This window comes from Dipteris shenzhenensis, chromosome 3 (assembly GCF_047967505.1).
Source record: "Dipteris shenzhenensis isolate YYH24624 ecotype China chromosome 3, Dip_SZ_1.0, whole genome shotgun sequence".
Lineage (NCBI taxonomy): Eukaryota > Viridiplantae > Streptophyta > Polypodiopsida > Gleicheniales > Dipteridaceae > Dipteris > Dipteris shenzhenensis.
The window spans coordinates 23,676,576-23,748,664 of record NC_141598.1 but is presented as its reverse complement, the minus strand read 5'-3'; the positions used below and the strand labels follow the sequence as shown (position 1 = coordinate 23,748,664).

The 72,089-nt window shown below is 39.5% G+C and overlaps 1 pseudogene; it reads left to right on the top strand.

Annotated features, from left to right (window-relative positions):
• The first annotated feature begins 20,972 nt into the window (after positions 1 to 20,972).
• On the top strand, positions 20,973 to 52,655 carry LOC147903538 (uncharacterized; annotated as a pseudogene).
• Positions 52,656 to 72,089: the final 19,434 nt, after the last annotated feature.

Genomic DNA, 72,089 nt, shown 5'->3' with positions numbered 1-72,089 from the left:
CATCTATCCCACACTCAAAAGCAAAGATTCAATACATGCTTGGAGAATCACAACCTCCATTGGATTCTACTCCTAAACCATCACAACCGACTCCAAGCTTGGAAGTAGACAAAGTCTATGCCCGAAGGAAGAGTCCATATATGCCTAAAGCATCAAATCCTTGAGAGAAAGAGTCTACCTCTAAAGCATCACAATGGAGTCCATAGCAAACATTATAATCCACTTCATTGTGAAGCTTTATGATGGGGTTTAGCATGTACATGAGTTTTTTTTCAAGTAGAAAAAACTTTATTGGCAAGTGATGCATGTAAAAGTGTAAAGTCACAAAACTTTGTATTTGTGATTTTGTTGCTCATAATGTTATTTTGGTTGATTTTCTTATCTCATGATGAGAATCTAATAATTATATCATGCTTGTGTTCCATCACTTTATTTTATAGATTTCAATGTACTCAAAATCTATTGTCTCACATGTCTCGCATTACGATCTTGCATCTGCAGCATCTGCAAGTCTAACTTATTATATACAATAAATATCTCATGATGAGAATCTAATAATTATATCATTCTTGTGTTCCATCACTTTATTTAATAGATTTCAATGTACTCAAAATCTATCGCCTCACATATCTCACATTACGGTCTTGCATCTATTACTTCACATAATCTACTAGTCTAGTGTTCTCCAACCATCGTCTTAGTGACATATCAACCTCTCCCAATTCTTTATTCTAAATCTTTCATCTCACATTATGAGTCTGTAGTTCTATAAATCCCTCGCTAGTCGTTCGTCTTCTACATCTTGCCCACAGCCTTACAACCAAACAATTCTTCTAGTTTGCTCTCATTACCTTCCTCATCTCCTCAAGCTTACTCCTTCCATCTTGCATGTAGCCTTACAGCCAAACACTTCTTCCACTTTGCTCTCATTACCTTCTTCCACTCCTCAAGCTTACTCCTTCCATCTTGCCCGTAGCCTTACTCTGGAACTCGAGTCTACTCCCATTATCATTCTTGCACTCATCTCATAGCCTTACTCTCAAACTCTTCTTCCATCTCGCCTTACTCCCTCAATATCTCTTATTCCTATGGTCCATATTCTCATAGCTTAAAGCTTCATGGATCTTTCAATTCGGTGGAGGAAGTGATTAGCACCAACAAAGATTGGATTGCCAAGAATGAGGCAAACATAGAGCAGAGAAAGAGACAGCAAGCTCCATTAACCCAAGACAAAAATGAGGAGTTTGCTACTCAGAAGCACCTAGAGAAGGAGGAGAGAAGAAAAATCAATAGGTCTACTAGCAAAATAGATAGATTACTTTCATATAGGAGAGAGCTAATAGACTATCTAAGTGAGGTTACTTCTCGTGTGGCTCGTTATGGGAGATTTTCACCCTAGGAAGCGCAAGCCATACAGAATCAAGAAAGCTCTATACAGAAGAAATTTTATAATTCCTTGTATTTTGTATTTTTAACTACATCGATCATGATGAGATGGTCTCAATGGGTTGAATCTAGGATATCAATGGCAAATATTGATGCCTTCCACCAGTGAGAGGCTTATTGTAACTTTTGGTGGTAACACCATTATAAATATTGTGAGAGTTTGCTTAATATTGTAACTTTTGAAGGTGTTTGTTAACACCATTGTAAATATTATGAGAGTTTACATCCTTATGTTTTGAAATGTCTATACAAGGTTTGAAGTAGACATTTAGACTCATTATGCTTTAAATGAGAAAGAATATAGTTTTACAAAAGTAAGCCTTACGTTTTCAAATGTCTAGACAAGGTTTGCATTAGACGTTTAGACTAGTTTTGAAATGTTTTTGCTTTAAATAAGAAAGAGTATAGCTTTGCATAAGTAAGCATTATGTTTATAGTATTGCAAGAATCCAATTATAAGACTGTATTAGATAATTCAGGAAAAACCCAATTTTTAAAATGGCAGTTTTGGAAGAAATTGTAGCTCCCCTCAATGAAAAAATAGGAGAAATATGTGAAAATAGACTAGATAGCCATTCATGAAGTGTGAAATATCAACTACACTCTCAAATAACAAATAGAATATCAGTGTCTAAACTACGTTATCATCAACAAAATAATAAACTTTGAAACCCATTTGAGTTAGATTCATCTTGTGAGCCATAGTGATGTTCAAAAACACCTTCATAATAGCGAGTCTCTGGAATTTCCATTGATATTGAGACTCACTTTTGTTGTGAGCATTCTCATTTAAAAATATCCAAAACACCATTTAAAAAATGTAGAGTGTAATTAATAACCATGAGTATTGCAATGAAAACGCACAGGCTCTTTAACTTAGTAAGATATGTAGTTGATGGAAAATCAAGATATGTAGTTGAGGAGAATGAATGCAAGATATGTAGTTGATGGAAAATCAATGGGCAATGACAAGCATTTGATGTAATTTAGGTGGCAATGACAATCATTTATTGTGCACTTTCAATGTTTAGACTGACTAGCATTATTGTAAAACGATAACTTTACATGTCATGTTGATTACTCATTGCAAAGTAAAAAAGTACACTTTAGGATGAAAACATAACAACTTGTTGATACACCATTGAAATCCCTGAAATAAATCATGATTCTAAAGAAACTCTCAATTTCTAGCCCCAAAGAGAATGGCACCAGAAAGATAATTCGGGAAAAACCTAATTCCCAGAATGGCAGTTTTGGAAGAAATTGTAGCCTTTCTCCATGAAAAAATAGGAGGAATATGTGAAAATAGACTAGATTGCCATTCATGAAGTATGTAATATCTACTACATTCTCAAATAATAAATAGAATATCAGTGTCTCAACTGCGTTATCATCAAGAAAATAATAAAATTTGAAATCCATTTGAGTGAGATTCATCTCGTGAGCCATAGTGGTGTTCAAAAACACCTTCATAATAGCTCTCTAGAATTTCCATTGATATTGAAACTCGCTTTGTTGTGAGCATTCTCATTTGAATGCAAAATATGTAGTTGATGTAAAATCAATGGGCAATGACAAGCATTTAATGTAAAATTAGGTGGCAATGACAATCATTTATCATGCACTTTCAATGTTTAGACTGACTAGCATGATTGTAAAAGGATAACTTTACATGTCATGTTTATTACTCATTGCGAAGGAAAAAATACACTTTAGGATGAAAACATAACAACTTGTTGATGCACCATTGAAAGCCTTGAAATAAATCATGATTACAAAGAAACTCTCAATTTCTAGCCCCGGCGGGGAGAATGGCACCGATGCCACCTTTGCACAATCCATTGGAAAGAATGGCATGAGGGACACTCCGTCAAACTCCATTATGAATGTAGTTATGAACATGTTTGCATATTATTCACACACAACAATTATGCGCCAATTTACACAGCTAGAAAGAAAGTAGTAATTTCCATAAGTAATGATTGCACAAAGAAATACAATTTTATTATTCAAAACTCATTGTAGCTCCTCTCCTACATGTATATCATTTATGGATTCAATACAAATATGACCATATTCTACAATATCTATGTTCATCATGGGGTCATACCAAGGTGGAAAGTTAGGAGAAAATACATAACTAATGTTTGGCTTTGCATACAGTATTTTTATTGCTGTTAATAAACCCTGCCACATTGCCATATTGAACATCACCAACAATATGCACCATATACTTCATAGGGATAGTAGGGTCCTCTTGGATGGAGTACTTATTTAGCCTTGGATGAACTTGACATAATTCCTTCCAGTCTCTGTCGGAGTACTTGTCACCTCCATAATGGAGAATAGTAGTCCCTATCTTGATGAAGTCATGCACAAACAAGCCCAAGCCAGCACCTATAATGGTTGACTCATGCACCTCGAAAGTCACATTTTTGATCCAGAACACTTCGTTGATAGGGATAGGTAACTTTGGTGGTCTGAATGGATCTCGTTCTGGTATGTACCTACTCAAGCATGATTTGAACGCATATCTCTCTACATCAAAAAAGACAATTCCAATTACCTACAACAACAGTTATATAGACTTGAGATAAAATGAAAAAACACTTTGACATCTATACCTACATGGAAATTATGCATTCTGTAGTTGGTTTATGTAGGCCTTAGAAATGTGTTTCTTGATATAGAGACCTTTGTACCCTAGGTCTATAGCCAATTGAGAAACTTGCATAGCATTCATGCTAGAGAGTTGTGGAGCATTCCTTAAAAGTCTTATTTGGGATGCATTGAGTTCAAGCACCTGGCCATCACCACCATGGGTTGACTAGGGTGTACACCCTTTGGTTCTGTATTTTCACCTATAGCCCTCTCTCTTAGTTGATCTACAAGAGGAAGATTTCTTGTTTTATATTCCATTCTTGACCATGCATGACTTTCCTCCCCCCATTCATCAATTACTTTCTGGACAAGGTTGAAATCCTTATGCCCCTCCATCACAGGTAATTGTCCATAGCGATCATGCTACGCACATCTTTAGCCTCATTGAGTTGTAGTAAGTAAGGCATCAACTCTCCTCTAAGTAGAGTATTATCATCCTTGTCTTGTACATCAAACGTTGAATAACGCAAGCCTTGTATGGGGAGTCATCAACAAGGATTGTCTTTCTTGCATCACATCCAAATGCCTTTGAGATTTTTGCTAAGGGTCTGAACATTGCCTCAACACCAACCTTGTCGGGCCTATTTATCCTCGTCTTACTATAAGTGTAGCATCCTTGCTGAGACCATATAAAAAATAAAGGGAGGCTCTCATTTGCATAATTTTGTAGTCCTACCATATCAAGTACGTTATGCTCCATTGCAGTTGACTAGATACGTACATTAAATCTTTGTAGCAAGATTCTAAGGAATTCTATGCACCCAAGATGAACAACCGTATAAATATTTTTGTCATGCATAATAGATGGATGTATTGGCGACTTGAATAGGTAGTGACTCAATAGCAAGCCATTCAAGTCTAATATGATTGTTATTCTTGGCATATCCAAAGAAATTGTATGTGGATGTAGATCCAAATTCTCCTTGAAGTTGCTAGCTTTTGACTCATCCAAATTGTTAGGTGCTACGTTTTCATACATGTTTGCAACAACAATAAGATTATCTAGTCTTATCCCCAATGTTGAGATAGTATGTTCATCCATGTTCTCTTCTAAAAGTATAGGATTAATGATATTCCTTGCAATTGTCTCCATTTTTGTGTTATGTTTTCTTCTATACCTCCTGTATCGATCGCATCATTAATAGTCCCCATTTTGGATGGTATGTTGTCCTCTACATTGATAGTCCCCATTTTGGGTGGTATGTTGTCTGCTACAATAGCACCTGATGCACTCCTTGATGATGCCATGCTTCACAACCGCCTCTTCTTCATACTCATCATCCTCATCCTCATCCTCATCCATTGGTGTTATTCTCCAATTATTCGCATGAGGTTGTGGACAATGGCACCAGTGCCATTCATTACATGGATTGAAGAGAATTGCACTTAGAATGCCATTCCCCATTCTCCATGTGATGAATGTCAATAGTTCCATTCTACCCACCATAATTTGATTATTTGGAGAATGGCACCAGTGCTAAACTTCACAACTTCTTATGATCTTTTGGAGAATGACACTAGAGTCATCCTCCATGTAGACTTTTCACAAGATGTCAATAGCACTAATGCTAATGTTCATGTGAGTTTGTAGAGAGTGGCACTGATGCCATTATTCAGATGCCAAGGTTATCACGTGAGATTTTTCTCATAAAAAAATTGGAGGAACCTTAATAAATGATGATTAGAGATTGGTATTCGTTCCATTTCCCACAACATATGATGGTTGGACAATGGCAGCAGTGCCATTCTCCACAACATCATATGATTATTTGAAGAATGTTACAAGTGTTATTCTCTATTCTCCATGTGATGAATGACACTGGTACCATTGTCAACAACACCATATGATTATTTAGATAATGGCACCAGTGACATTCATCACATGGATTTTTGAGGATGGCACCAATGCCATCCTCCATCCTCCATGTGATGAATGGCACCAATGTCATTCTCTAAGTAACCACATGATGTTTTGGAGAATGGCACCAGTGCCATTATCCTCAAATTCATTTGAGCACTAATGCCAATCTCAATGGGAGTTTGTAGCCATACTCCATGAGAGTATGTGAAGAATCCTGCATGAGAGTTTGTGGATAGTGGAATTGGTGCCATCCTCCATGATGTTGGTTCCATTCTCCACAACACATGATGGTTGGAGAATTGCACCAGTGCCATTCTCCACAATATCATATGATTATTTGGAGAATGTCACCAATGCTATTCTCTGCTCTCCATGTATTGAATGGCACTAATGTCATTCTCAACCACATCATATGATTATTTGGTGAATTGCACTAGTACCATTTCCCACAACACCATTAGACTTTTTGGAGAATGGCACCATTGACATTCATCACATGGATTGTGGAGGATGGTACCAATGCCATTCTCCATTCTCCATGTGATGAATGGCACTGATGCCATTGTCAAGTAACCTCATGATGTTTTGGAAAATGGCACCAATGCCAATATCCTCAAATTCATCTGTGAAATAATGCCGATCTAAATGGGAGTTTGTGGAGAATGGCACCCATGCCATACTCCATGAGAGCTCGTGGAGATTGGCAGTGGTGTCATCCTACATGACCTTGTGGATAATGACACTAGTGCCATTCATCCCATGGATTGCCAAGAATGGAACAAGTTCCATTCTCTAGATATCAAAGTTATCCTACCAGTGGAACACAAAACATGATATCAAGGTTATCACATTAGAGTCTTCACAAATAATATGTATAGGAACCTAACACATGATGACTATAGAATGGTAGTAATGCCATTGGTGACAACACTTTATGATTATTTGGAAAATGGCACCAGTGACATTCATCACATGGATTGTGGAGGATGGAACCAATGCCATTCTCCATTCTCCATGTGATGAATGGAACTCATGCCATTCCCCAAATATTCATATAGTGTTGTGAACAATGGCACCATTGTCATTCTCTAAAACTACATTTGATCTTTTGGTGATAATGGTCCACTCATGATGGTAGGATCATGGTTCTAGTGTCATTTTTCAAAAAATCATTTGATGTTGTGTAGAATGCCCATTATCATGCTAGTGGAACATAACACATGATGGCTAGAGAATGGCACTGGTGCCATTGTCCAAAAAATCATATGATATTATGGAGAATGGCACCAGTGTCATTCATCACATGGATTGTGGAGAATGGCACCAATGACAATATTCATGCTCCATGTCATGAATGGCAGTAACATCAATCTCCATTACATCATATGATTCTTTGAAGAATTGGCACTAGTTCCATTCTCCACAATTTCATCTGATGACCTTGAGAGAATGCCAGAACAACATATCTCCATGTGAGTTTGTGGAACCAGTGACAATTACCGCATGGATTGTGGAGGATGGCACCAATGCAATTCTCTATTCTCCATGTGATAAATGGCACTGATGCCATTCTCCAAGTAACCACATGCCAGTTTTGGAGAATGGTACCAGTGGCATTCTCCTAAAATTCATCTGAGAACTAATGCCAATCTCAATGGGAGTTTGTGAAGAATGGCACCAGTGCCATTCCATGAGAGTATGTGGAGAATCATGCATGAGCATTTGTGGATAGTGGAATTGCTTCCATCCTACATGATGTTGGTTCCATTCTCCACAACACGTGATGGTTGGAGAATGGCAGTGGTGCCATTCTCCACAACATCATATGATTATGTTGAGAATGTCACTAGTGCTATTCTCTATTCTCTATGTGTTGAATGGCAATGATGCCATTCTCAACCACATCATATGATTATTTGGTGAATGGCACTGGTACCATTGTCCACAACACCATCTGATTATTTGGAGAATGGCACTAGTAACATTCATGACATGCATTGTGGAGGATGGAACCCGTTCTATTCTCCATTCTCCATGTGATGAATGGCACTGGTGTCATTCCCCAAATATTCATATAGTGTTGTGGACAATGGCACCAGTACCATTCTTTAAAACTACATCTGATGGTAGGATAATAGTATTAGTTTCATTTTCCAAATAATCATCTGATGTTGTGTAGAATGTTCATGATCCTACTAGTGGAACATAACACATGATGTGAGGTTATCAAGGTACAAATTATTGTTGGGATTGTTGTGGTCACCTCCCTATCTGTATTAGAGTCTTCCCAAATAATATGTATAGGAACCTAATACATGACAACTATAAAATGGTATTGGTGCCATTGCCCACAACACCATCTAATTATTTGGAGAATGGCACCAGTGCCATTCATCACATGGATTGTGGAGGATGGAACATGCCATTCTCCATTCTCCATTTGATTAATGGCAGTGGTGCCATTCCCCAAGTAACCACATGATGTTTTGGAGAATGGAATTAGTGCCATTCTCCTCAAATTCATCTGACCATAATGCCAATCTCAATCGGAGTTTGTGAATAATGACACCGGTTCCATACTCCACGGGAATATGTGGAGAATCCTGCATGATGAGAGTTTGCAGATAGTGAAATTGGTGCCATCCTCCATGATGTTGTCAAGAATGGCACTAGGCTCATTCAACTATGGATTTAAGAGGATGGCACCAGTGTCATTCTCCAGGTGCCAACGTTGACATATGAGAGTTTTATCATAGGAAATTTGAGAGGAACATAACACATGATGGTTGGAAAATGGTAGTAGTTCCATTCTCCACAACAGAGTGGTCAAAACCTTTTCCATATAGTGATAACCTATGAAGAGTTTTATGGCCAAATCTTTTTCTTATGGTGGAAATCGGTTGCATGAGGCCAAAGGATTAAGCCATGGTGGCAAATGCTCAAACATTTAATGCCATATGATCCAAATATTATGGCCCTAAGGTTTGAAAAGGTCTAAAAATCTTAGGTCATAATGTCCAAAAATTAGGCTAGATGGTGTGACGCCAAAAATTGATATTTTTAATTTGGCATTGGTATTGTTTTTCTCTATGTTTGATAAGAGTTTGAGTATCAAGTGATAGCCTAGCGGCTCTCAATTATTTCTATTTTCTATGATATTGTATGGGATGGAGAGGATGAGTGGAATGGCTCATTGTAAATACCATAGGTATGAATTATAAATACCTTGGTATGGGGTAAGAGTTATTTGTGTATGGGATATTATGAGTTTTTTAGAACATAGGAAGAGTGAGTCATATAAAGAGGTGGGCTCATGCCCATGTGTTCCAATAATATAAGAGAGGCCACATGCCAAGCGTGTGGAAGGCATGTGGAGGAGTGTGAAGTCAAGAGGAATCCTTCTAGAACTCCTATGTGGAATAAGGAGGATGTGGACATGTGGAAAAGAGAGGGTCCCTATGGGCTCCATGTGAGGAGACTCTTCACTTTCTTAATATTTTAAGAGTCTTGAGCATCTTTTGATGGGACACATGGCAAGAGTAGCCAAAAAGGACATGGATGGTGACATACGTGCTTATGTGATTGATGGGGAAAGGAATCTACAGGCAACAATTGTAAATGGGTAAAGGAGGGTAACAAAATCTCTATAAAAGGAGCCCTCCTCTCCCTTGTTCATCAGAATCTCTTCTACCATTAGGCCTTATGTTGCTGTAGTTCTAGTCTCCCCAAGCCTCTTCCATGAGCCTTCTCTTCCTCTTGTAGATATTCTCTTATGTAGACTCTTGAGTCCTTCTCTCTCTAGTTTATTCTCTCTCTATGAGTAGTCTTGGAGCTTCCGCTCCCTCGTGTATGTATGAAACCTCTTCTTCTCCCTTGTGTTTGTAGTGTTGAGATGGATTCTCACTCTATTTGTAATGAAGGTTACTTTAGGTTCTCTCTCTCTTGAGTGTCTCTTCCCTTTTCTTTCTTTCAAAGCCTTAAAAGTTCTTTCTATTCGGCTGCTCACTGTGCACACATAGTCCATTTATTTCCTGAGCCACTATGCAAACTTCTTCCTCTCTTCTAGGCAAAATCTATGAGGGGTGGATCGTTGATGAAGGTGGAGTCTTAAGGGAGCATCCTGCTCAGGCGAAATTAGCCTGGGTGGAGGGTAGTTTTCATGATAGTTTGACCCCCTGTTAGTGTTTTGCTAATAACTTTCTTCTCGGTAGTCACAGTTGCAAAAAGTTATGAGTCTCTGTGTTTGACAGTCTGTTTTCATGATAGTTTTTACCCCCTTCTAGTAAACTGTCCATATCTCTTCAACCATTTGTCTGTTTTCAATGAAACTTATATCAGCGCGAAGCCCATCTCAGGGCGCATCTCTTTGTGTACTTGAATCTTTGATATCATGTCTCTACTAAAAGTTATAGAACTCTGTGTCTAATGACAGTTTGTAGAGTGTTTTGAGCTAAGTATAAAGGTGTCTATGAAGGAGGTGCAATGTTTCCTCGGAATCTACCCATCCGACCTAATCAGCCCCTTCAAACTCCTTGATATATATGAGTTCATGTCATGATGAGATGCAAGATCTTCTTTCAACAACGTATCGCTCTTCTCTTTGGTGCAGACTGGCTCGCTGAGATTATGGCCTCTGCTGATCCTTTCCTTCTCCCTATGCTTAACTACAACATCACTTGGGATGTTACCATCTTCATTCTCATCTAAGGGAGGAAAGTATGGTGTGGTATCTTGGCATAAAAGCTTCTTTCTAATGTCTCATTCTCGATGATAAGTATCTTTGGCAGTCAGTTCGAATGCTACAGGAAGTGAAGAGGTGCGTGAAGTTTATTACCCCCAACTTCATGTCACATCTTTTGGTGGAGACGCCAGGTACGTTTGGTATTGGATTCATCCCACCTTACTAAACGGTCTCGGGTATACTTGATTGCATGTTATGCCTAGAAGAGGCATGTGTTTGTATGAGATAAAGAAGATGCCTGGAAGATCTCCGTTAGAAGAGATTGCAACCCGTTTAAGAGAACTTGAAGATTGTGAAGGTGATGCTCAAGCTATTCGCACAGTCACCATGATCATATCCTTTATGTTTGCATTGTTGAATATGTTGGTGAATCGACAACGCCGGCAGCAGGCACAATGATAAATTGGGGATTGATCCATGCACTGGCAGCTTGGTGTGAAGAAGAGTTGAGTCTTTGGGTAGTTTTCGACTATAACAGTGGAGTGGTGATTCTTAATGCTTTCGACTTCTTTTGCTATGCAAATGATGAAGATTACAATATCTTGAAGCTTTTATGTGCACTTCCTATTGTGAGAAGGGTGATTCTAGAATGCATGTATACACAATGTTTTCATGGTGCTGGTTGGTCACTTATTTTTGAAGATTTTGTTGAGGATCACATTGTGGAGGGTTTTCAACAAGTGGTTATGCATAATAAGTTGGTCTTGGTATACTAAGGCTCTGTGGGATCTTGTTCGGATCTTGTTTGGGATATTATTTGGATCTTGGTGTTTCCTTTTTGTGTTTCATCATGGTGAAGATTCCACTGTTTCGAGGGACCCAAGGGGAGGACCCGGAGTCTTATCTTCGGGATTTTGTTCGAGGATGCCGGCTTTCTGGATGGTCCATGAAGGATCGGGCGGAGATTTGGCCTGATTTTCTTGAAGGTGTAGCCTTGAGTTGGCATGAGACCTTGCCGAACTCTACCAAGGAGGACTGGGACCAAGTGGTGGCAGCAATGAAGTAGAGATTTGGGGCAGTGGAGTCGCCAAATTCTTTGATGTTGCAGTTGGACCGGTTCTGTCAAGGAGAGGGTGAGTTGGTCTCTGCATTGGCAATCCGATATGAAACTTTATGGACAAAGTATGAAAGGGCAGCTTTGCGAGCTGTGGCATCTGCATCATCGGCCCCTCAAAGTCTCTCAGGGATGGAGCACTTAAAGATGAGCAAATTTGTTATGGCTTTAGAGCCTCGTCTTCACTCAAAGGTAATGAGTAAAGATCCAACAACATACGTGGAGGCACTTTGCATTGCGACCAAGAAAGAAGCTTCTCTAAAGATTGAATCCTCTTTTGTGTCTTCAACAGCTTCAACTTCTAAGGTGGAGGTAATGGGCACTTCTCAGGTACCAAAGTCCTCTGAGTTAGATCATAATATCTCCCAATTGATGGCAGAGTTTGCTGATTTGAAATTGCATTTGGTTAATGCACGACAACCTAGAGCATCAAAGAGTGAAGATAGGCCTCGAGATAGGAGTGGGGTCACTTGCTATGAATGTAATGAAAAAGGTCACTATCACCCCGAGTGTCCTAGATTGAGAAAGAAAGAAGAAAAACAAGTATCCTTGTTAGAAGCTTCTTCAGGGGATGAGGAAAGAGAGGTAATGATGGCTAAACGGGGGCGTGGTAAAGCAAAAGAAGAAGAAGAAAGCAAGGAAGAAGTAGATGAGGAACATCAGGAAGAGGAACACCGTAGTAAGAAAAAGAAGGCATCTAGAAGGAGAATTAGCCAGTCAGACTTTCCTTTAGGACAAGGAATTGGAAGCTATGACTTGTTGTCCGACCTTAAAGAAAAGGAAGCTCATATCACCTTTGGTCAATTACTTGCTCTGTCTCCAAAACTACGGAAGGAATGGGGAAAACTAGTAAGCACAAGGGTGTCAAAGAAGAAAAAGAAGAAAAGTGCCAATCCTATTGTTCAAAAGGTAGATATAGATGTTGGTGATGATGTACCTATGGTTGATGTGATCATTGATGCTCAAGTGATTTCTAATGTGTACATTGATGGAGGTGCATCGATTAATGTCATGAGTGAGAAAACCATGATTGATGCTGATTTAAAATACTCTAGTACTACCTCTCCTTATCGCATCAAATTGGCTGACAACACTAGGGTTAAGACCTTCGGAGTTGTGAAGAATCTAGAAGTGGATGTATGTGGAATTTCTGTGCCGACTACTTTTCAGGTGATCCCTACCAAGCCAGATGCACGTGCCTATCCATTGATTTTGGGAAGGCCTTGGCTACGCAAGGTGAAGGCTGTTCAAAAGTGGGATACTAGAGAATTGATTTTGCAGGGAAATGATAAGAAGGTGTGCTACAACATCAGAAGGTGCAAAAAGGAAGTTGTCAAGGAGGAGTCTTCAACATCAGAGAGTTTAACCGATGAAGAAGAAGAGACAAGGTGTAGCTCCAAGGATTCCAACTCAGAGGGTGAGTTGGAAGGAGTGGCCTTTGGTCTGTGTCTTGGTGCTGATCGGGATGAGTCAGGAAGGAACAAGGTGGTGGTGCAAGAAGATCCTGTAGAGACACTTCATGTGGAGGATGTGGAGCACATTAAACGACGCCAACGCAATGAAGAGCTTCTTGGTGATTCTCTATCCGGTAGTGAGAAGCTCCAGTACTTAGATATGCTAGATGATTTTCCATGTCTCTTTGCAACAAGGTATTCATAGGTTCGGCCAGTCTCTCTTGTGGAGCACAAGATTTAGTTGAAGCCAGAAAGCAAGCCAGTTGTGCAACGCTTAAGGTGATTTGGGGTGATCCAAGCTGAGGCACTAAAGAAAGAGGTAACACAACTCCTTGAGGTGGGATTCATCTTTCCTATTGATGATTCAGAATGGATATCTCCTGTAGTTGTCACACCAAAGCTCGGGGGGGTCACTATGTATAAACCCTCTATATCACGTGCGTTCAAGGCCTATTTCTAAAATCCCTTATCTGTAAATTTTTCATTAATAAAATGTACCCCTTTTCTATACAAATCTGTAAATTTTTTTCAAAACTATTTTAAATAGTCCCTTATGTATATTTATTTCTGTAAATTTTGGAAATTAAAAAAATCCTTCTGTTGAACTCACGTGATAGGGTTACATATGATGAGTGACCCCCCCGAGCACCAAAGAAAGGAAATAAGTGGCGAGTTTGTGTGGAATTTCGTCCTTTGAATGCATGCACTAAGAGGGATCATTTTCCTTTGCCATTTCAAGATGAAATACTAGACCAAGTAGCAGGGCATGAGATGTATTCTGTATGTGATGGGTATTCTGGATACTTTCAAATTCGTATTCGGGAGGAAGATCAAAAGAAAACATCATTCGTCACGCCTTGGGGAGTTTTTGCTTACAGAGTGATGCCTTTTGGGTTGACCAATGCACCAGCTACATTTCAAAGGTTCATGAGTCAAGTCCTAGAGCCTTACTTGGGAAAGTTCATACGGGTGTTTTTGGATGATTTTTGCATTTATTCTCAGCGCATAGATCACATGGAGAAGTTAAAGATGGCCTTAGCTAGGATTGATGAAGCAAAAGGGTGTCTAAATCCTAGCAAGTGTCATTTGGCTCAAACAAAAGTAGTCTTGTTGGGGCATATTGTGTCTCAAGAAGGCCTGCAAATGGATCCTGACAAGGTTCAAGCAATCATGGCATTGCCAAATCCTGAGAGTGTCACTGGTGTTCACAGAATTCTAGGAAAGAGCAAGTATTATCAATGCTTTTGTGATGATTTCACAGAGATAGTGCATCCCATGAAGTTGTTGACAAGAAAAGGAGTTTGTTTCCAATGGGGTGTGGAGCAACAAGAGTCTTTCCAGCAACTTAAGGAGGCCATGAGTAAGGGCCCAATATTGAAGCCCTCGTGATTGTGGTCTCAAGACTTTTATGTAAATCCAAGTGTATCTTTGCATTCAGTTGGTGCTGTATTGCTACAAAAAGGAGAGGCAAGTAGAATGTAACCCATCTATTATGCCAGCCGACAGCTTATAGATGTGGAAACAAGGTATGAAGAAATGGAGCAGCAAGCTCTCTCTTTGGTATTTTCCATCAGAAAGTTTCGCTTGTATTTATTACCGTGACCATTTTTCTTCCTTACCTCTTAGTCTGTGTTAGCATACCTAGTTTGCAAGCCTAATCCTGGGGGGAGATTTGCAAAATGGTTGTCAGAGCTTCAAGAGTTCTCTTTCTCTTTTGTCATTGAAAATACCACTAGGTCCACTATGGCAGATTTGCTCACAGGGCGGGAGGATCTAGGAGAAGAAAAGAAATGTAAGGAGAACATTAAAGATGAAAGGGATACACCATCAACAGCTTTTGTTTTGTATTTTTATGGGGCTTTTAGTCCTTCATGCCAACAAGGAGCCGGGGGGATAGTCTTGATGAATCCTGAAGGTCAAGAGGTATGGGCAAGAGGACAAGAGTTTCCAGGTATCACAACTAACAATGCAGCTGAGTATAATGCTTTGATTCTTGGTTTGGAGGGTTGTCTTCAAAGTCAAGTTAAAGAATTGGAAGTAAGAGGAGATTCTCAGCTTATTATAAAGCAAATGCAAGGGCATTACTAGACAAGAAGTCCTCATTTGAAGGAGCTTAATCAAAAGGCTATGGCACTATGTAGTCAGTTTGATTTTTGCAAGTTTGTTCATATAAACAGAAAAGAAAATCAAAGGGCAGATGAGTTAGCTAAAGCCATTGTAGTGCCAGACCGGGGGGTGGTTTCTTGGGTAGACACTGGATGGCCAAAACTACAAGATGTTTAGCAATATGTGGAAGAAGGCATGTTTCCTCAAGGGTTAACTCCACAACAGAAGCAGAGATTGGTTACTTTTGGCCATGCCTCCATAAGGATGTATATGAATGTCACGAATGGAACCTATCAGCTTGAGGACATTGATGGCATGGTGATACCCGGATGCACCAATGAGTATCACCTTAAATTCTTCTATGCTCAACCACCTTGAGGGCCAGCAGACCCTCTCTGTACTAGAGAGGATTTGCTGGGGGGGGAAAGATGTGACGCCCAAAATTGATATTTTTAATTTGGCATTGGTATTGTTTTTCTCTATGTTTGATAAGAGTTTGAGTATCAAGTGATAGCCTAGTGGCTCTCACTTATTTTGATTTTCTATGATATTGTATGGGATGGAGAGGATGAGTGGAATGGCTCATTGTAAATACCATAGGTATGAATTATAAATACCTTGGTATGGGGTAAGAGTTATTTGTGTATGGGATATTATGAGTTTTTTAGAAAATAGGAAGAGTGAGTCATATAAAGAGGTGGGCTCATGTCCATGTGTTCCAATAATATAAGAGAGGCCACATGCCAAGCGTGTGGAAGGCATGTGGAGGAGTGTGAAGTCAAGAGGAATCCTTCTAGAACTCCTATGTGGAATAACGAGGATGTGGACATGTGGAAAAGAGAGGGTCCCTACGGGCTCCATGTGAGCAGACTCTTGACTTTCTTAATATTTTAAGAGTCTTGAGCATCTTTTGATGGGACACATGGCAAGAGTAGCCAAAAAGGACATGGATGGTGACATACGTGCTTATGTGATTGATGGGGAAAGGAATCTACAGGCAGCAATTGTAAATGGGTGAAGGAGGGTAACAAAATCTCTATAAAAGGAGCCCTCCTCTCCCTTGTTCATCAGAATCTCTTCTACCATTAGGCCTTATGTTGCTGTAGTTCTAGTCTCCCCAAGCCTCTTCCATGAGCCTTCTCTTCCTCTTGTAGATATTCTCTTATGTAGACTCTTGAGTCCTTCTCTCTCTAGTTTATTCTCTCTCTATGAGTAGTCTTGGAGCTTCCGCTCCCTCGTGTATGTATGAAACCTCTTCTTCTCCCTTGTGTTTGTAGTGTTGAGGTGGATTCTCACTCTATTTGTAATGAAGGTCACTTTAGGTTCTCTCTCTCTTGAGTGTCTCTTCCCTTTTCTTTCTTTCAAAGCCTTAAAAGTTCTTTCTATTCGGCTGCTCACTGTGCACACATGGTCCATTTGTTTCCCGAGCCACTATGCAAACTTCTTCCCCTCTTCTAGGCAAAATATATGAGGGGTGGATCGTTGATGAAGGTGGAGTCTTGAGGGAGCATCCTGCTCAGGCGAAATTAGCCTGGGTGGAGGGTAGTTTTCATGATAGTTTGACCCCCTGTTAGTGTTTTGCTCATAAATTTCTGCTCCGGTAGTCCGATTGTAATGAAATTTATATCAGCGTGAAGCTCTCTTCAAGGAGCATGTTCTATATAATCAGATCTTGAATCAGATATAGCTGCAAAAAGTTATGAGTCTCTATGTTTGACAGTTTATTTTCATGACAGTTTTTACCCCCTTCTAGTAAACTGTCCATATCTCTTCAACCATCTTTCTGTTTTCAATGAAACTTATATCAGCGCGAAGCCTATCTCAGGGCGCATCTCTTTGTATACTTGAATCTTTGATATCATGTCTCTACTAAAAGTTATAGGTCTCTGTATCTAATGATAGTTTGTAGAGTGTTTTGAGCTAAGTATAAAGGTGTCTATGAAGGAGGTGCAATGTTTCCTCGGAATCTACCCATCCGACCTAATCAGCCCCTTCAAACTCCTCGATATATATCAGTTCATGTTATGTTGAGCCGCAAGATCTTCTTTCAACAATGTATCGCTCTTCTCTTTGGTGCAGACTGGCTCGCTGAGATTATGGCCTCTGCTGATCCTTTCCTTCTCCCTATGCTTGACCACAACATCACTTGGGATGTTACCATCTTCATTCTCATCTAAGGGAGGAAAGTATGGTGTGGTATCTTGGCATAAAAGCTTCTTTCTAATGTCTCATTCTCGATGATAAGTATCTTTGGCAGTCAGTTCGAATGCTGCAGGAAGTGAAGAGGTGCGTGAAGTTTATTACCCCCAACTTCATGTCACAATGGTCAATATTTTAACCATATAGTGATTAATCTCATGGATTGACACAATGGTTCAGGTCTGATTCCCTAGATGTCAATGTTGTCAAAAATGATGGTTAGAGAATGGCACTGGTGCCATAGTCCACCACACCATATGATTATAATATTGAGATTGACACATGTGCCATTAATCACAAGGATTGAGTAGAATGGCACCAGTGCCATTCTCCATTCTCTATGTATGAATGGCACTAGTGCCATTCTTCAAATATGCATATGATGTTGTGGAGAATGGCACCAGTTCCATTCTCCAAACTTCAACTCATATAGAATTCAAATTATTTCATGTATGTCAAATTATCACAGATGATGGTTAGAGAGTGGCACTGGTGCCATATGACTATATTCACAGTGGCACCTATGCCATTAATCACAAGGATTGAGGAGAATGTCACAAGTCCCATTCACCATTCTCTAGTCTCCATGTGATGAATGGTATTGCATTGAGGAGAATGGCACACATGGTTTGAGGAGAATGACACACATGGATTGAGGAGAATGACACCAGTGCCATTCTCGATTTTGCATGTGATGATTGGCATTGGATTGAGGAGAATGACACCAGTGCCATTCTCCATTCTCCATGAGATGAATGCCATTGGATTAAGGAAAATGACACACATGGATTGAGGAGAATGGCACCAGTGCCATTCTCCATTCTCTATGTATGAATGGCACTAGTGCCATTCTTCAAATATGCATATGATGTTGTGGAGAATGGCACCAGTGCCATTCTCCAAACTTCAACTCATATAGAATTCAAATTATTTCATGTATGTCAAATTGTCACAGATGATGGTTAGAGAGTGGCACTGGTGCCATATGATTATATTCATAGGGGCACCTATGCCATTAATCACAAGGATTGAGGAGAATGTCACAAGTCCCATTCACCATTCTCCAGTCTCCATGTGATGAATGGTATTGCATTGAGGAGAATGGCACACATGGTTTGAGGAGAATGACACACATGGATTGAGGAGAATGACACCAGTGCCATTCTCGATTCTGCATATGTGATGATTGGCATTGGATTGAGGAGAATGACACCAGTGCCATTCTCCATTCTCCATGAGATGAATGCCATTGGATTAAGGAAAATGACACACATGGATTGAGGAGAATGGCACTGGTGCCATTCTCCATTCTCTATGTATGAATGGCACTAGTGCCATTCTTCAAATATGCATATGATGGTGGAGAATGGCACCAGTGCCATTCTCCAAACTTCAACTCATATAGAATTCAAATTATTTCATGTATGTCAAACGTGGATTATTCTTCAAATATGCATATGATGTTGTGGAGAATGACACACATGGATTGAGGAGAATGACACCAGTGCCATTCTCGATTCTGCATGTGATGATTGGCATTGGATTGAGGAGAATGGCACCAGTGCCATTCTCCATTCTCCATGAGATGAATGCCATTGGATTAAGGAAAATGACACACATGGATTGAGGAGAATGGCACCAGTGCCATTCTCCATTCTCTATGTATGAATGGCACTAGTGACATTCTTCAAATATGCATATGATGTTGTGGAGAATGGCACCAGTGCCATTCTCCAAACTTCAACTCATATAGAATTCAAATTATTTCATGTATGTCAAATTATCACAGATGATGGTTAGAGAGTGGCACTGGTGCCATATGATTATATTCATAGTGGCATTTATGCCATTAATCACAAGGATTGAGGAGAATGTCACAAGTCCCATTCACCATTCTCCAGTCTCCATGTGATGAATGGTATTGCATTGAGGAGAATGGCACACATGGTTTGAGGAGAATGACACACATGGATTGAGGAGAATGACACTAGTGCCATTCTCGATTCTGCATGTGATGATTGGCTCAAAATATTCATATCATGTTCTCTCTCTCTCTCTCTCTCTCTCTCTCTCTCAATTGGTCAAAACCTTATCCATATAGTGATAACCTATGAAGAGTTTTATGGCCAAATCTTTTGGTTATGGTGAAAATCAATTGCATGAGGCTAGAGAATTAAGCCATGGTGGCAAACGGTCAAAAATATAATGCCATATGGTCCAAATATTATGGCTCTAAGGTCTAAAAAGGTTTTAAAATCTTAGGACATAATGTCTAAACATCAGGCTAGATGGTCAAAACTTTAGCCATATATTGATTAATCTCATGGATTACACACAATGGTTCAGGTCCCATTCCCTAGATGTCAATGTTATCACAGATGATGGTTAGAGAATGGCACCAGTGCCATTGTCCACCACAGCATATGAGTAAAATATTGATATCGGCACCTATGCCATCAATCACAAGGATTGAGGAGTGTGGCACCAGTGCCATTCTCCATTCTCTATGTATGAATGGCACTAGCGCCATTCTTCAAATATTCATATGATGTGGAGAATGGCACCAGTGCCATTATCTAAAGTTCAACTCATATAGAGTTCAAATTATTCCATGCATGTCAAATTGTCACAGATGATGGTTAGAGAATGGCACTGGTACCATTGTCCATCTCTCTCTCTCTCTCTCTCTTGGTCAAAACCTTATCCATATGGTGATAACCTATGAAGAGTTTTATGACCAAATCTTTTACATATGGTGGAAATCATTTGCATGAGGTCAAAGGATTGAGCCATGGTGGCAAATGGTCAAAACTATAATGGCATATGGTCGAATTGTTATGGCCCTAAGGTTTAAAAATGTCTAAAAATCTTAGGTCATAAGGTCTAAAAATCAAGCTAGATGGTCAATTGAGGAGAAATTCCCTATGTGATGAATGGCATTAGTGCCATTCTTCAAATATTCATATGATGTTGTGGAGAATGGCGCCAGTGCCATTCTCCAAACAATGCCATTCTCCAAACTTCAACTTGCCTTGTGAAAAAAATTTAAAATTAGGCGGGGAATTTGAATTTAGAATTTAAAACTTTCTCAAATTTAAAAATTTAAGTTCAAAAAATTATAATGTTAAAATGGAACATTTCAATTTTGAATTTTGCATTTGCAATACAATTTCAATTTGAAGTTGAGAGGTCTCTCTCTCTCTCTCTCTCTCTCTCTCTTTCTCTCATGCAACTCTCACGCCGCTCACGCTCTCTCTCACCTAGAGAGAGCGAGAGGGCGAGAGAGAGAGAGAGAGAGAGAGAGAGAGAGAGAGAGAGAGAGAGAGAGAGAGAGAGAGAGTAGTTGCAGAAAAGAGTAGCTTTTAGAGAGAAGGGAGTGTAGGAGGGAGAGGAGAGCATCATAGGAGAGGAGAGCATAGGAGGAGGAATTTGATGAAACCAAGTCGTAGGATGAGAGTCAAGAAAGCAAAATCCCAAGATGCCAAACCTACGTATCGATTCACCTCTTGCCAGATGGATCGTTATCGCCTTCCTTTGGTTTCTAAACTTCTTGTGGATTGCACGTACGAAACCAGCAGCTCTCAAATCTCATGAAGATTTGACATGACAAGCAGCACATATCGATTCCGGACTATGGATGCAGATTTCGAGAGGAGGATGACGATGATGAATTTTGGGAGCAGGCTGGAAAGAGGTGCGAGAGGCAATGGAGGCAGCCTGGGGATTATGGAGCCCGAGGGCAGAGATGTGATGCAACTTCAATGCTCTCAAAATTCAAGATGTTGAATTTTGAGAGCAGAATGACGATGCCGTGAGCTTGGATGATGAATTCGAGAGCCAATTTTAATTCATTGAAGGGAAGCGTGGATGACGAAATTGAGATGTTGCTAGAAGTTGCAAGGGGAGGCCCCGGGCTGCGTCATATTAGAAACAGAGGTCGTCATCGTATTAGAAAGAGAGGCCGTGCGGGTTTTGACCTTGGAGGGAGAGGATGAGGTAAGGTCTTTTGATTTTTTTAGGGTTCTTTTTTTTTATCATTGCTTTTTTTTTTTGCTTTCGTTTTGTTTTCATAAAACATTGCCTAAACTAACAGTGGGCCTACGCTTGGGATTTGAGCAATCATAGTGGCCACTAAAGGAAAATTCAAAATATTATTCTTCAAGCTATGTTCAAGAGTAATACTTGGACCCTCATCTTGAAAAATCTTTGACTTTGCCTCTTAAGAGGTGGATTACGGTAATCATCCAAATTGATTACCACTTCTTTACACTTTCTCATCTAGTCATCGAGAACATTTGGACACCTCCTAGAAACTACTCCTCTCTTGGTAATACTCTTCTAGTTGTCTTTCTAGGAATTTTTCCGGCTTGTTGTTGCTCGTCTAAATGTTGATCCTCCTAGGTATTGGATCTCTACCTCCACCAACTTAATGGAACGGACTACTCACAGCTCTCCAAGGCATAAACTATCCTTTTAATTGTGGAAAAGTACCTATGGATAGATGCCAAGTACAAAATATTCAAGCTTCCTTGCCTTAATTGCATGTAGCCCAGAACAAAATTTTGCTTATATGATGGCTACGTGCACCTTACTAGGCCACTGAACCCACTATACTCTTGTTCAACTTCACCCACTAGTGGTATTCACCATCTTGGCCTGATAAGATTCATGCACTCCGTGAGTAGCTAATTCAGCATTCAATGAGTTCCTCAATTGAGAATGCTTCTTACACACCCCTTGTACTTAAAATCCCCTCACGCACAAAGCATAGGTGCTAGTGAGTGGAGTGGATAGGAGGATCCTCTCTAATGGAATTCGTTCTCTTGTGGTTGGTACAACCTTGCTATCTATAAAACCTAAGTGGGAGAGCCTCTAATGGACTTCCTTCTCTTGTGCTTGGTACAACCTTGCTATCTCTAAAATCTAGCTGAAGTCAATCTTAGGGTATTCAAACTTAACAAAGTGTCAAGGTTTGACTCAACAAAGTATCAAGGTTTGATTGAACAAAGGATCAAGGTTTAACCATTGTAGCCATCCATTGACTTCCCCCTTGTGACCAAGGGGTTTGTATTGATGGAAGTTTTCAACTATAGTGAGACACTTGCTCCCATAGCTCAAATGAAGGCAATACCAATGATAATTGCAATGGTATCTTATTCAAAGTGGAGATATCAAGGACATTTATATGAGAGAAGCCACCTAGATTTTGAATGTAGGGTGACCAAATGGGGAAAGTGTGCATAGTCTCAGAAACATTGTATGACTTGAAATAGGCCCCTTGAGCATCATACCAATGGATCTATGACTCCTTTGGAAGAATCATCTTGATATAGAGTGCATAAGATGTAAACATCTATCAAGAATCATCTTGATATAGAGTGCATAAGATGTAAACATGAATCTTCATTCAAAGGGGCCCAAGAAATAAATGATGATTTTATACATTGATGATTTGATCATAAAACAACCCACTAAAGGGATATTAGGTTCTTGACCATGATTACATTAGCTCACCATGTCAATGATATTGATATCCATGTCACGGTAAAACCTAACCGTTCCAAAATTCTTGATCAAAACCCTCATCCTCATTCTCACAATGTATATCTCATAGAAATTAGAGTATCCAAACTATGCAAGTAATTAATGAAATATCACATGCAATGTAAAAATCTGATTATGTAGAAGATTAAAGAGAAACTTACATTAAAGGAGGGGTGGCCCTCTCTCTCTCTCTCTCTGTGTGTGTATATATATATATATATATATATATGAAATTCTTACCAACAAATAATACCTACACACAAACAAATGCAAGGTCATGATGATGGTGGAAATAATTCATGCTTTAGAAAAAAGTTCTATCAAAATACCAAAATTTTTAGGGACTCATTCATAGATTCTGGAGATTGGCACTAGTGCCATTCTCCAAAAACCCACGAGGGGATTGGCATCACTGCCATTTCTCTATGTGGGTTTGGGGAGAATGGCACAGGTGCCAATTTCCATAAACCCACATGGAGATCAGCACTAGTGCAATTGTACATAGGAAAGCTAGACTCATATGGAGAATGGCACCGGCACCATTCTCCACAATCCTACATGGAGAATGGCAATGGTACCATTCTCCCCCACTTCAGGGACATCTTTGTTGATCTTATGAAATTTTGCACAATCCCACATGTCTCCCCCACTTCAGGGACATCTTTGTTGATCTTATGAAATTCTACACAATCCCACATGGAGAATGGTACTGGTGCCATTCTCCATAGGAAAGCCGGACTCACATGGAGAATGGCACCAGTGCCATTCTCCACAATCCCACATGGAGAATGGCACTGGTTCCAATCCCCATAGGAAAGCAAAACTCACATGGAGAATGGCACTAGTGCCATTCCCCACAATCCCACATGGAGAATGGCACTCGTTCCATTCTCCATAGGAAAGCCAGACTCACATGTAGAATGGCACTGGTGCCATTCTCCGCAATCCCACATGGAGAATGGGACTGGTGCTAGACTCACTTGGAGAATGGCACCATTGCCATTCTCCACAATCCCACATGGAGAATGGCAGCGGTGCCATTCTCCCCTGCCACAATGACATCTTTGTTAGTCTTATGAAATTCTTTGGTTGTAGTTTGTTCATAATTAACATCCTATAATTGTAATGAGAGGGGTTGGCTATCAGATGCGGTGACAAGGTCATGATGATGGTGGAAATCATTCACGCTTTAAAAAAGGTTTTATCAAATTACCAAAATTTTAGGGACTCATTCATGGATCTTGGAGATTGGCACCAATGCCATTCTCTAGAACCTACTAGGGGAATGGCATCAGTGCCATTTCTCTATGTGGGTTTGGGGAGAATGGCATTGGTGTCATTCTCCATAAACCCACATGGAGATCCGCACTAGTGCCAATGTACATAGGAAAGCCATACTCATATGGAGAATGGCACCAGTTCCATTCTCCACAATACCACATGGAGAATGGCAATGGTGCCATTGTCCCAAACTGCAAGGATGTCTTTGTTGGTCTTATGAAATTCTGCACAATCCCACATGGAGAATGGCACTAGTGCCATTCTCCATAGGAAAGATAGACTCACATGGAAAATGGCACCAATGCCATCCTCCACAATCCCACATGGAGAATGGCAGTGGTGCCATTCTTCCCCACTACAAGGACATCTTTGTTGGTCTTATGAAATTCTTTCGCTGTGGCTTGTTCATAATTAATTTCTTTTAATCGCAATGAGAGGGGCAGATGCGGGGACAAGGTCATGATGATGGTGGAAAGAAGTCATGCTTTAGAGAATAATTTTAGGGAAATAATTAATAGTTTCACAAAAAAATTGTATAGACTCATTCATGGATTCTGGAGATTGGCACCAATGCCATTCTTCAATAACCCACTAGGGGGTTAGCATTGTTGGTAAACTGAAAGGAAAGCAAAGAGTGGACACAAACTCAGAATACTTGCATTATAGAATGAAGAAGAGTGAGGTCCTTAAGTAGGCACCTCATACATGCTCACTGACATCACTGATGACTTCAGAGCTCCACAATCATCTCCTCAATCTGCTCCTAGATTCTCTCAATCATCCTATGTGGCTTTCCACCAGCTAATTGTGCTTATGGGCACCTAACTGGGCCTCTCGCACTCACACATAGAAACCAAGGTGTGCCTGAGGCATGCACCTTGAGATATCCCAACATACCCCCCCTCAAGGGAATGCCTCAGGCTATGTCAAGGATACATCTAGTCTCATAGTTTCTCATGCCATCTCATGGTGGTCAAGGATAAATCTATGGCTAGGTTCTCATGCTAGCAAGGGTTCCCATGGAACAAAAGGGATAGTAAAAGACCTTCCAATGGTTATCTCCCCTGCATGTACATGCACACAATGTCTATAGGAGGTACTGTGATGCTAAAAATTGATATTTTTAACTTTGCATTGATATTGTTTTTCTCTATGTTTGATAAGGGTTTGAGTATCAAGTGATAGCCTAGCGGCTCTCACTTATTTCTATTTTCTATGATATTGTATGGGATTGAGAGGATGAGTGGAATGGCTCATTGTAAATACCATAGGTATGAATTATAAATACCTTGGTATGGGGTGAGAGTTATTTGTGTATGGGATATTATGACTTTTTAGAAGATAGAAAGAGTGAGTCATATAAAGAGGTGGGCTCATGTCCATGTGTTCCAATAATATAAGAGAGGCCACATGCCAAGCATGTGGAAGGCATGTGGAGGAGTGTGAAGTCAAGAGGAATCCTTCTAGAACTCCTATGTGGAATAAGGAGGATGTGGACATGTGGAAAAGAGAGGGTCCCTATGGGCTCCATGTGGGGAGACTCTTGACTTTCTCAATATTTTAAGAGTCTTGAGCATCTTTTGATGGGACACATGGCAAGAGTAGCCAAAAAAGGACATGGATGGTGACATACGTGCTTATGTGGTTGATGGGGAAAAGAATCTACAGGCAGCAATTGTAAATGGGTGAAGGAGGGTGATAAAATCTCTATAAAAGGAGCCCTCCTCTCCCTTGTTCATCAATCTCTTCTACCATTAGGCCTTATGTTGCTGTAGTTCTAGTCTCCCCAAGCTTCTTCCACGAGCCTTCTCTCCCTCTTGTAGATATTCTCTTATGTAGACTCTTGAGTCCTTTTCTCTCTAGTTTATTCTCTCTCTATGAGTAGTCTTGGAGCTTCCGCTTCCTCTTGTATGTATGAAACCTCTTCTTCTCCCTTGTGTTTGTAGTGTTGAAGTGGATTCCCACTCTATTTGTAATGAAGGTCACTTCAGGTTCTCTCTCTCTTGAGTGTCTCTTCCCTTTTTCTTTCTTTCAAAGCCTTAAAAGTTCTTTCTATTCGGCTGCTCACTGTGCACACATGGTCCATTTGTCTCCCGGGCCACTATGCAAACTTCTTTCCCTCTTCTAGGCAAAATCTATGAGGGGTGGATCGTTGATGAAGGTGGAGTCTTGAGGGAGCATCCTGCTCAGGTGAAATTAGCCTGGGTGGAGGGTAGTTTTCATGACAGTTTGACCCCCTGTTAGTGTTTTGCTCATAACTTTCTGCTCGGTAGTCTGATTGTAATGAAATTTATATCAGCATGAATCTCTCTTCAAGGCGCATGTTACTATGTAATCAGATCTTGAATCAAATACTGTTGCAAAAAGTTATGAGTCTCTGTGTTTGACAGTCTGTTTTCATGATAGTTTTACCCCCCTTCAAGTAAACTGTCCATATCTCTTGAACTGTCTATCTGTTTTCAATGAAACTTATATCAGCGCGAAGCCCATCTCAAGTGCATCTCTTTGTGTGTTTGAATCTCTGATATCATATCTCTACTAAAAGTTATAGGCCTCTGTGTCTAATGATAGTTTGTAGAGTGTTTTGAGCTAAGTGTAAAGGTGTCTATGAAGGAGGTGCAATGTTTCCTCGGAATCTACCCATCTGACCTAATCAGCCCCTTCAAACTCCTTGATATATATCAGTTCATATCATGCTGAGCCGCAAGATCTTCTTTCAACAACGTATCGCTCTTCTCTTTGGTGCAGACCGGCGCGCTGAGATTATGGCCTCTGCTGATCCTTTCCTTCTCCCTATGCTTGATTACAACATCACTTGGGATGTTACCATCTTCATTCTCATCTGAGGGAGGAAAGTATCGTGTGGTATCTTGGCATAAAAGCTTCTTTCTAATGTTCCATTCTCAATGATAAATATCTTTGGCAATCAGTTCGAAAGCAACAGGAAGTGAAGAGGTGCGTGAAGTTTATTACCCCCAACTTCATGTCACATCTTTTGGTGGAGACGCGGGGTACGTTTGGTATTGGATTCATCCCACCTTACTAAACGGTCTCGGGTGTACTTGATTGCATGTTATGCCTAGAAGAGGCATGTGTTTATATGAGATAAAGAAGATGCCTGGAAGAACTCCGTTAGAAGAGATTGCAACCCATTTAAGAGAACTTGAAGATTGTGAAGGTGCTGCTCAAGCTATTCGCATAGTCACCATGATCATATCCTTTATGTTTGCATGTTGAATATGTTGGTGAATCGACAATGCCGGCAGTAGGCACAATGATGAATTGGGGATTGATCCATGCACTGGCAGCTTGGTGTGAAGAAGAGTTGAGTCTTTGGGTAGTTTTTGACTATAACAGTGGAGTGGTGATTCTTAATGCTTTCGACTTCTTTTGCTATGCAAATGATGAAGATTACAATATCTTGAAGCTTTTATGTGCACTTCCTATTGTGAGAAGGGTGATTCTAGAATGCATGTATACACAATGTTTTCATGGTGTTGGTTGGTCACTTATTTTTGAAGATTTTGTTGAGGATCACATTGTGGAGGGTTTTCAACAAGTGGTTATGCATAATAAGTTGGTCTTGGTATACTAAGGCTCTGTGGGATCTTGTTCGGATCTTGTTTGGGATATTATTTGGATCTTGGTGTTTCCTTTTTGTGTTTCATCATGGTGAAGATTCCAGTGTTTCGAGGGACCCAAGGGGAAGACCCAGAGTCTTATCTTTGGGATTTTGTTCGAGGATGCCGGCTTTCTGGATGGTCCATGAAGGATCGGGCGGAGATTTGGCCTGATTTTCTTGAAGGTGTAGCCTTGAGTTGGCATGAGACCTTGCCGGACTCTACCAAGGAGGACTGGGACCAAGTGGTGGCAGCAATGAAGCAGAGATTTGGGGCAGTGGAGTCGCCAAATGCTTTGATGTTGCAGTTGGACCGGTTCTATCAAGGAGAGGGTGAGTTGGTCTCTGCGTTGGCAATCCGATATGAAACTTTATGGACAAAGTATGAAAGGGCAGCTTTGCGAGCTGTGGCATCTGCATCATCGGCCCCTCAAAGTCTCTCAGGGATGGAGCACTTAAAGATGAGCAAATTTGTTATGGCTTTGGAGCCTCGTCTTCGCTCAAAGGTAATGAGTAAAGATCCAACAACATATGTGGAGGCACTTCGCATTGCGACCAAGAAAGAAGCTTCTCTAAAGATCGAATCCTCTTTTGTGTCTTCAACAGCTTCAACTTCTAAGGTGGAGGTAATGAGCACTCCTCAGGTACCAAAGTCCTCTGAGTTAGATCATAATATCTCCCAATTGATGGCAGAGTTTGCTGATTTGAAATTGCATTTGGTTAATGCACGACAACCTAGAGCACCAAAGAGTGAAGATAGGCCTCGAGATAGGAGTGGGGTCACTTGTTGCTATGAATGTAATGAAAAAGGTCACTATCGCCTTGAATGTCCTAGATTGAGAAAGAAAGAAGAAAAACAAGTATCCTTGTTAGAAGCTTCTTCAGGGGATGAGGAAAGAGAGGTAATGATGGCTAAACGGGGGCGTGGTAAACCAAAAAAAGAAGAAGAAAGCAAGGAAGAAGTAGATGAGGAACATCAGGAAGAGGAACACCGTAGTAAGAAAAAGAAGGCATCTAGAAGGAGAATTAGCCAGTTAGACTTTCCTTTAGGACAAGGAATTGGAAGCTATGACTTGTTATCCGACCTTAAAGAAAAGGAAGCTCATATCACCTTTGGTCAATTACTTGCTTTGTCTCCAAAACTACGGAAGGAATTGGGAAACTAGCAAGCACAAGGGTGTCAAAGAAGAAAAAGAAGAAAAGTGCCAATCCTGTTGTTCAAAAGGTAGATATAGATGTTGGTGATGATGTACCTATGGTTGATGTGATCATTGATGGTCAAGTGATTTCTAATGTGTACATTGATGGACGTGCATCGATTAATGTCATGAGTGAGAAGACCATGATTGATGCTAATTTAAAATACTCTAGTACTACCATGTGCATCCCATGAACTTGTTGACAAGAAAAGGAGTTTCTTTCTAATGGGGTATGGAGCAACAAGAGTCTTTCCAGCAACTTAAGGAGGCCATGAGTAAGGGCCCAATATTGAAGCCCCGTGATTGGTCTCAAGACTTTTATGTAAATCCAAGTGTATCTTTGCATTCAGTTGGTGCTGTATTGCTACAAAAAGGAGAGGCAGTAGAATGCAACCTATCTATTATGCCAGCCGACAGCTTACAAATGTGGAAACAAGGTATGAAGAAATGGAGCAGCAAGCTCCCTCTTTGGTGTTTTCCGTCAGAAAGTTTCGCTCCTATTTATTACCTCGACCATTTTTCTTCCTTACCTCTCAGTCTGTATTAGCATATCTAGTTCGCGAGCCTAATCCTGGGGGGAGATTTGCAAAATGGTTGTCAGAGCTTCAAGAGTTCTCTTTCTCTTTTGTCACTGAAAATACCACTAGGTCCACTATGGCAGATTTGCTCACAGGGCGGGAGGATCTAGGAGAAGAAAAGAAATGTAAGGAGAACATTAAAGATGAAAGGGATACACCACCAACAACTTTTGTTTTGTATTTTGATGGGGCTTTTAGTCCTTCATGCCAACAAGGACCCGGGGGGATAGTCTTGATGAATCCTGAAGGTCAAGAGGTATGGGCAAGAGGACAAGAGCTTCCAGGTATCACAACTAACAATGCAGCTGAGTATAATGCTTTTATTCTTGGTTTGGAGGGTTGTCTTCAAAGTCAAGTTAAAGAATTGGAAGTAAGAGGAGATTCTCAGCTTATTATAAAGCAAATGCAAGGGCATTACCAGACAAGAAGTCCTCATTTGAAGGAGCTTAATCAAAAGGCTATGGCACTATGTAGTCATTTTGAGTTTTGCAAGTTTGTTCATATAAACAGAAAAGAAAATCAAAGGGCAGATGAGTTAGCTACTCAAGCCATTGGAGTACAAGACCGGGGGGTGGTTTCTTTGGTAGACACTGGATGGCCAGAACTACAAGATGTTCAGCAATATGTGGAAGAAGGCATGTTTCCTCAAGGGTTAACTCCACAACAGAAGCAGAGATTGGTAAGGAAGGCTTGTCCCTATACTATTGTTGATGACATTCTTTATAAATTGGGAAAAGATAAGGTGCTCCGTCGGGTGGTCCATCCCATGGAGACTAGGAGAATCCTAGAAATGTGTCATGAATGCTCTGGTCATTTTGCTTCAGCAAGCACAGCTAGGAGAATTCTTAATGCAGGGTACTTTTGGCCACGCCTCCATAAGGATGTATATGAATGGTGTCGAAGTTGTAAAGTATGCCAAAAGTTTGAAAGGCGACAGTTGATTCCTGGGCCCTTGAAGCTATTCCAGCATATGGACCATTTGAGAGGTGGGGGTTGGACTTTGTGGGACCACTCCCTCGCTCATCTCAAGGCAAGCATTATTTATTGGTGGCCACAGATTATGTGACTCGATGGGCAGAGGCCAAGGCCAGAGTCAATAGTAAGGCAAGCACAGTTGCAAAATTTCTCTTTGATCAAATTTGTTCACGCTTTGGTTGTCCTTTGGAAATTCTCACTGATGGAGGAACCTCTTTTAGAAATGAACTAATTGAAGATGTGGTGCATAAGGTAAAGATAAATCATAGCATGTCCACGCCATACTATCCTCAATGTAATGGCTTGGTTGAGAAAACAAATGGATTGTTGTGCAATTCAATGGGAAAGCTTATTGACACCAAGAAAAGGCATTGGGATAGGCACTTGGCAGAAGTTTTATGGGCTTACAGAACCACACATAAGCTAGCTATTGGGTTTACTCCATTCCAACTAGTGTATGGAATAGAAGCCATTTTACCCATTCAATTGGAGATACATAGTCTTCGCACAGCTGTTGCAAGAATAGAAGGACAGGAGGATGCCTATGCTCAACGCTTGGTACAGCTAGAAGCCTTGGATGAATGTAGATTACAGGCCTTACAAAACTTGGAATCTTCTCAAAGAAGGCGCAAGGCCCGTTTTGACACCAAATTACGCAAGAAGAAAGATATTGCAGAAGGAGATTTGGTAATGAGATTTGATAGCCATCTGGACAAGTGGCTAGACAAAAAGTTTATCGGCCGATGGGAGGGACCATATCGAGTCAAAAAGAAGTTCACGAATGGAACCTTTCAGCTTGAGGATGTTGATGGCATGGTGATACTCGGACGCACCAATGAGTATCGCCTTAAATTCTTCTATGCTCGACCACCATGAGGGCCAGTAGACCCTCTCTGTACTAGAGAAGATCTGCTGGGGGGGGAAGATGTGACGCTAAAAATTGATATTTTTAACTTTGCATTGATATTGTTTTTCTCTATGTTTGACAAGGGTTTGAGTATCAAGTGATAGCCTAGCGGCTCTCGCTTATTTCTATTTTCTATGATATTGTATGGGATTGAGAGGATGAGTGGAATGGCTCATTGTAAATACCATAGGTATGAATTATAAATACCTTGGTATGGGGTGAGAGTTATTTGTGTATGGGATATTATGAGTTTTTAGAAGATAGAAAGAGTGAGTCATATAAAGAGGTGGGCTCATGTTTATGTGTTCCAATAATATAAGAGAGGCCACATGCCAAGCATGTGGAAGGCATGTGGAGGAGTGTGAAGTCAAGAGGAATCCTTCTAGAACTCCTATGTGGAATAAGGAGGATGTGGACATGTGGAAAAGAGAGGGTCCCTATGGGCTCCATGTGGGGAGACTCTTGACTTTCTCAATATTTTAAGAGTCTTGAGCATCTTTTGATGGGACACATGGCAAGAGTAGCCAAAAAAGGACATGGATAGTGACATATGTGCTTATGTGGTTGATGGGGAAAAGAATCTACAGGCGGCAATTGTAAATAGGTGAAGGAGGGTGATAAAATCTCTATAAAAGGAGCCCTCCTCTCCCTTGTTCATCAATCTCTTCTACCATTAGGCCTTATGTTGTTGTAGTTCTAGTCTCCTCAAGCTTCTTCCATGAGCCTTCTCTCCCTCTTGTAGATATTCTCTTATGTAGACTCTTGAGTCCTTCTCTCTCTAGTTTATTCTCTCTCTATGAGTAGTCTTGGAGCTTCCGCTCCCTCTTGTATGTATGAAACATCTTCTTCTCCCTTGTGTTTGTAGTGTTGAAGTGGATTCCCACTCTATTTGTAATGAAGGTCACTTCAGGTTCTCTCTCTCTTGAGTGTCTCTTCCCTTTTTCTTTCTTTCAAAGCCTTAAAAGTTCTTTCTATTCGGCTGCTCACTGTGCACACATGGTCCATTTGTTTCCCGAGCCACTATGCAAACTTCTTCCCCTCTTCTAGGCGAAATCTATGAGGGGTGGATCGTTGATGAAGGTGGAGTCTTGAGGGAGCATCCTGCTCAGGCGAAATTAGCCTGGGTGGAGGCTTGGGTGGAGGGTAGTTTTCATGACAGTTTGACCCCCTGTTAGTGTTTTGCTCATAACTTTCTGCTCGGTAGTCCAATTGTAATGAAATTTATATCAGCACGAAGCTCTCTTCAAGGCGCATGTTTGTGTATAATGAAATCTTGAATCAAATACTGTTGCAAAAAGTTATGAGTCTCTGTGTTTGATAGTCTGTTTTCATGATAGTTTTACCCCCCTTCTAGTAGACTGTCCATATCTCTTCAACTATCTATTTGTTTTCAATGAAACTTATATCAGCGTGAAGCCCATCTCAAGGCGCATCTCTTTGTGTGTTTGAATCTCTGATATCATATCTCTACTGAAAGTTATAGGCCTTTGTGTCTAATGACAGTTTGTAGAGTGTTTTGAGCTAAGTGTAAAGGTGTCTATGAAGGAGGTGCAATGTTTCCTCGGAATCTACCCATCCGACCTAATCAGCCCCTTCAAACTCCTCGATATATATCAGTTCATATCATGTTGAGCTGCAAGATCTTCTTTCAACAATATATCGCTCTTCTCTTTGGCGCAGACCGCCCAGCTCGCTGAGATTATGGCCTCTGCTGATCCTTTCCTTCTCCCTATGCTTGATTACAACATCACTTGGGATGTTACCATCTTCATTCTTATCTGAGGGAGGAAAGTATGGTGTGGTATCTTGGCATAAAAGCTTCTTTCTAATGTTCCATTCTCAATGATAAATATCTTTGGCAATCAGTTCGAAAGCAGCAGGAAGTGAAGAGGTGCGTGAAGTTTATTACCCCCAACTTCATGTCACAGTACCATGGAGCAAAAACACATACACATGGCCTACATCATATGGTGACCAGAGGTGTTTACAAAACACACAAAACACAATAGTTTATTTCATTCATTTTGGAGGACTATCTAGGCTGAGTACCTTGACATAAAAAGAGAGATCTGGAGCATACATATGATTTAAAATGCATAATCTTCAAAGGATGCCTCATCTTGTGGAGGCTCATGAACTGAAAGTAGATTTGCATTTTCTGTCTTTGCTTTGGCTCTGCAAAATTTCTCATGATGGTTGTTCTTGCCACAGTGTTTGCATGGATTAATTTTGAAGTAGTCTTTTGAAATGTGATTTGTCTTTCCACAGTGATTGCAAGGGGTAAACTTGCCCTTCTAGAGTTTTACAGCATAAACAGTGTCATTGCCTTTCCTAAGCTCCATATGCCTTTCTTCTTCTTGGAGAGCAGAGATAATACCTTCAAGATTAGGATTAGGAAGATTTTTCAAAGTGGTAACTATATGATCATAATCTTCAGGCATACTCTTAAGTAACACTGCCATAGCATCATCTGGAGTAATAGGAGAGTTGATAGAAGCTAATTGAGTCATAAGACTCCGCATGTAGTTGACATGAGCTGCCAAAGTAGTGCCACTAACCATCTTCAATTCAAAGAAAGAGATTTTGAGTGATAATTTAGAGATGTGAGAGCTAGCACCAAAAATCATGTCAAGCTTCTGCCAAGCTTCTGAAGGAGACTCTACATCAGAGATGTGGTGAATATAATCATCTCCTAAAGCAAGAGCATTGAAAAGAAAGAACAAATTACAAGAAGTGGGTCTTCTATGCAAGATGCTAGCTCTCTCAACCTAGTTAAGTGTCCCATCAAGCATATTACCTTACTTGATGGAAGCCCATTGCAACAATATGTGCCCATGGACCACGTTGCTAGCATGGATGAGGTGGTCAATGATCGAATGTTGAAAAGGGGTGATCCATCTTCAAAGAAAAGAAGGTACACTTTCATTAATAGGGTGCCTAAACAAAGAGACCCGAAGTCTGTCACGGATGCCATAACTTCCATTGCAAGGGCTACATACACATGTACGAATTTGTTGCTGTCAAATACAAGAGAAAACCCACCCTCTTCAGAGGGAAGTGTTGTTGTTGAGCTACCATACCAAATGTTTCCAGAGAACTTGCTACTCCAACTAGATAATTGTGGGTCTGAGAACAAAAATTGTTTGCATACCTTTCTCTTCTTGTAGTAAGGGGCATTTTCAAGACAGTTCAATTGGTCTTCTTGATGGCAAGACACACCCATGAGGACATTGATGCAATGTTCAGTAGGCTCTATGAGAGCTTCCAAGTGGGGACAAACATTCACTTTCCCTCATTTGATAGATACATTCAAAAAATGTACATCATCTTCACCAGCACCATTTCTTCTTACATGGGTTCCTAACTTCAAGGATTATGTGGATTGCTACCTATGTGATGGGAAAGAAATGCTAGTTGGTCATGCAAAGCGATTACAATTTCGATTTTACATGCAAGGTGACAGACCTATGATGTAGTACAAGGTGCATCCAAAATCACCAAATCGGATGCCCACCATTGAAGGGGGAATCGAGATGTGGAAGAAAGATAGTGAGGGTCGACCATTGTTGCCAACAAGTTGTCTAGATATACTGCCAATGGTTGCATTTGTGAGAGATCACTTGCAATTAATATCAAGCATAAAGGATTACAGTAAGTTTTGGGAGAGATTTGCAAGTGGAAATAATGCATCGTATGAGTCCTACATTAGGCCAGTGATAGACTACTGGAAAACCATGATTGTTGAGCTCGAACATGAAAACATCTCAGAGATAGGAGTGTACAGAGACTTTTGGCCAAGAACACAATCGCCTCATGAGGAGGATGATATAGATGCTTGCATTAATGAGTTCCAAGGCTATGAGGAATGGAATGATCACTATTGCAGGCCGCTACAAGGTAAACCAAGGGAAAAATTTAGACCAATGGTGGATGTTAAGCAAGGCGACTTCGTCTTGGTGAGGCCATCAGACCCTATATACCCCATATGACTTGGGGTTGCCGTATCAAGTGCCAAGATGTCCTAACTTTAAGAAATTATTAATTCAGTATTGGACACCATCAATTAAGAGAAAGGGGCTCAGTGATGCAGATGCCTATGTTGACTACTAGAACAAGTATTGGGCATAGAATAGGTTGGATCCATAGGTATGGGAGTGTATTGATGCATTGGTCTAGTCATGGACATTAAAAGCCATAAATAAACCCAAGAAGATTAAGATTCCATGGAGTGTATATATCAAAGCATAGGAGAGTTTGCTTGGTATCAGAGCATAAAAAATGGTGATGATTTTCTCCCTCTTGATCTCCCAAACTTCCGTTGTAATATGTGTTCTCATGTGATGTTTCTCAATTGTTGTTATCTTATCAAGGGATATTTGCATATTATTAATATGACAATTTTTAGAAGTTGTCTTTCACCACCAACAACTTTGTTTGTAGTGGTTCACTTTGCACAGTGTTTGTTAACACCACCAACTGGTGTTTATTAACATCTCAAATAAAATATACATGTTGTCCGCAAACAGTGTTTATTAACACCACCAAATACATGATTTTCAAACTCTACCACAAATGCATGCTTTGTTTTGGTTATTATACCCAATGAAACTTTTCACAACCAATGAAGTTTTTCATAACCATTGAAATTTCCAAATATCAGCATATTCAATATTGGAAAAAATCCCACAATCAATGAAAATTTTCCCAAATTTAATGAAACCTTTCCCAAATTTAATGAAATCCACCCAATTTCAAAATTCCCAAAATGCAACTTTTGTCCCACTTTATCTAATACAGTGTTTTATATATTATAAGCTTTCTCCTTGCTTTTCCTATTTAATAAGCTTTCTCTTTACCATCTGCATCCATGTTGAGCATATTCTGCAGTTAGAGCAAACTTATCCATGAAGAGGGATGATATTCTATAATTGGGGAGTGTATCCTTCAAGGGAGGGAGACAGACACCATGGGGCCTTAACAAGTTAGAGGCAAAAGATGGGAGTGAAAGGGATAGGAGACCACATGAGCAAAAGACTATTATATATATATCTATATATATATATATATATATATCCCGACTGAAAAGATAACTCATATTAACAACAAAAAATATTTACAATAGTAAAAAAAAGGTAAAAAGTTTGCTGCTTTTAAGGGGACAAAGGCTATTACATCCATAGTTTCCCTAGAGTATTGAAAACCTTGTTTTCCTTCCAAAAAACTATATTGTTTTCTTAGCTTGCTTAATGATCCTTTGGCCTAAGGTTCTTCCATAATGTGGTCTCTAAAAAACAACATCGTTCCTATACCTCCAAAGATACAAAATCATTGTTCCCCTTACAATTATCCACACCTCCCATATGGAATCATTGAGATTGCCCCAGTCCCCCAAAAGAGCAATCTTCCATCTGACCTTTATTTGTATCTCCACTATTTCTCTCCAAATTTCTCTAGCAAAGAAACAATCCCAGAGCACATGAAAGTGCATTTCCTTGCATTTCTCCCCTAGACTTGACTGAATGTCTTGAGCCCCTTGTCATAAAGTTTTCTTACCAGTCATGGATGAGAGCTTATGAATGGTGGACCACTGTTGAGAGGCCAGTCAGTCAACCACAATGATCTTCCAAGGGAGGCATCATTGCTTAAGGCTCTAAGCCTACCCCAGTAGCAACCATGTATCTTTATTTTCCATATTTTCATCAGCCTTGACATTTACTTAGACTACTTTATTTTGATAGCCTCTTCTGAAAAGAGGACGTCTTACCATGGGAAATTAACACCCCTAGGAGCATTCAAGCAGATCAAGGATCATGACACTTTAGCCCATGACTGTGAGAAGTCCATCTATAGCAGCCAATTAGTGCATAGCCTCTCATTTTTATCTTTCATGGGGCTTAGCCCCAAACCACCATCTCTTTTAGAAGCTGAAAGCATGCCCAAATTGATCACGTGCCATCTGTTCTCCCATAAAAAGTTAGTAATTGCCTTATCAATTTTCCTGAGATTCGTTTTTGTGACTGGCATAACTAAAAGTATATAAACCGATAGCTCTAGATTCAAGCACATGCTTTGCTATTGTGACCCTTCCCGCCAGTGCTATCATTTCTCTTGACCACTTTGCCAGTTTTCCTTTGATTTTCAAATAAGCCCAATCGGATTTCTGCTTGTTGAAAGAAACCCCAACTCCCAGTGGGCATCCTAAATATCTTATTATTTGTCCCTTTGGGATCCAATTGAGCTGAAAATTCTGTGTCCACTGAGGTGGATCACCCCACCCAAGCCACAATGCGGTTGTCTTCTCTTGGTTGATCCTTGAATCTAACAAGGCAGCAAATTCCTTAAGTAACTCCATAAATCTATTGACATTGTCTTCTGTCCCAGCTAAGAAATTGGTGTTATCATCAGCAAAGAACTACGAGCAAAAATCAGGGTTATCTGGTAGCCTCAACCCTCTAATGCTCCCACTACTTAGGTGCTAATCAATCTAAACCAGGACAGGCTAAGTTACTAAAGCAAAAAGAACGGTGCCAATGGGCATCCCTGCCTTATTGACCTTCGTAATGAAAATTTCTGGAAATGATAGCCATTAAGAGATATTGTGGCCTAGGCATTGGAGAATAGCATCTTAACCAACTTGCAGAAACCACTTCCAAAGCCAAGTGCCTGCATGGTGTGAATGACAAACTCCCAAGTCACCCGTCATAAGCTTTCTCTAGATCAAGGTTTAACATTACAACCCTTTCATTATGAGTCAATGCATAATCCACAGCAATTAAGGCATTCAGCACAACCTCATGGATGTTTCTGCTTGCTACAAATCTGAACTATTTAGGATGAACCAATCTTGCGAGTATGAACTTAATCCTGTTAGCCAATGCTTTGGCAATAACCTTATTGGATGTGTTTAGCATAGAAAGTGGCCTCCATTGATTTTGTTTAAGTCTGTTACATCCTTTTGGGATCAATTTGATTACTCCTGTGTTGATCATGCTAGGGAGCTCGCCCTTACTACAACACCAGTTGATTAAACGCACAATCTGATACTTGCATGTGTCCCAATAGTTTTGAAAGAAATCCACAGGCATCCCATCTGATCCTGGCATTTTTTCTCTAGCCATCTGCATCATTGTGTACTTTATTTCAGATTTTGAAAAGGGCCTCTGTAGCATCATTGCTTCATGCCTAAATACCTTCCTTGGTAGGTTTGCCAGAAAATGCGCCATTCTTGACTCATAATCTACAGGCACCTTTGGTTTCTTGCCAACAATATTCGAAAGATGATAAGGTTGCATTGAGGCTAAAGGATGTACAAGGATTCAAAATCGATGGAGCCTATGTTTGAGAGTGTCCCACATCAAGCAAGAGCCCCCATTTTTGTTCCCTCATTAATTGGCATCCCACATGCACAAGACGTAAGAGCTTAACAAAATATGAAGAGGGGAGAGGAGAAGAGTGGAGATGAGGAGAGACGGCACAGCTAGAGAGCACACCACAAATGACTAACTGTACAGTAAATTTAGTTGAAAAAATAGAATATATACAAACCCATTTAGGGTTAGGGTTAGGGGATCTAACCCTTTCCTTTATAGCACTCTATAAGGTTAGTGCTATGCACATATCATGTGATGGTGCTATGCACACATGATCACATGATGTTGAGCATGAACTCTCAACACCTTCCCTCTAGATCAACATCATGAAGTAGGCCTTCCCTCAAGATGATGATTCTAGGGAATCGAAGAAGGAGTGACCATTACATTCCATCACACCCCTTTAATGGGAATGTCCTTCCTCTGCATGAAACCAAGAGCTAGTCGGTGTTTCTCGAATAGGTCTTTACCGAGTGGTTTGGTAAAGATGGCTGCAACATTCTCTTTGCTATCACAATGCTGTAGTGTGATGTCACCAAGTACACTCTTTCTCTGATGAAGTGCTCTCTGACATCAATGTGCTTTGTCCTGGAGTGATATACTGGATTCTTGGCCAATGCTTGAGCCGATTGATTATCACAGTTTATTGTTGTTGGCTTTGACTCATCAAAGTAATCTATTTCTGACAATAATATTTTGAGCCATATAGCCTCACATGCACCTGTAGTGAGTGCTCTATATTCTGTTTCTGCTGAAGACAAAGAAACACTTGGCTGTTTGTTTGACAACCATGATATAGCACCTTGACCAAGGAAAATGCATATCCTTGTGTCGATATCCTGGTCTCATGATCTCTAGCATAGTCACTATCATAGTATCCATGCAACCGTGGATGAATTCCTTTGTATTCTATCCCAAACTGTCTTATACCTCTGATGTATCTCAAGACTCTTTTGGCTGCATTCCAGTGAGACTATTTTGGATTTGCCATAAACTGTGCTAGTGAGCTTACTGCATAGCAAATATCTGGCTGTGTGATTGTCATATATATAAGAGATTCGATGAGTTGCTTGTAGTATCTGTCATTGACTGTAGGCTTTTCTGAATCTTTAGTAAGTCTCAAACTCTGTTCCATGGGAGTGGTTGCAATCTTGCAATCTGCCATATGAAACTTCTTCAGGAGACTGTCAACATACTTGAGCTGACTCATGAATGTGCTATCTGAATCTCTCCAAAACTCAATTCCAAGACAATAGTGCATAAGTCTAAGATCTTTCATGTCGAAATTTGCACATAAGTCTTGTTTTAGTTTTTTGATAAAGCTATCCTTGCTTCTTGTCACAATCAGATCATCTATGTACAAAAGTGCAATAGTAATGTCTTCCCCTTGAACTTTGTAGTAGAGAGCATGATCTGCATTGGACTTCATGTATCCCAGATCAATAAAATACTTGTGAATTCTGTTGTAGCAAATTTTGGGTGCTTGCTTTAAGTCGTAGAGACTTTTCTTGAGATGGAAAACCTTATTCTCCTTTTTTGGTTCAACATAACTTGCTTGTTGTTTCATGTAGACATCCTCGTCTAGATAACCATTGAGAAATGCATTCTTGACATCGAGTTGATACACATTCCATTTGCTGAGTGTCGCTAGTGATATCAAGAACTGTATGGAATCCATCTTTGCTACTGGAGCATAAGTCTCTGTTAGAGCTATATATAGCTTGCCCTAACTTGAACTAGGTCTCACCTATATATATGTAACTAGTGATCAATATGAATCAGTCTTTGGGAGTCTATTTGGTGTGTCTATCATCTCTTCTTCTTCTCTCTCAACATGGTATCAGAGCTACAAAGGTTTTGCTATTGTATGCTCATTGTAATGAAGAAAGACAAAAAGTATTAGTTGTTGATTTGATTACACAGCGCTTTCAGTATCTCATCGCTTATTTTCTCTTGTCGATTTCGACATGTCTAACTTGATGTAGTTTTTTGGAGGTCTTCTGGTGAAAATTTGAGAAAGTTATTAGTGGCAAATGGATCATATATAAATTTGCCAAGCGTATCTCTCGTCGTGCTCTTCGTTTTGAGCACTTAAACGCCCTAATTGGACTTTGGAGCAGAAAGTTACTTCAATTTTCGTGACGACTACTTTTTTTCTTGGTTTCGTGATCGGCACGCTTGTATTGCTTTTTGCCAAGAATCTCGTGGCTTTGTGATAAATGTATTGGTTTCATGATCAGCACGATCATAGTGCTTTTTGCCAAAAATACCTCCGTTTCATGATCAACAAGTTTTGCTTTTCTCCAAAAATATCGTGGTTTCGTGATCAACCAGCTCAAAGCGCTTTCTTGGCATGCATGCTATTTGTAGTATACTCCCATCTCACGTTCTATCCTTTTTTAGGGTATCTCGAGTTTTATATTTTTAGAGTGACCATTGTATTCTTGATCATTGACGTGAGCTCTAACAAATGTATTCTGCCGAAGTATGATGGCAATGTCTATAATCGTCAATGGCTTTCCTTCTAGCCAACGATCTGTTCCTCTATTTCAAGGACATGGTTTTCCTGGTTGGAAAGTGAAGATGTTTTTGATACTCGAAGGTGATAATATTTTAGATATTGTTCTTGATGATCTCGTTTGTCCACCCCAACCTATTGATGCAACTCTGAATCAAGCTCTTGTGACTCAAGGCCCTCTCTTTAAGCAATGGAGATCTGACTTTGCTGATTGGCGTTCTCGTGATAAAGCAGCTCATCGGTATATTTTATCTGCTCTACATGATTCTCTTATGCTGGATGTATTTGCCCTTCCTTCTTCTCATGCAATATGGGAATATCTTGTTTCTACTTTTGAGAAGAAATTTGCCATACAGATTCTTTATCTTCATAATCTTTTGAGCACTCCGTACAAAGTTGGAGCTCCTATGACAACTCATATTGACTCATTCAAGAATATCGTCAATCAACTTGCTGCTACTGGTGCACCTGTTCCACGAAATTAATTGGTGACCTATCTTCTCGACACAGTCCAGGATCCATTATATGATAATATTGTTACCATCCTTTCCAACAAAAACGAGATTGATTTTGATCAAACATGTATTTCTTTGATTTAGTACGCTCAACGGCGCGAGCGTCGTAAAGACCCTCATGAATCTGTGATGATAACATTGGATGATGCAGATTCAGAGACAGCTTGTGTCGCTCACAAGCATCCTTTCTTTAAATATGGACGTGGTAGTTATGGACGTGGTGGTCATCCATATAGAGGTGGCAATTCTTCTCATCTCAAATATCCTGAGAAACATTGTTCTTACTGTGATAAGCATGGTCATGTTATCTCTGATTGTTGGGCTCGGCAATATGATGAGGAACATGATGTTACCACTACTTGCAACCCTGCTTATCCAATAATTCTCCTTGTGAATATTGTGGCGGAAATCATCCTTCCTTTTAGTGTTACAAGAGGCGTTATGATCGCAAACGTACTCAAGCATATGCTGCACAACAACAAGATGCCCATACACATCAAGAGGCAAATCATATCTGTTCTGATGTCTCTCCAGAAAGGATACTTCATGTTCGAGATGGTTCCACTTTTATTATTGATTCTGGTGCTACTGGTAATATGACATATCAATCTCAATGGTTACATAATTATCATGCTCTTCCTCACAAGAAATTGGTTTATCTTGCTAATGACACTACTTGTCAAGTCATGGGCATTGGAGATTTATATCTTGGCACTTTTTCTTCAACAAGAGTCTTGTGAGGCATTCTCCATGTTCCAGATCTTCAGAGAAATCTTCTTTCTGTTGCACGACTTGTTGATCTTGGTCTCTTTATTGGCTTTGACCACACGCAGTGTCGGATTGAAAAAGATGGACATACCATAGCAGTTGCTCCTCGGAATGGTAACCTCTTTCAACTTTCCTTAAATGATGATATTGCTAATGTGGTTACAACCCTTGGTGATTTGGACTACAAGCTATGGCATCATCATTTTGTTCATTCGGATTTTGCCAAGCTACTTGCTATAAATCGTCATGATCTTGTGGATGGTATGAATCTCCGAGCTCGTCCTCACATGGGCCTATGTGAATATTGCACTCTTGGCAAGCATCATCGAAAACCCTTTCATGCATCTACTTCAACTCATTCATATGCTTTATTGGATCTTATTCACACTGATATATGTGGACCTTTTCCTCCATCCAAGTCTTTCTACAGGTATTTCATCACTTTCATTAACGATTGGTCAAGATATACAACTGCATTTCTCTTGTGACATAAGTCAGAGGCCTTATCAGTCTTCAAGCAATATAAAACTGCTGCAGAACTTCATACTGGTTTTCAGATCAAGGCCCTTTGTAGTGACAATGGTGGAGAATATATTTCTTATCTTTTTAATGATTATTGCATTGAGTGTGGCATTCATCGTGAATATACTGTTCCATACTCTCCTCAACAAAATGCACATACAGAGCATAAGAATCGCACTTCTCTTGATGCTATGCGATGTATGCTCCTTCATTCTAGATTATCTCAAAGCTTTTGGGCAGAAGCACTTGTGACAGCCATCTTTGTGCAAAATCATCTTCCTACAACTGCACCTTCTGGTCAGATACCAATCACAGCTTGGACAGGGGAGACTCCTTCTGTATTACATTTTCGAACTTTTGGTTGCATTTCTTATATTCATGTACCAAAAGAGACACGGAAAAAGCTAGATCTTCTTGGCAAAAAGGTCATATTCATTGGATATTCTCCGAATTCTAAAGGTTATAAATTCTATGATCCCTCTTCTAAGAAGGTGATAATCAATCGTGATGCCATATTCAATGAGTAGTTAATGGGAGGGGCATGGTCTACCGAGGATGCAAAGGACACTGAGTCCTTACTTTCTACCTTTCCTTTTCTATTTGATACTGATTCCACTTCTGATGTCATTACTACTCCTTTATCTGATGGCATCACTGCTACTCCATCTGCAGAGCAATGTGTTGACAATCTTGATTTGGATCCTGCACATACACAGGCCTTTGATGATAGTGTTGATATTTATATTGATCTGCCTATTGATTTTGAACATGGTTCTACTCATGATTGTGTTGATGACTTTGAAATCATTGATCATGCAATGGTTGCTCATGAAGAACCTACTACTTATACAGAAGCTATCTCTTTTGCACAAAAGAGTAAATGGCAAGAGGCAATGGAAGCTGAATATGATTCTTTGATCTCTAAAGGTACATGGGTTCTTACTGAACTACCTCCTGGTCGCACTCTTATCAAATGTAAGTGGGTTTATAAAACCAAAACTAAAGCTGATGGTTCTTTTGACAAGTTTAAAGCTCGTCTGGTTGCAAAAGGATACTCACAAATTACAGGAGTTGATTATCATGATACTTTTTCACCCGTTGTAAGCACAAGTATTCGGGTACTCTTGGCTTTTTCTACTCAATTTGATTTGGAGATTCATCAAATGGATGTGAAAACTGCTTTTCTTAATGGAGATCTTAAAGAGGAGATTTATATGGAGCAACTAGAAGGGTTCATACTTCCCGGTCAGGACCATCTTGTTTGTCACCTTCATCATGCTCTTTATGGTCTAAAACAAGCTTCTTGAGCTGCTAGAGAAGCCGCTACATACTCAGATTCTATGGTAGAAACAGCAACACAACATTGCTTCTTACTTGCCCAAGAGACCAAGCAACCATTGATAAACAAGCAATTACTGCTTGTAGACTGCATAGAGAAGTGAGAGCTTGCCCAATCTACATCTATATATCCCAAAAGATCAAGAGACATCACACAAGATGATTCTGTATGACGTCGATAAACTAATCCAAAATCAGAAGTGCCTTTCAAATACTTTAGAACATGTTTTGCTGCAGACCAATGTTGCATTGAGGGAGCAGCCAGATATTGACCTAGAAAATTGGCAATAAAAAGAATATCTGGTCGAGTGTTCAAACTGACAAACTGTAGGCAACCAACAAGATTGGCATAGGGTTGATGTGAAACCTCAACATCATGAGTCAATCGAGTATTTTTGACAGAGCTCACAAGACAAGGAGTGGTCGCAGAGTGAGCATTCGTCAAGCCAAACTGTTGAACTGCATCTTGAATGAATTTTGTTTGTCGAAGTAGAAAAATTCCCTTGTGATGAAATCGTTGAACTTGAATACTAAGACATGAATGAATGTCACCAAGATCAACCATATCAAATGCTGAGGATAAGATTTTCTTAACATGTTGCAAGAGATCGAGATTGTTGGAAACAAGTATGATGTCATCCACATAAAGAGCAAGAATGACAAAAAGAGCACCATCATGTTTGGCATATAAGTTAGGGTCAGAGAAACAAGAGTTGAAACCTTGAGATGTTAGAAACTGATCAATTTTCATGTACCAAGAATGGGAAGCTTGTTTTAGACCATAAAGAGCACGATGAAGGTGACAAACAAGATGGTCCTGACTAGGAAGTATGAACCCTTCTGGTTGCTCCATATAAATATCCTCTTTAAGATCTCCACTAACAAAAGAAATTTTCACATGCATTTGATGAATCTCCAAGTCAAATTGAGTAGCAAAAGCCAAGAGTACCTGAATACTTATGCTACGAACAACGGGTGAAAAAGTATCATGATAATCAACTCCTGCAATTTGTGAGTATCCTTTTGCAACCAGACGAGCTTTAAACGAGTCAAAAGAACCATCAACTGTAGTTTTGGTTTTATAAACCCACTTACATTTGATAGGAGTGCAACCAGGAGGTAGTTCAGTAAGAACCCATGTACCTTTAGAGATCAAATAATCATATTCAGCTTCCATTGCCTCTTGCCATTTACTCTTTTGTGCAGAAGAGATAGCTTCTGTATAAGTAGTAGGGTCTTCATGAGCAACCATTGAATGATCAATGATTTCAAAGTCATCAACACAATCATGAGTAGAACCATGTTCAAAATCAATAGGCAGATCAACATAAATATCAACACTATGATCAGAGGCATGTGTATGTGTAGGATCCAAATCAATATTGTCAACACATTGCTATGTAGATGGAGTAGCAGTGATGCCATCTGATGAACGAGTAGCAATGACTTTTGGGATATACAGCTGCAGATTGGGCAAGCTCTCACTTCTCTATGCAGTCCTACAAGCAGTAATTGCTTCTTTATCAATGGTTGCTTGGTCTCTTGGGCAAGTAAGAAGCAATGTTGTGTTGCTGTTTCTATCACAGAATCTGAGTATGTAGCGGCTTCTCTAGCAGCTCGAGAATTGGTTTGGCTATGACAATTGCTTGCAGATATTGGTCATCCTCCATCATCTAGTACTCCTGTCAGATGTGATAATCAAAGTGCCATAAGTCTGGCTAAAGACTATGTTCAGCATAACAAATCCAAACATATTGCTGTTCATTACCATTATGTCAGACATGAAGTGAAGAAAGGGATTATAATGATTGAACATTGTCCCACTTCTCAGATGATTGCAGATATTCTCACTAAAGGACTTAGTGAGGCATGCTTCACAGTACGATCAGAACTTGGAGTTCTTGCAGCTTCTCTCTTCCAAGATTAACACACCTATGGGTGACCTTTTGTATATAAATGCACATTTTCATTATATACTTGTAAATAATTGTACAAATGATCAACTTGTGTACTTGTACATAGGAGCTCAGGTTTTTCCCTTGTGCTCCCCAAGGGTTTTTTCATCCGTAGCTAGAGACCTTTGTTTGAGTGGGGGTGTTAGAGCTATATATAGCTTGCCCTAACTTGAAGTAGGACTCACCTATATATATGTAACTAGTGATCAATATGAATCAGTCTTTGGGAGTCTATTTGGTGTGTCTATCATCTCTTCTTATTCTCTCTCGATAGTCTCATCATAGTCCTGACCACATTGCTATGCAAATCCTTTTGCAACTAGTCTGGCTTTGTATCTCTGAATACTTCCATTTGGATTGTACTTCACTTTGTATACCCATTTGTTTGATATGGCCTTCTTTCCTAGTGGAAGGTCGCATAATTCCCAAGTATTATTCTTATACAAAGCATCCATTTCTTCATTCATAGCAGTTTGCCATTCTGGCTTGTCTACTGTGTCTTCAAAGTACACTAGCTCTTCTGTAGCCATGATGGTAGTCATAAGAGCATAGTTGGTGCCTTTCTCAGCATATGTCAATCTGGCTAGAGGTCTGCTTTCCCTAGTAGACCATCTGAGCTACTGTGGCTCTGCTTGGGGTGTTGCTGGCAATTCTTGCTCTTCTTCATCAACCTGTTCTGTAAATGACTGTGAAGTTGATTCTTCTATCTCCTATGTAGGTGAGGTTTTCCATTCTGATTCCTCATCAAAGATTACATCTCTGGAGATAATGACCTTGCGGTTGATGGGATCATACAATTTGTATGCTTTGCTTTCTTCATTGTAACCAACCATGTTGCAGCTCAAATAGCTGATCAGCCACACCGATAGAATCGTCGGGCAGTTGCAAGAAGAGGCTTGTATGTTGTTGGATTCATAGGCGGCTGCAAGAAGAGGCTCGTTGCTGTTGTTGAGGCTGGAGGAGCCTTAGGCTCGATGTAGAAGTCGCCTTGAGAGGCCTTGAAGGCCATATGCCATAGAAGCCACTTGTGGGGAGATAGCCTTCGTAGAAGTCGCCCTTTGGAGTCTCTTTTTCTCACAGCAAAAATCTCTCAAAGATAAAAACTCTCAAGCCAAAACTCTATGTATCTCTCACAAAATGAATGGACAAAAAATTTCTCTCAATGGACAAAAAATTCTCTCTTACTCAACGGAAGTGAAAGAACTCTCGATCTCTCAATCTCTCAATCACTCTCAGGAAGGATCTCAATGCCTCAGCAGAAGGCAAGGGAGCTCTGATACCATGACAAAATATGAAGAGGGGAGAGGAGAAGAGTGGAGATGAGGAGAGAGGGCACAGCTAGAGAGCACACCACAAATGACTAATTGTACACTAGATTTAGTTGAAAAAATAGAATATATACAAACCCATTTAGGCTTAGGGTTAGGGGATCTAACCCTTTCCTTTATAGCACTCTATAAGGTTAGTGCTATGCACATATGATCATGTGATGGTGCTATGCACACATGATCACATGATGTTGAGCGTGAACTCTCAACAGAGCTCCCATTTTTGTTTCCTGATTGATTGGCATCCCACATGCACAAGGTTGGGGAAGCAAGAACTCCCATTTTTGTTTCCTCATTAATTGGCATCCCACATGCACTTGGGGGGTTCACTCAATAATTTATGTGACTATCACGTGAGTTCAACGTAAGGAAATATTTAATTTCACTTTTTCTCACTTTTTCACAAACAGAAGGGTGTCAAAAAAGGTATTTTGGAAAAAAAATGACAGACTGAATAGGAAAAGGGTGCATGTTATTAATGAAACAAGGTGAATGATATTCAATCATTCATAAGGCCTGTGGCAAGATTAGAAAAGTAAGCAAAAAGGAATCCACTAGAAATGGTGTGGAGGAAGAATTGAGGAGATAAAGGGGGGAGAGAGAGAGAGAGAGAGAGAGAGAGAGAGAAGGAGGGGTGTGGGAGATAGTGTGTAAGAAGACTTGAGGAGATAAAGAAGGGAAGAGAGAGAGAGAGGTAGGTGAGAGAGAGAGAGAGAGAAAGTCAATTACTTTAAAGTTTGCATTCAAGTCCAATGAAGAAGAGCCAATAGGAAAAATGCACTTTCAGAAATTCAAGAAATGCCTAATTTTTGCTTTTCCCAAATTGCATCATTGCTAAGGCTACCCAGAGGAGAGACAAAAAATAAGGGGTTTTATAAATAGACCTTGAATGTATGCGATATATAGGGTTCATACATAGTGACCCTCCCTCGGGGGGGTCACTCATCATATGTAACCCTATCACGTGAGTTCAACAGAAGGATTTTTTTTATTTCTAAAATTTACAGAAATAAATATACATAAGGGACTATTTAAAATAGTTTTGAAAAAAATTTACAGATTTGTATAGAAAAGGGGTACATTTTATTAATGAAATTTTTTACAGATAAGGGACTTTAAATATAGGCCTTGAACGCATGTGATATAGAGGGTTTATACATAGTGACCCCCCCGAGGACCCTCCTGAGCACATGCATAAGTGTCATGGGCGCAAGATGTTGCTGATGGAGTGGGAGTTCCTAAAGTAGCTTTTTGGCCAATGTCTGCACGGTTCCATTCCACAATCCATTATTTACAACCTCTGCTCACATCTGACCGATCCCTACCCATGTGTATGAAATAGAAAGTAGTTCCGTTGATGCTCTTCGACAAGAACTTCCTATTTACATGGTAGGTCCTCTTCTGGCTCTCAATCCCAATAGCCTTAAGCCAAGGCTTTTTGATGAGGATGATGAGTGTTTACAGTGGCTCAACTCTCAAGCTCCCTCATCTGTTCCTTATATATCTTTTGGCATAAGTGGATGTTGGCTGAGGCTGAAGTCAAGGAGTTAGCCCTGGGGCTAGAGGCTAGTGAGCAACCTTTTCTTTGGGTGTGCCGTCCAAAGTTGGTAGTAAAAAAGTTCACTGTCTCAATATCTGACATCTTTTCAGGTCAAAGGAAATGACGCGGTAGGATTTTGTTGTGGGCACCTCAACATTCTGTTTTACAACATCCCTCTATTGGAGGATTTTTAACCTACTGTGGCTAGAATTCCACCATCGAAAGCATGTACATGGGAGTTCCAATGATTGGGTGGCCTAAAGTAGTTGACCAAATGGTAATTATGAGGTTCGTTTCTCAGGTGTGGAAGATTGGGCACAATAGTAAGAAGTGTGGCAATAGAGGAGGCGGTGAGGGCTTTATTCAATGGTCAGGAAGGAAAGGAAGCAAGGAGAAGAATCTCAAACCTGAAAGAGATAGTTAGAACATCTGTTGGGGATGGGGGGAGCTCCAAGAAGAATCTAGTACATCTCCTGAAACTTATGACTAAGAGAGCAAATGAAGCAACACATTGAACGAAAATCAGCCAACCATCCTCATGGAAAAATAAGTCTACGCTCAAAAATTCCACAACAAGGTTCTTGTTGCAAGGTCTAGCCAAAACGCTCTTGGTTGGCTCCATGAGGTGATTTGATCCCTTTTTTCAGCCTTTCCTATTGGAATAAGACGTACCCGGCCATGCACGCAAGGGACATTAGACAAATCTCTATATAGGAAATTGCTAGGTAACTAGGAAATTTCAGCGTATTTCCTAAATAGGAAGAGAAATTTTCTCCTCTTTATTTAGATGCGATATTCCAACCTTGGCTTATATGGCCAAATTAATTGGTTAATGATTTTTTTGGGTGCGCTTTGTTTCGAAAGCTTTTTGCAACGATACTTTGGGTAGGTCCTTCATGTTTGTCGGTGCTTTGGTGCTTGTTATCCCTTGGAGTCTGACCTTCTCTATGGATGAATTTCTATACCATGGCTATCTAGTGTGGGTGGATTTTTCAAATCTCCTACCTTGGTTGGGTGAGTCCGTCTAAAGGATTGCTACAACACAGGAGAAAGTGTTGCTTATTCCTCCGACTATGCATTCCCCTTTTGTTCGTAAGAGGGCTTGGATCTTATGGGATTGCACCCAGCCAGTTTCAGATTTTATTGAGGTTAAATTCCCAAGCGAGATTTTGTTTGCTCAACAAGTCACATATGGGCCATTCCCAGATTCCTGCTTCATTTGTAACCAGATGGGTGATTTCACCAAAGCTTGTCCAGAGAGGCTAGCTAGCACGGTCCTTGCGAGAGCAAACAAGGTCTATTCACCATTGGATTCGAGCATGCAAGAGAGTGCACCGAATGCAATCATGGATCCATGGGGGCCAATACACAGTCCGATGATGACCAACAGAGGGTGGTGGGTAAAAAAGGTAACTCCAAGGTGGTCGACTCCAGTGAGAAGCCCATTCAGAGTGTTGGCCCATTGCATGAAGCCCTCATAGTTCATGATAAGGAGTTATTAGTGTTGGATTCAACAACTGTGGTCTCTCAAGTTCCAGACACTCCACAGATTGCCTTGCATGGTGATCAAGATCTTCCTAGCACCAACCATAAAAAAAGACTCCTCGGCAAAAAATCTCAACCAAGCCTGCATGAAGATCATCATGAAATCATAAGTAGGTGAGACCATCATTGCCACCCATCATCTAAAAAATTCATGAAGAGAATATAAGAAGTTGCGAGGTCCATTGTGTAGGGGAAAGAGAAATTATTTAATTTCTTTAGAGAGGCCTACACAGTCCTTCTAGGCTAGTTGTCATTTGTTGATGCTTGGAGTTTGATGCTTGTAGAGTCATGCTTTGTAGTGCCTTTGCTTAGCTTAGTTGTTACCGATCGTGCTAAAGCTGTCTTAGAGTAGATGTTGTTGAGCAGTCGGGTGGGGTGTTGTTTGTTATTGATGCTCGCTTAGGTTGTTGTAAGAGTCATTTCTCAATTTGCGGAGCATATGAGTCGATGTATAGGAAGGAGTCCTTGCTTGTATCTATACTTACACTAGAATAGGTTGAGTCACCCTTTTTTTCTCTTAGAGTCTATCTTAGGGAACGTCACAGAATGCTATTCTACGAAATGAAAAAATCTCAAAGAACTCAAGGAATGAAACCTCACAACCTCAAAGCTCTCATAGAATAAAGAACTCTCAATGAATATATCTCTCTCTTTTTCAATTGGAAAAGAAATGAGTGGAATGAATACCTCTTTTTCTCTCACAGAAGAAAGAACTCTCAGTGAACAGAAATGAATTACGGAAATTTCTCTCACCACAATGAACTGAAATCTTTCATCATCAGAATCAAAGGTAGAACAATCAATCTCACTATCGATCTCTCACACTCTTGCAATGATCACGATGCCTCAACAGAAGGAAAAGGAGCTCTAACATAGTGAAAAAATATGGAGAGGGGAGAGGAGAAGAGATTGAGATGAGGAGAGAGGGCACAGCTAGAGAGAACACCACAAATGACTAACTATACACTAGATTTAGTTGAAAATAAAGAATATATACAAACCCCTTCATGGTTAGGGTTGCTTAGCATAGAAATGTGATAAGGTGGTACATTAGCTACCAGATTTTGCAATGGTAGCTACCAGTACTAACCTCCATTAAAAAATAAGAAAGGGGCATCAAGCATTCACCAAAACCCTATGACATGACTATTAGTAGAAAGAGTTGATGAAGCACATTCATATGAGCTATTAAGCACCAAATTGAAAATTTGTATGATAAAATACATGAGAAAATTGAGCATCTAGTAGAAAGTTGTCCCAAACATAGGTATCAAGTTGAGCTTCTGATTACATGAAATATCACATGAGTGTATGTCTCCGACATCGTAGGTTGGACATAAGAGAAAGGATTTACTGTGGTAGATTAGGCCTTCATGGGCACACAAAGGCTATTGGAAGTTTATGTAGAAAGAGTTTGGAGACATGCCGAAGAAGTTTGATAATTAAAGGGTGCATTGGGGCAAGACGGTTGGACACTGTAGGTACTTCGCACCTCGGGGCAGGCAGAAGGGAAGGCTACAAGGCATGGGTGGTAAGTTTGTTTCTCTTATTATTTATTATTCTATTTGTTTACTTACCCATACATGGCACTTAATCTAAATATCTTAATTTGGTTCCAGTGGAATCTGTGATTGGTTGTCCTCCTATAGACGCATGGCAAGTAGGGGCGAAGCCATTTTTCTAGGAGCTAGAGCATCAAGGGTACAAGATAGATTGGGATCCAATGATTGCTTGGCATGTAAGTCTACTCCAATAATCATTGTTCTCAAGCATGTTTGATCGTACCATTTATTTAATAATTAAGATGTAATCTCATTTTTTACATTGCTTTATTCTTAGGGTGGACATGTGGAAACCCTAGGCGACACAGGAGGAGGAGCTCGCTGGTAGAGACCCAAGGGAGAGAGAGGAGATTGTGGGATCAAGAAGAGGTGGAGAGATCAAGGGATCTGACAGAGGTAGAGGGGCTGAGGGATCAAGCAAAGGCATGGGGACATTCTAGTATTTCAGAGGAATATTAGTAGTCATTTTTCCTTTTGTATTTAGCATATCTTTGGCAATTTCACCATTTTGTATCTCATCTTCAAATTTTATACTACCCTCTTTGAAAGGGAAATTTTATAACAATACATGATGATTTGATAGTTTTAGGCAATTTTGCATGTTCCTACATCGGTTGTTGGCATGTTGTAACTCTTACCTTTTAATAAAATACATACAATAGTGGAGTAGAATGGGGCTGAAACAAGCCCTATTCTACCCCATAAATGTTTTTTAGGCTTTTGTAAAGTGTCAGTATATACTGATGCTTATTAGTGTTGGTATATACCGACACTAATACTGATGCTCATTTGCCGATACATATATTGATGATTTTTTGATGCTTTGTGATATGAAAAAAAAAGTGTAATTTTTGTCAGTATTAGTGTCAGAAACCAACCAATACCTTTTAGTGTGTTCTCCTTGCTCCTCCTCACATCCCTGAGTTCCCATGCACATATATTTGTGTACCATTCTCAAATTTCTTGTTGTATCGATAAATGATGTCCTTGGTATTCAATGCATCTTATACCATGCTCTACAACACCCCACCTAACCATTCACCCTGAAGTTGTAGCATATTCTCCAAGCCAAATCATGATGCCAACCCATTGACAACACATCATATACAAAGTTAGTATGAGACTCAAAGGAGATGCCCCAAATATTATTCCTTATAGACATTAAGAAGTCTCCCTCATAATGTTGGCACCATCTACTCCCACAACGATTGTTGGAAGATACTTGCAGCATCAATTCTAGTGACATTTTGTACATTGATGCTAGAGGATTTCTTTGCTTAGGCTTCCATTGAATGAAAGTGTGTCTTCATTTCTTTGAAGTTGGAGCATTCATTTCCAACATTCAATCATTGACCACCTCATCTATGCTTGCATCCTGATCCATGGGCACATATTGTTGCAATGGGCTTCCACCCAGTAAGGTAATCTGGTTGATGGGCCACTTAACTAGGCTGAAACAACCAACGTCTTGCATAAAAAAATTTAAGCCACTTCTAATAGTTTGTTCTTTCTTCTCAATACCCACACAATGCAATTGTTACCCAATTGATCAAAGTTTATAGAGTCATCTAGAAAAACATCCACCCATGCTTTTCGTTTTTCTCTCATCCCACAAGACACCTTTTTCTCCTTCCAAGATTCATGAATGCGGTTGTCAATTTCTAATAAAGAAACTAGCATAGGCTTAACACATGGTTGCTCAAGCTCCTTTGGTATATATCCTTGGGATATTGATTTATCTAAAGCATCACCAACGTGTTTTATAGAGGCCTTAGGCCATCTGACAACACTCCAAAGTGCTTTATTGATAAGCACTGCATGCATAGTGCAAAATGGCAAGAACGTGTCATTATTGATAGAATTCTCTACTTCTATCGATACCTTTTTTGCCCCAATCTTCACACCACTAGAGTAGCCCTCTGGGTCTATCAAACACAAGACTGCAACCACTTCATTCCCTGCCATCATCGTGACTTTGTCCCCACATCAGGTGGCCATTCCCTACCATTCCAAGTATGTAAAATAAAAATACGAATAAATTACAACCAAATGATTTCATTAGACAATATCAAACAAGTTGAATTGATAAGTCCAGAATCCTATCGGGTGTGGTTGTGGAGCATGGAACTGGTGCCATTCTCTCCATCAGCTGTTAGGAAGTGGCACTAGTGCCATTCTCTTATCTCTCTATGAGGTTGTGGAGAATAGCACTGTAGACATTCTCAATATGAGGTATGAAGGAAGACACTCATAGTCACAACCCCATAGGGAGTTTTCCATTGCCCCCCTTGCAAGGGAAGCATGGCATCAATACCATGGTCCCCCTTGTAGGGGAAGCATGTCATTCTCAATATAAGGTATGAGGTAAGGCACTCATAGTCACAACCCCATAGGGAGTTTGCTATTGCCCCCCTTGCAAGGGAAGCATGGCATCAATACCATGCTCCCCCTTGTAGGGGAAGAATGCCATTATCCCCTATTTGAAGGGTAGAATGACACAAGTTTCATTCCCTACATTTGAAGGGTAGAATGGCACTTTGGGCAATCTTCCTTGCAAGGGTGACAATGGAACAATTGCCAACCCTCCTTACAATGGTAGGATGACACTGGTGCCATTCTCCCTCCTTGGAAGGGTAGAAGTCCATCTACCATATTGAATGGGTGGAATGGCACTAGTGTCATTCCCCCCTTGAATGGGAAAAATGGAATTAGTGCCATTCTCCCCATCTAATGGGGAGAATACCAGGAGTGCCAATCCATCCTTGCAACAATGGGGAATGGTCCTACTGCCATTATTTCGATGAAATTCAAATGGGGAGGGTGGCACTTGTGGCATTCCCCCTTGCATGGGAATTTGAAATTCATTTTTTAATTTGAATTTCAAATTTTGAATTTGACTTTTCAATTTCCAATTTTAGACTACCAAAATTTACCAAAATATCCCTTATTACAATATTCATGTGGTCATGGAAAATTTGTTTTGTGCCATTCCTCGCATGATTGGCACAAGTGCCATTCTCCACGAACTCACATGGAGATTGGGCACCAGTGCCTATTTCCATGTCAGTTTGTGGCTCGTTTGTGGAGAATGGAACTGATGCCAATCTTCACGTGAGTTGTGGAAAATGGAACTGATGCCAATCTCCATGTGAGTTTGTGGACAATGGCATCGATGCCAATCTCCATGTGAGTTTGGTACTTTCAAATTTTAGATTGGCACCAGTGCCACACTCCATGTGAGTTTGTGGAGAATGGCATCGGTGGAAATGTCCATGTGAGTTTGAAAATATTTATAAATTTGAAATTTGAAACGTGCCAAAATCACATCGATATTGGCACCGGTGCCATTCTCTACAAACTCACATGGAGAATGGCATTGCTATCAATATCCATGTGGGTTTGTGGAGAATGGCACTAGTGCTAATCTCCACAATCCATGTAAGGAATGGAGCTAAAAAGATTTCTATGAAAGCATGAATATTACAACAACATATATTTTGATAAAATTTTTCCCTCAAATACTAATTAATAGGGGATATTTTGGTGAAATTTTCTCTTTGAACTCAATTTCAAATTTCAACTAGTTACTTAACTAATGAATTAATTGACTAGTCTAATTCATTAACTAGACTATTAATTAACTAAATAAACTAATTAACTAACTTAATTAACTTGACTATTTAATTAATTAACTAATCGATTAATTACTATTAATTGACTATAGTAATTATAATACACATATATCTAGACCAATTAGCTAACTAGTTAACTAACTAATTAATGAACTAGACTAATTTATAATCAATTTATAAATTAGACTAAATAATTAACTAATCAAATAATTAATCTCAAGTTCAAATTTCAATCACATAATTAGCTAATTATTAAACTAATAACTTAATTGAGTAATTTAATTAATTAACTAAACTAATTCAATAACTAATTAGGTACTTTACTATATTAATTAATTGATTAGTCAACTAGGGAACATACTAATTAATTTATTAAGTAATTAGTTAATTTGCCAATTAATTTACTATGTTAACTAACACACGCATATCTAGACCAATTAACTAACTAGTTAACTAATGAATTAGTTAACTAAATAATTACTTAGCTAACTAAGTAATTAATTAAATATACTAATCAATCAAGTACTAGCTGGTACACATTCCATTTGTTGAGTGTCGCTATTGATATCAAGAACCATATGGAATTCGTATTTGCCATTGGAGCATAGTTCTCATCATAGCCTTGGGGGAGTTCGGTCTGATGTTGGTGGCGGTACTGGATGGATATCCTGGTCTTGGTTATCTGCGAAGGAAGTATCCTCCTCCAATTGATGCAGCTGTTCTGAGAAGACCACATGGTGACTTACAATTACCTTCTTGGTAACAAGGTTATAGAGATAACAACCCTTCGCCTCTTCACTATAGCCCAAGAAAATACACTTTCGGCTCTTCAGTTCCCATTTGGTCCTGGTAGCATCAGGGACATGCACAAAACAGACACATCCAAAAACTCTGAAATGTGTAGCTGAAGGTTTCTTACCAGAAAAGGCTTGCAGTGTGGAGTCATTCCATTCACAGCCTTCATGTAGCTACGATTCAAGATGTAAACTGCCGTGTGACATGCTTCAGCCCAAAAAGTCTTTGGCAAATCTTTCCCTTTCATCATACTCCGGCCCATTTTGCAGATGACGCGCATCTTGCGTTCTGCTACTCCATTTTGCTATGATGTATGTGGCAGGGGTTTCTGCCTATTGATCCCGTGACTTTTGCAGTAACTTTCGAATTCAGTCGATGTGAACTCTCCACCTCTGTCTGATCTCAGCTTCTTCACCTTCCTCCCTGATTCTTTCTCGACCATTATATGCCATTCCTTGAACCTACTGAAATCCGCATCTTTCATCTTTAAGAAGTATATCCATATCCTTCTACTGTAGTCATCGATTAGCGTCATGAAGTAGTAGGAACCACCCAAAGCTTCCGTCTCCATCTTTCCCCTACCTTGTTGCAATAGAAGCACTTGATCTTCTTCTTTCTCTTTTTGTCATCAGAAGAAGATGGGTTACCAGAGTCCTTACCCTTACCTTTCCTTGATCCGGTCCAGAAAGCCGAATCTTCTCCAGTCCTCATCTTTTGACACATCTCCTCCTCCAGAAGCATTGCATTGAAATCCTCAAAGTTGAGGGGCGGATTTCTGTTCTGTGTATTCAATGCCGTAACAAGACCATCGTACTTTGGTGGGAGAATCTGTATGCACCTTTGTGCTAGATTCTCGCTGGTGATGGTGATGCCAATCGAAGTCATCTGATCGCGCAGATTCTTCACACTGGTGATGAACTTCTTTGCCACTTCAGACTCAGACAACTTCTCGTTTGTGAGTTGAGTCTCTAGATTTTAAATCCGCATCTGATTCATGGTCTCATACTGATTTTTCAAGACCGTGCATGCCTCTTCCGCTGTGGTGACATGTTGAATTAACGCCATGACGGAATCACTAACACTACAGACAATAGAACACATCGCATCTGCATTTCTTCTTGTCCATGCGAGAATGTCATCCGTAGTTGGTACTATCTGTTGTCCTGCATTGGCTATGGATCCGGTCTCAGAACTGGCCTCACATCCACCCCAGTAGCAGTGTCCCAAAGCTCATATGTGCTTAGGATGGTCTTCATCTTGAACTTCTAGAGAGGATAGTTAGAGCTGTCCAACTTTCCGCTTTCACCGACGAATGGTGGGATTCGCAGTCTTGCGGGCTAGGCCATCTCTCACAATCTGCTCGCAAATAGAAACACACTACCAAATCTTCTTTCTAGATTCCAGGCTCTGATACCATGTAAGAAAATAATACAATGTCTATGCTCAACAGATAACAGGATCTCGTAAACAAGAGAGAAAACAAGATAGTATGGAGAATAAAAAATTTGATTACTGTAGAAAAGATACAATAGATGGCGCTACCTCCCAACCGTGCACTCCTGTGAAAGAAGCTTCGATGGCATGCTAGAAATAGTAGAAGACGGAGGCTGAATGCTAAGGAATCAGGGTTGCTGTAGCCAGTGATGAAATGGGCTTCACAGGCTTGCTCTTATATAGCCACCAGTCGGTTAGGCTCAATTGGGTGACCGACCCAATGCACCCAAAATGGTCAATTGGGGGTCTAGGCCACCGACCATACAATAGAATGGGTGCACAAAATAGAGCAACTAACCTACGGTCTCCGTTCGCCAGAGCCATCCGAGATCATTTGAGGCTCCAAACGGGCCCCACAACCTGAGAGTGGGCTGCCTCGGGAAATGCTCCATCTACCCTCAGTGCAGTCAGTCAAGGGATGCCTTCCCGCACTTGCATGTAGCCTAATTAGTGGTGTGCCAACTCTCTCTGAAGCCGTCCAGCCATCAGGCCACACATGGCTCCCATCTTGTGTCCAAACCAGGACCTACCAGATAACCGAGCTACTCAAATGCCTTCTCCTCATATGGGGGGCTTACAAGTAGAGTTAGTTGGTTCCTGTGTAGTTACATGAGAGTGGAGCATTGATATCTAACACAAGGTTGGTATATAGAATGTTATGCATAAATTAGGAGCTTTCAACAATTTAGATTGCTTATTTAATTGATTTTGTGTTGGTGTAGTGTACTATGTTCAATGCTATATGGTGTGAGGGCAAGAATTTTCGAACACAACAGATTGATGATAAGAGAAACACACAAGATTGCGGCGTCATTGCTAGCTTTGAGGGAGCCAATGGAGCCATGAATGATTATTGTGGCATAATCCAAGATATTATTAAGCTTGACTTTCGACACTTCTTTGTGTATGTTTTGGATGTAAAGTGGTTTAAGGATGTGGTGGAAAGAGGCCCTAATGCAACAATCAAATGCCATGCAAGTGGCTTTGTAACTATTGACTCCACAAAGTTTTGGCAGTTTTGGCAAAGTAAGGGCACACTAGTACTACCGCAACAACGTGAACAGGTATTGTGTACACATATAAAAATACTCACTTTTAAATATTTGATACCTTCGATGAAAGGAAAATAACATGATTGTATTTGTGTTTGAATTAGGTTTTCTATCAACCAATGGTGGATAATAATAGATGGTGGTATGTTATACCTATTAGGCCACGTTCCAAAGTGATGTATAGTACATTTACTAATATGGAGCATATGGAGGATGATCATGGCCATGGACGTGATGATGACCATGATACGAGAGAGGAGGATGATCATGAGATAGGAGATAAAGATATTGAGGCCATTACCCGTGAGGACGAGCCTACCATTGGTGATGCTGATTTCAATGAGCACATGAGTAGCACAAGTAGTAGTGGGTTGAATGTATTTGTAGATCTCAACTTTGGTTTGGATTTTGAAGTAGATAGTTTGGCAAGGGTTGATCTCATTGAGGATGAGATTGAACCGTAGCCCATCATTGATATTGTGAAGAGAGTGGGAGAGAAGGAAGGAGTCTCACTAGTAGCTTTCTCACATACACAATGGGGGAATACACACAAAGGTGGAGGCTGAAAACAATTTTCCTCTTCTTAGTTGTGAAAGCCAAAAGAACTCTTAGCACAAAAGGAATAGATGAACCCTATATGTGGGTCTCAAACCAAACTCAGCTAACTAAGGTGGCATACTAACTGAGCCATGAACTAGAGTACATAAAGATAGTTGTCATCCAGCTATTATTCATGGGCGGTGTACCAACTGCATCTGCAGCTAACAAGTCGGTGACATAAATGCACAACGGTTACCCTGGCATATCATGAGTGGAGCTCGATATCTCAACATTCCCCCTTGAGCTCAATCCCAATTCCTGCACACCAAGCAGGTCTCTGAACTTGTGCAGCTTCTCTGTGCCCAATGCTTTCATGAATATGTCAGCCACCTGATCCTCTGTGCTGACATAAACTAGATCAATAAGACCTAGTAAAACCTTCTCCCACACATAGTGATAATGCACCTCAATGTGCTTTGTTCTAGCATGATAGACTGGGTTATTTGCCAAGTGTATACTGTTCATGTTGTCACAATAAATGCCAACTAGCCCATCTGTAGACTGATGCATATCATAAAGTAGCTTATGCAACCAAGCTACCTCACATGCAGCCACTGCTGCACCCCTGTACTTAGCCTATATGCTCGACAAGGCAACTGTAGGTCGTTTCTTGCTGCTCCAAGTGACTGCAACACTCCCAAAAGAGAACACATATCCACTCGTAGATCATCTATAAAAACTACTACCAGCCCAATCAGCATCAGTGTATCCATGCAACTGTATCTGAACCCCAGTCTCATAAAACAGTCCATACTGCAATGTGGACATCACATACCTCAATATGCATCTAGCCGCATCCAAATGCGGTTTCCTTGGAGCCTACATAAACTAACTTACCAATCCAACAGCATAGCTCAAATCTGGCCTGGTAATAGTCATATAAATCAAACTTCCTACTATGCGTGTGTACATAGTAGGGTCTTCCAAAAGCTCACCTGCATCTGCGCTCAGCTTCACATTCTGCTCCAAAGAAACTAAAATAGGCTTGCAGCCTATCATCCCATATTTGGACAGAATGTCCAATCCATACTACCTCTGCAAGAGCCATATCCCACTTGGTGATCTAATCACCTCAATGCCCAAGAAATAACGCAGCTCTCCCAAATCCTTCATCTCAAACTTCTGCTTCAATATCATTTGCACATGAAGGATATCTTCATCACTATCACCTGTGATGATCAAATCATCAGCATAAATGACAAGCAACATAATACCTTTCTCTGTTTTTCTCACATAAAGTGAGAAATATGCCTTGGAAATCTGAAAGCCAATAGTGACAAGATACTGTCCTATCTTGTCAGACGATGCTCTGGGTGCTTGTTTCAAGCCATACAAGGCTTTCTTCAACCTGCAAAGTCAGGATGAACATCATGAACATAACCTGGTGGCTGCTCCATATAGACCTCTTCTTGCAAATCACCATGCAAGAAAGCATTCTTTACATCCATCTGATGTAAAGACCATCCCTTTGATGCAGCCATAGCAATGACTGCTCTTACGGTTGCCATCCTTGCAACTGGACTGAATGTTTCAAGTTCATAATCAATGCCATATGTCTGTGCATACCCCTTGATAACTAATCTTGCCTTGTATCTGTTCACAAAACCATCTACATTGTGCTTCACCTTATAAACCCACTTGTAGCCAATTGCATTCTTGTCTTTAGGCAAAGGCACCGATTCCCATGTAGCATTTGCTTCCAAGGCATCTATTTCTTCATCCATGTCTTTCTCCCATTTTTCTTTTCCCATGGCTTGCTCAAAAGAAGTGGGTTTTGGTTCCTATATCACTTTGACCATATAGGCATAGTGAATGGCTGTAAATCCATCATATTTTAGCCTATCCACAGGATACCTAGCTCTCGTAGACCTACGCAAAGTAGGCTCACTACTAGGTGCTCTCAAAACATCCCTAGTCTTCCTTACTCTAGGTGTAACAATAGAAGGAATACCCAACTCATCATCAATGCTCTGTTTTGAGCCATTGGATTCACCATCCACATAAGAGTGACCTGCATTCACATCATCCATGGGCTGATCTACTTTCTCTTTTCCTTTTCGTGAGACCTACATACCACTATCTGCATTGCTTTGAGGAGATTCTCCTGATCTCAATCTGCCTGTCCATGGCAAAGTATGTGAACCACTGCTAGAGAACACTATAGGTCCACTAATATTTTGTGATTGCTGCTGTGAATTCTGTGCAGCATTACCATTTTGTGCATCTACATCATCAATCACATTTACTGGTTTATACCAGCTACTCATCTCATAAAAGACAACATCTCTACTCACTGTAAACTTACGAGTAGAAGGGCTATAGCATCTATACCCTTTCTGTTGTAGAGAATAACCATTAAAGATGCACTTCTCAGCCTTTGGATCCAACTTGGATCTCAACTCATCTGGCACATGAACATAGGCAATGCAACCAAAAACTTTCAAATGAGAAATATCTGGTTTCCTACCAATATACCTCTCCTCTGGCATCATGCCATGTATTGCTGCAGTGGGAGTTCTGTTCATTATATAGACTACTGTAGCAACTACTTCAGCCCAATAATAATCTAGTAGGTATTTTTCATTTAGCATGGCACAAGATACCTCTCCAATATGCCTGTTTTTCCTTTCTGCAAGTCCATTTTGCTGTGGGGTATGACTACATGAATATTGTTGCTTTATGCCATGCTCATGCAAGAAACTTGCAAACTCATTTGAGAGGTACTCTCTCCCTCCATCTAACCTTAGGCAATTTATTTGCAGGCCTGTTTCTTTTTCAACCATAGCTTTAAAAGCTTTGAAATGCCCAAACACTTCACTTTTCTTTTTCATAAAATACACCCAAACTTTTCTGTTGTAGTCATCAATAAAAGTGACAAAATAATGACAACCTCCAATAGATGTAGCTTTAGTAGTCCACACATCAGAGTGGATTAATTCTAATGGCTTCTTACTCTCTTGAACATGTCTAGGAAATGGTTTCCTTGCCTATTTTCCAAATGGACAGGCTTCACATACCTTATGCATTTCTGCAACCTTGAACTTAGGCAATCCTGCAACAATATTTTGGGCCTGCATTAATTTAAGTCGTTGTACATTAACATGACCAATGTGTTTATGCCAGATATCAATTTTTGCAACTACACCGGTCCCATGTGCAAACATTGCTACACTCAATTGAGGCATGTCCTCATCCAATGTAAATATCATGCCCTTCTTCTTTCCTTTTGCTATCAAGCGACCTTTATTTTTCATATCCTCAACAAAGCATCCATGAGGATTAAATCTGACCTGCAAGCCTTGCTCAACCATTTGACCAATAGAAACTAGGTTCTTGGTGATATTCGGGACATGAAATACATCAGACAGGTATTTCTTTTTCCTTTGAGTTATATGATCTACTTCTTGTACAAATGTATCATGCTTTTTTTTAAATGTACTCTAGTTTTAATAACATGTCACGCCATTTTTTCTAATTTGATTTTTTAAAATCTTACTTTTTGTCTCTTTTAACAACATGAAGTCCTCTTTTTTTAATGTATTCTAGTTTTAATAACATGTCACATCATTTTTCCTAATTTTATTTTTTAAAATCTTACATTTTGACTCAAAGTTTTGTTTTATAAGAGCCTCTTTTTTTAAAATGCTTTATCTAAAATTATCTCACAAAATGAATTTGGATAGTGCACCAGTCCAAAATTAATGAAATAGGTGTTATGAGGAACTTAGTCATGACTTCTAGCCAAAGAGCTAATGAAAAGATACCTTGGATGATGATAAAGTGGATATAGAAGATGCTGAGACTATGGGTTTAGAAAACCTAGAGGACCATTACTATGGCCCTACAGGTAATAAGCCAAGAGAAGAGTTTAAAAAGAGATAGATGTGAAAAAATGATTTCCTTTTGGTAAGGCCAAGTGATGAAATATACCCTATTTGGCTAGGTGTTGCATTGTTAGATGTGGACACAGAAAAGAGATCTAGTAATTATATGAAGGTGTTTGTGCAGTATTGGAGTCCCATTCATAGAGGAAGATGTAGCGATGCAATACGATATGAGTACAATATGCAAATTTCTGGAACAAAAATTGGCGATATATGGGGAATGAGGACCCGTTGGGAGCATGTGGATTCAATAGTATGGAGTTGGAGCATCGTAAAAGTTCCAAATAAAAGAAGTAAGGTTAGAATCCCACAGAATGCAATCTTGAAACCACAAGAGAATCTTCAAATGGCAAAGAACAAGAGTAGGAAGGATGGTATGAGTATTGATGATTTCTTGGATGATTTGTGAAAGATAAAGTCTATTTGAGCAAAAGGCCAAAGACAATTTGTAATGATTGGATGATCTATACTTTCTTTAATGTTCAAATTAATCAATCCACTTTCATGAATGTTTGTTAGATTTAACCTTTGCATTCTACTTTTTTGTACTTATTCATTAGAACTTGGTATCATTTTATGAGAGCAATTTTTATAATAATATTATATTTAACAAAAATAATTATTAATTATATTAATTAAATTTTTTATCTTAATTAAGAATAATTATTTTAAATTATCTTGATTTAAAAAATCAATATACAATAAATTTTCTAATCAACTACGTCAATGAAAATGCTTAGAGCAATGTACACATTGCATATCTACCGCATCATGAACATGGAAACTAATCACAAGAGGTTTCAAAAAAGTTAGTAGCATCGAAACCAAATCGACCTCAGCTCATTTGAATGCACATAAATGCCTTCAACCCAATTCAGTTGTAAGCATTCCAAAATCATAAGAAAACATGCAAAAAGCCACTTACATAAAAGAAACATATGAGGAAATCTCCAATGAACAAAACATATCTAAAAGTACACATTTTCTTGCTCCTTAACCAATTTGAAGCATTCCATTTTCATGAGATTTTCCCACTTTTCCTAATATGGCCTTTGATTCAATCTTTCAAACTCAATCAAATATTTTGTTGGATGCTTAAAAATACATATTGTGGCCATATAAAAACTAAAGGGAAGAACCTTTGAAATTTGCTTTGCAGTGAGTCTTCTGGAGTCCCTTGCTTGTCTAGCAAGTTCATTGCAATCATATGCATAATGCTGGCCATCAATCGGCTCAAATTTACAAATTACAATGCAGCAATAAATTTCTCTGTCTCTTTTAAAACTTTCTTGGAATTTGCTTCTTCACCCTGTTCATGTGGAATTTGTCAAAGGCTTTGTGTGAAGATTTTGCTGAAAGTCTCCTCAAAATGGGTAGGTCCTTCAAACATAACTCCATTGTTAGGGCTACCTATATTTGGACAGGAAAACATGATTGGATGTAAGACTACATTAAGATCATGGGTTTCTTTCCATCCACCAAAACCTTGAATATTTGCATCGCATAAGATATATCAAGATTCCTATTATTGGTAAAAATAGTTGCTGACTCCACATCTCGAGCATTCATAGCATAGGGATTTTGTCCCCATATATCCAACATCATCTTCTATGATCGTCTCATTGAGATTCTTTATTGACATGAGCTCATCTTGATCTTCCTCAATGTCTTGATCTGACTCTTCTTCCTCTATATTTTCTCTATCCTCCTCTTTCTCTTGTACCTCAAGTTTCTGAGCGGAGGAACGTTGCCTTTTTTTCAAAGTAGCCTTTGGAATTGTGTCCTCTTTATCTTTTACCTGTACTTTTTGAATGGAGGAACATTTTCTTTTTGTGAAAGTAGCCTTTGGAAATGTGGCCCTTGCAGTATTAATCTTTTCTATTTCACGTCTTTCTTTTCCCTTGATAGGTTGCGCCAACGTGGCTGTGGCTCTCGTCCTTCCTCTTCCTCTATCTTTTGTATTTCTTTAGGCTACAATGGTTGTGTTGCTTCTTCATTTTTTAGATCAAACACAGCATCTCCTTCTATTTCTATCTAAAAGAGTTTGAGTGCAGACCCTTGATGTGGGGCTCCTTGTCTAGGCTGCTTTTGAGCCAAACTAGGAGCTCTCTCATCCTGCTTGTGTCCTCTTTGTTTCTAAACCAAAGTAGCATCCATCTGATCTTACTTGTGCCCTCCATGCTCTTGATTGATTTCATGGTCTATCTTCAGTGAAGATGTCTTAAAGTACTCAACCATTATCTTTTGACGCAACCTACTTGACTCTGCATTTGAAAATGTACTCCATTCATCCATGAGAGCCTGTAATCGAGTTTGTAATTTCTGTAAAGTTTGATGGTGAAGGAGGTGGAATTGCGAACCTGTTTAGACCTCTTGATAAGATAAAATGATAGCTTCTAATACTAGGTTGTGAACACTTCACAAAAATATCAAAGTATGGGCTCTTTGGTTCCATAGTAATTCCCACAACCATGCTAGAAGTTATATCTTTCTTAGAGATGCTTGCATTCCATGCCTCTTCATTTTGCTCCATATCTTTCCTTAACATCATAAGATGTAGCTCAGTTTTTCTTTGAATGAGAAACCAAACTTTTCTTTCCATGTGCATGGGAGTCCACTTCCCTTCAAAGTTATCACAGGCATACTCTTTCCCATTGAAATGTAAGGTGGTGCTAGAGACAAAAGCTCTAATCTCTTGAGAGTGCTCCATAATAGTTGAAAACCCTACATAAAAAATAATTCACAAGACTTTAGATACAATGCTTCAATAAAATAGCCATTAAGGCTTTAAATTAAATTACAAACTGAAAGACAATATATTTTGCCCATCATACTCTAATGTGCCCAAGCTGAAAGACAATGCATTTTGCCCATCATACTATAATGTGCCCAAGCTGAAAGACAATGCATTTTGCCCATCATACTGTAATGTGTCCACTGATACAATTATGTATGTCTCCATTTAACAAAATCTTTGAATGGATGATCAAAAATAGCCTCAAAGGCTTTTACGAGGCTCAATCTATATACATAAATTAAAAATGATAGCCAATAAGGCTTTACAATGAGATGAGAAAAAATAAAACTATGATGTGTCCATCATTAAAAACTGCATTGTGTCCACTAAAACTCTACCCACTGAAACTCTGACACTGATGTGTCATTTGTCATCTAAAACTTTCCTCATAAGGTTGTGTTATGAGTGTGGAACTGCATGTCAACGTAGGACTGACTCCGATTAGGAACTAGTCGGGAATTTTTTGGCATGGCTCTGATTGGTTGTTTTGAATTTCTTTCCTCTATGGATAAACTAATCTCTTCTAATCTAAGCTATACCAACCGTTGAATCAAAGAAAAATCAAGAAATAATTTCTTTTTCATTATATATATACATTTTAATAAGTTATCTTCAATACAAGAGTTATAAACAAATTTTATTTTAATTTAACAAAATATTTAAACTAAATTAAATATATTAAAATTATTTAAATATACATTTATATTAAAATGAATTAAAAATTAATAATATAAATACACTATTTAAAAATATTTAAATTTAAATTTAATAATACATACAAATTACTTTAACTAATAATTAATTAAACCCTCCCTCTCCCCTTTACACTGGATTAACTAATAACTAATTAACTATCTAATTAATCAACTAAATAATTAGCTAATTAATTAATTAACTAATTAATTTACTAACCCCCTCCCCTTATTCCCTGGTGGCTGCGGCCACCAAGGAATAAGGGGAGGGGGTTTACTAACTAACTAACTAATCAACTAAATAATTAGCTAATTAATTAATTAACTAATTAATTTAATTTACCAACCCCCTCCCCTTATTCCCTTGCAGTCGCGGCCGCCAGGGAATAAGGGGAAGGGGGTTTACTACCCTTCCCTTATTATGTGGAGGCCGTGGCCATGAGGAATAAGGGGAGGGATAAAATCCCTCAATAGCTCCGTGCACCCTCGCCTTCGCCTTCTGTCATCTATGCGCCTCCTCATTCCGTCATCTAGGCAACAAAGATTCGGGCGGGGCGACGTAAGTTTGGGAGGTCGACGAAAGTTTGGGAGGTGATTGGAAGCTAAAGGTGGTGGTGGCAATTAAGGGGTGGTGTTCATTGCATCCCACCTCCCTTCGTCGTTGCATCCCCATCCTTCCGTCGCATCGCCGTCTTGTCTCTCCTTCCCATCTCCTTCCATATATCCTTTCTCTCTCTTCTCTTGCTTCTTCCATGTGCCATGGCCTCCCTCTACTTCTCAAAAATATTCGTTTCCCCTCTCCCTTCTCTCTCAATTTCTAGTTCTAATATATTTAAGAAAAGGAAACATGAATATAAATTCTTCATACCTGGCTAAGCTGGCTGAAGGTTTTGTAGATAGGATGTAGACTCTCCTTGATTCTTCCTCTTGCTCCAATTGATTGAGATAAGAATGAATGAAGAGAAGAAGACCTTTTTATACTTCTTTAGGGCAAATTAAGATTTTCATTTTCTACCCTTCTCTTTCCTTTTTGCGTTTCTTTCTTTCACTATTCTATTTCCTTTTCCTTTCCTTTCACCCTTCTCTTTCTCTCATACTAAGCACAATTGTTCTCAAGTAATTATAATCAATTATTTTCATAATAAACACGCTTTTTTTAAAACTACTTACCTCACAAATAGTTTTCGAATGTCATCCTTCTCTTTCTTTTGATTAATAAATATCCTACTAAGCACAAACGATTTCATAATAATTAGACTCAATTATTTTCATAATAAATACAAGTTTTTTGAAACTACGAACCTCACAAATACTTTTCTAATGTCAATTGTTACTCAAAATTGGCTATCCATTGAATCACACCTTTTTTTAAACTACTAACTTCACAAACTCTTAGGTGTGTTATCCAAACAAGTACTTATCGGGGATGGGGGCGCCATTTTGCACCCAAGTCGATACCACCTAGGTTGAGGCACTTACAAAGTATTGTGTCCATTGGATAAGCTTTGCATTGTAGATCAAGCATTAAACATCGTTTTTTCCTCAGTGTGATGCACATCCGTAAAAAAACATGCTCCTAAGTGTGTTATCCGAACAAGTACTTATTGGATGGGTGGGCCACATTGCGTGAAACTCAATACCACCTAGGTTGAGGTGTGTACAAAATATTGTGCCCATCGGCTATGCTTTGTATGGTTGATTAAGAATTAAACATCATTTTTGCCTTACTAGAGTCATGCACAACCACAAGAAAACATAGTCCTAGGTGTGTTATTGGAACAAGTACTTATTGTATGGGTGCCCAACTTTGCACGCAATTCCATACCATCTAGGTTGAGGTGCGTGCAAAGTATTGTGTCCATCGCATATGCTTTGAATGGTCGATCAAGAATTAAGCATTATTTTTGCCTTAGTGTCATGCACAACCATATAAAAACATGGTCCTAGGTGTGTTATTCCAGCAAGTACTTATTGGATGGTCACACCACTTTGCACTCATGTAAATACTACCTAGTTTGAGATGCGTGCAAAGTATTGTGTCCAGTGGATATCATTTGCATGGTCGATTACGCATTATACACCATTTTCCCCGTAGTGTTATGCACCACCATATAAAAACACGGTCCTAGGTGAATTATTTTTTAAAAAGTACTTATAGGATGGGGGCGCCACTTTGCTTGCAACACAATATCACCTAGGTTGAATCACATGCAAAGTATTATGCCCATTGGATAGGCTTTACATTGTCGATCAAGCATTAAACACCGTTTTTGCCTCAGTGTGATGCACATCCATAAAAAAACACTCTCCTAGGTGTGTTATCCGAACAAGTACTTATCAGATGGGCGCGCCACATATGGAAGTACTTGGAGATGTTATGCCTTATAATGTTTGCAATAAATTATTTATTGCATGGGATAGAGATGAGACTTATCCAACACGTATCATTGGGAATACAAAGTGCAATTCTTTGGATTTTAGTGTGGAAGATATTTTGCAAATGATATCATTTGCAAATAAGAACATAGTGGAAGGTCAAGTTTTGGGGTTTGAACACTAGGATCAGTGGTCATTTGCGAAGATGACGATTGTGAAAGTTACTAATGATGGTATGGATGATAACACAACGTCATTGGATGGTCCCTATTATGAGGAAGAAAAATATTTGAGATGGAGCATGCAATTTTTAAGGGACGTGGTTTTCAATGACAAAGATAGAGTATACTACAATTTCAAAGGACTTAAAGAATATGCCTACAAGCTAAGCTTTGTTCCTTCAGACGTGGATGATTTCAATGAACTCAAGTATAGAAGTGACATCTTATCAAGAGTGGATGAGTTCATTGATACCGAGAAAGATAAAGAATTTAGAAGCAATGCCTGCTCTAGAGAGGATGAACTCTTGCATATTGAGAAAGGCAAAGGCATCAAAAGTATTGTCTCTTTAGAATTATATGATTTCAATGAAATCCTCTATAGAAGTGACATCTTACCAGGAGTGGATGAGTTCAGTGGTATTGTGAAGGCAAAAGACTTCAGAAGCGATGTCTTATCTGGAGTCTATGAATTCATGCATGTCGAGAAAGATAAAGATATCATTGGTGAGCTCAATGGTAGTGTGAAGGCAAAAGACTTCAGAAGCGATGTCTTATCTGGAGTCTATGAATTCACGCACATTGAGAAAGATAAAGATATCATTTGTGTTGTCTCCTCAACTTGGATGATTTTAATGCACTTAACTATAGAAGCTTGTCCAGAGTGGATGAGTTCATTGGTACCAATAAAGCAAAAGGTTTTAGAAGTGATGTCTCATCAAGAGTGGATGAATTCATACACATTGTCAAGGAGTGCAAAGAGTTCGAAAGTGTTGGCTTATCAAACATGGACGACATGGATATTGACTCAAATGGTCTGACGATTACTACAAAGACAAGAATGAGATCAACAAATGACTATTCGGTATTTGACTTTGACAGTGATAAGATAAACGATGCCACATCCCATGAAAACATGATGACAAATAAATTCAACGGGGAGAAGTGTACAATTTCCAAAAACTTGGATGTACAGAAGAAACCAACAAAGGACTATTTGGTATTTGAATTTGATTATAATAAGATGAAGGATGCAACATCCCATGAAAAGAAAGTGACGAATAAATTTGATAGGGAGAAGTGTACAAACGTACAGAAGAAATGGACATACATATGCATGAAAAGAAAGCGAGTCCAGGCAGATGTAGAAAAGAAACCAAAGAGAATAAGAGTAATGAATGAAGATGTTATGCTAAAAGCAATGTGATCTACATGTTGCAAGCGAAGTTGTATGCATTCCATTAACTTGACATCAAGGGATGTAGAGAACACGTGTGGCAAAGAAGAGGGAGTAAAAGAAATGAATACCTACTCACAAGGCTCTCTTGCTTTCTAGTAAATGACACGAAAAAGCCAAATTTCGAACAACAGATAAAGCCTCGCATAAATGAAAAAAGTATTTGCAATAATGCATATCGCATTACTACAGGATTATCACATGGCACATACTAGGATTTGGCAAACAAAGCAAAGTATGGAGTAAAGTTTGACATTCATGGAAACACAAGAAGGCCCAAAATAAGAGCCTCAACGGTCTCGGCAATAGAAATTTTAAAAGACTACATTCATGAAAATGCTTTACCTCAACCCCATCTATCTGAAATGCATCTTCCGATAGGTTTGACAAAAAAAGAAGTGTTTAAGTCTATTGGAGAAACATAGACTCCAAAGAGGGCATGCTCCGACTTCTTTTCACAATTTGTATACTCTTTGGAAGAAGAGCTTTGTACATGTTAAAATATCAAAAAGGCAAAAAATGTCAAAGTGTTTTGGGACTTCAAGAGTGTTATAGTTTTCTACATCAAATTTTAAGTGCATTCTTTTGGAATAAATTATATTAATAAGTCTTTATTTTGAAAGTGATTTTTCGTGGATTTAAATTAATAACTCATGATTGTTTTAAAACGCGAAAGGATTGTTAAAAACAAGAAGTACAAAAGTAGGATTTAATCAAAGTTTTTGC